Source organism: Muntiacus reevesi, chromosome 6 (genome assembly GCF_963930625.1).
Source record: "Muntiacus reevesi chromosome 6, mMunRee1.1, whole genome shotgun sequence".
NCBI lineage: Eukaryota > Metazoa > Chordata > Mammalia > Artiodactyla > Cervidae > Muntiacus > Muntiacus reevesi.
This window is the reverse complement of record NC_089254.1, coordinates 16301850-16373938: the sequence shown is the minus strand read 5'-3', so window position 1 is coordinate 16373938 and position 72089 is coordinate 16301850. Positions and strand designations below refer to the sequence as shown.

Below are 72089 nucleotides of genomic sequence, written 5' to 3'. Positions count from 1 at the left end.
ATCTCAATTCCTTTTATTTCTTTTTCTTCTCTGATTGCTGTAGCTAGAACTTCCAAAACTATATTGAATGTAAGAGAGGGCACCCTTGTCTTGTTCCTGATCTTAGGGGGAATGCTCTCAGTTTTTGACCATTGAGAATAATGTTTGCTGTGGGCTTATCATATATGGCCTTTACTATCTTGAGGTAGGTTCCTTCTTACAAATAGCTCTCCAGTTTTCCCAGCACCATTTATTGAAAAGACTGTTTTTTCTCCATTGTATATTCTTGCCTCCTGTTTTATAGATTAACTGACCATAACTATGTAGGTTTATTTCTGGGCTTTCTATTCTGCTGCACTGATATACATGTCTGTTCTTGTGCCAGTCCCATATGGTTTTGATTATTGTAATATGTGACATAGCCTGAAATCAGAGAGCATTTATGTCTCCAGCTTTATTATTTTTTCCTCAAGATTATTTTGGCCAATTAAAAATTCTTGTTTTTGCCATGTATTTGTGTTAAGTATAGTCATTATTCAGTTGAATTTTAAAATTAATTATTAAGTCTTCTGAAATTTAGCACCAGGTGTCCTACTTATAAGGTCTATCTCTCATGAAAGTTGTAATTTCATTTCTTTTCAAGATGAAGTCAAAGCAACTTAAATGTCCATCAACAGAGAAAGAAGATGTGGTACTTATATGCAATGGACTATTACTCGACCATTAAAAGAATGAAATAATGCCATTTGTGGCAATGTAGATGGGCCTAGAGACTTTCATATTGGATAAATCAGAGAAAGACAAAAATCATAAGATATCACTCTTATGTGGAATCTAAAACAACTGTACAAATGAACTTACCTTCAAAGCAGAGATAGCATCACAGATGTGGAAAACAGACTTACAGTTACCAAGGTGTTAGGAGGAGAGAGATAAACTGGAAGATTGGGATTGGTGTGTACATGTTACTATATACATATACAAAAAATAGATAATAATAAGGACCTACTGTATGGCACAGGGAACTCTACTCTGTACCCTATAATGGCCAATATGGGAAAAGAATCTGAAAAAGACTGGACATGTGGGTGTGTGTGTATATATATATATATATATATATATTCTGGCACATGAGGCAGAATTCCCACTGAACAAAAATGCACACTCTTAAAAGACATAATCTGATACATGGCATCCAGTCCCATTACTTCATGACAAGTAGATGAGGAAAAACTGGAAACAATGTCAGATTCCATTTTCTTTGGCTCCAAAATCACTGCAGATGGTGACTGCAGCCATGGAATTAAAAGACGCTTGCTCCTTGGAAGAAAAACTATGACAAACCTAGACAGTGTATTAAAAAGGAGAGGCATCACTTTGCCGACAGAGGTTCATATAGTTCATATAACTATGGTTTTTTCCTGTAGTCATGTATGAATGTGAGAGTCGAACCATAAAGAAGGCTGAGCACCAAAGAATTGATGCTTTCAAACTGTGGTGCTGGAAAAGACTCTTGAGAGTCCCTTGGACAGCAAGGAGAATCAAACTCTTCAGTCCTAAAGGAAATCAACCCTGAATATTCATTGGAAAGATTAATGCTGAAACTGAAGCTCCAATACTTCAGCCACCTGATGTGAAGAGCCAACTCATTGGAAAAGACCTTGTTGCTGGGAAAGATTGATGATAAGAAGAGAAGGGAATGATATAAGATAAGATGGTTGGATGGCATCACTGACTCAATGTACATGAGTTTGAAGAAACTCAGGGAGATAGTGCAGGACAGGAAACCCTGGCATGCTGAGTTCATGGGGTCGCAAAGAGCCTGACATGACTTAACAACTGAACAACAACAGTTTTTTAATCAAAGAGGAAAAACAAGAAGATATTTCCAGAAACTGCATGGTAGCTATAACGTGATGGGCTGCATCCCCATAAAAATAGTTCTTACATTTTCAGTAAGAACCGATTTTTGTAAAAAATTAAGACTGAAGTAGCAGACTTAAGTTTTTGATAACCAGCACAGCAAGAGACTGAAAACATTCCCTCTGTAACCCTGATCAGGAATGTTTGGAAGGGTGGAGAAGAGGTGAAGTAGAGTTTGGCTTCTCATGATCCCATATTTTTCCCCCTTAGGAAACTATGACTCACAAAGTTGAAGGGAAAATTTCTTTCAGGGTACACTCAGAGTCCTCATTTCCTTGGCAAACTATGCCTGGATTGAGGCTCTACAGTTTTCCTATTGTGAGTAGGTAGAGGAGTTACAAGTGACCAGACATGGGTCCCCATAGACAACAGGAATTGTTATAAGTAAGTTTGTTTTTCTCTGTCTCCACTGAGTATAGTCTATTCACAGTGAAAGCTCAAAGTATTAAATGGAAATTTCATTTCTAAGTAAGAGAAGCTTTAGATATATTAAAAAAGAAAAAAAAATATTCTTCAAAGTTTCCCTTCCTTTGAAATAGACAAAAAGGAAAGGTGAAATTCATCTGAGGACTGTTCAAAGTCATCATAATCTCAGTAAAAGGGGAAAAATGAAAATAAGTTCAAAACCACCTTTGTTTCTTCAGAAATATTTTACAATTGAAATCAAGGAATATTTGCTTAGAGTAATAAAGCCAGACTGATGAGGGAAGAAAGTGATACACATGGATGTTTACAGAAAAATGCTCTTCATTTGAAGTAAATTTACCTTACAGAACATTGAATTTATAGGATTAAGGTGAATAACTATTAAGTTTCAGGAAATGGGAAGCCATGAAGCAAGAACTTTTTACCTAATATACATTATAAGGCATATTTCTGAAATATCTAAGAAAATGTAACTCTGTTTCATACAATGATGTAATAATTCATGGATAATTGAGAAAAATATAAATCTAAAATACCTAGAGTATCATGAGCCAGAGGAACAAATTGGCTCATTAACTTTTCTAATTATTAATAATTTGTGATCATTTGGCACCACCAACTTTTTGCTGTAAAACAATAAGATAATACAATTGCATTTGACCGGTTTTGTTAGAACATTTTAAATGTGATTTGAAGGGATGCTTACAATCTCAAGAAATATCTTCGTAATACAAATCACAAAATAATTAACATATTGTAAGCTAATAATGCTTGGGTGGGTTGAAGGGTGTTTCAAAGACATTTGATCACTAGATGTAATGTAGGAGTCATATGTTTTCAGAGTGGAGAAGGGATTTGGACATACTCTACTCCAGGTTGCAAAGACTCATCCAACAGCCCAAAAGCTGATGAAGAAATTCTCCCTAGGCTTGGGCATGAAAAGGAGATCAGAATGCAGGAAGTTGCTCTAAATTACAATTCTATCATCTTCAGCTAGAATAGTGTCTGACAATTAGATGAAGCAGTGTAAGCAGCATTTACTTATAAGCAAAGAGCCTGTGTTTGGAATCTCGTTCTGTACTATTACCTGAGTAGTTCTAAGAAAGCTATAACTCCTTGAAGTCACAGTTTTCTCTTCTGTGAAATGAGGATGGTAACGTCTACCACTCTGAGTTCTCTGGAATAGCAATTAGTACTCAGTACTACTTACCAGAAAGAAATGAAAAAAAAAAAAATTACAGGTATATAACACATATAGCATTAATACTGTAGGTATATAAACATATATATACATGTGTATATAATACTCATAAGCACAGACAAATATATTAACTCTCTGATGTTCAGTGTATTTAAAGGATGAATATTATGTTCACGGGTAGAAAATTGCTTTAGTGTTAAATACTATGGGGAATGTAGCAGTATACCTGAAATACCACATGCTCCTTCTTTTAAAGAACTTATAGGTATTAATATATTTTATAATATAAATTATATTTTATAATATATTTTAAAATAAATTATATTTTAAAATATATTAATATAATATAAAATTTTTATTTGCTAACTTAATCCAAATAAAAATTCTAGCCACTAGTTTTAGCATCCCTATTTTCATAAATGAGAAAGCAAAGCGTTGAGTAGTAAAAGGTAGTAATACTACCAGTAGTAGTGTTGTTGCTATAGTCCAGTAAACAAAATATGATGTAAAATGTTTCTGATCATAAAAACAGGAGCTATTGCAAGGAAAGGGTGGGCCTATCCAATGAATGGTTTCAGTGAAAAAATAAAGGAGTTTTCTTTTTTAAAAAAGATATTTTTTGCATAGAAAATGAAAATTAGTCTTGAGCCTAATGGATTGCAAGTTTTAAAAAGGGCTACTTTGATATACATCTGTATAGATCCCCTGGAGAAGGAAATGGCAACCCACTCCAGTACTCTTGCCTCGAAAATTCCACGGACTGAGGAGCCTGGTAGGCTACAGTCCATGGGGTCGCAAAGAGTAGGACAAGACTGAGCGACTTCACTCACTTCACTCACTAAGACACAGTGGAGTTGGGTATGAATTTCTTGATATCAACAGTAAACCATGTGTATTTTTATTGGTGACACTATCATTTGAGATTTTTTAGAGTGGAATGAGATATTTGGTAAAAAATCCAACTCTAAAAATCAACAGATAAAAGTAGAGTCTGGAATTGTGGAGACCAGGAAGAGGAACTTTCAATTGCTTATATTTTTTCAAAATGGGGAGTGAATTTTTTTTTTTTTTTTTTTTTTTGATGGAGAGGGGGTGAAAAGCTGATTCTGTAGTGGTATATAGATAGGAATACAAAATTTTAAAGGATCATAAAGATACTATTAGGTTGGTGCAAAAGGTATTGTGGTTTTGCATTGTTGAACTATACTGCTTGATATTGGAATACATTTTTAAATGTGGTTAATACATAATTTTATTGTACATTACTTGCTTTAAGTTTTTTTGCTAATGAATTATTATTTGCTGTTTATTTTATTTTATTTTAGCCTGTAGAAGTGATGTTAGACAAAAAACAAATTCGAGCAGTTTTTTTTTTAAATTAGAGTTCAAAATGGGTTGTAAAGCAATGGAGGTAACTCTCAACATCAACAATGCATTTGGCCCAGGAACTGCTAACAAACATACAGTGTGGTGGTGGTTCAAGAAATTTTGCAAAGGAGACAAGAACCTTAAAGTTGAGGAGCAAAGAGACTGGCCATCGGAAGTTCACAATGACCATCTGAGAGCATCATCGAAGCCTACCCTCTTACAACTACAGGAAAAGTTGCTGAAGAACTCAACATCAACCCCTCTACAGTTGTTTGCCATTGGAAGCATGTTGGAAAGATGAAAAACTCAATGAGTGGGTGTCTCATGAGCTGACTGGAAATCAAAAATTCACCATTTTCAAAGTGTAGTCTTCTCTTATTCTATATAACAACTACAAACCATTTCTCAGTTGGATTGTGACGTGTGATGAAAAGTGGATTTTGTATGATAACCAGTGACGACCAGCTCAGTGGTTGGACAGAGAACAAGCTCCAAAGCACCCCTCAAAGCCAGACTTGCACCAGAGAAAGGTCATGGTCACTGTTTGGTGGTCTGCTACCAATTTAATCCATTATAGCTTTCTGAATCCTGGTGAAACCATTATATCTGAAAAGTATGCTCAGCAAGTTGATGAGATGCAATGAAAACTTCAATGCCTGCAGCTAGCATTGGTCAGTAGAAAGGGCGCAATTCTTCTCCATGACAATGTTCAACTACACATTGCACAACCAATGCCTCAAAAGTTCAATGAATTGGGCTATGAAGTTTTGTCCCATCTGCCACATTCACCTGACTTCTCACCAACCAACCACCACTTCTTCACGCATCTAGGTAATTTTTGGCAGGGAAAATGCTCCCACAGCCAGCAGGAGGCAAAAAATGCTTTCCAAGAGTTTGTGGAATCCCAAAGTATGGATTTTTATGCTACAGGAATAAACAAACTCATTTTTCATTGGCAAAAATATGTTGATCGTAATGGTTCCTATTTTGATTAATAAAGATGTGTTTGCGCTTTGTTGTAATGATTTAAAATTCACGGTCTGAAACCACAATTACTTTTGTATCAATCTAATACTTTAAAATATTTCACCTTTTGAAAGTACTTTCACACACATTATCAATAAACTTTCAAAGAACCTGAAAGGTGGAGCAAGACAGCGATCTCTTTCATTGCAAGGGATGAAAACTAGAGAACACAGGAACCATAGAATTTACTCAGTCACAAAAGTAGCAAATCCCAGATACCCAAGGGTAACCCATATTGCCCATCTCCTAGTAAATTGCTTTCACCGCACTGTATCACACAATCTCTCAGATATATGTGCATTATTCCCTTTCCCATATCAGGTAATATTCTAACTTCAAGTATACTTTCTCTGAGGGACTTTTGGAAATTAGAGAAATTATAATCATGAATATTTAAGATTCATGGAAAGTAAAAATCATTTTTATAAATATTAAATTGTAGGTGACTAGGAGTATGAAATAATTTTAGTCTAAGCTGCTAGCAATGATTAAACATAATTTCAAAGAGCTGCTTTTTTGAAAATCTACATATTTTTAAACCCAGTACTTGGCAAGGCCCTTTTAATGTTGCCTTTTGTATTGCTTTTTGTATTGCTAAAAAAAAATGCTAAAAAAAATGGTGTTAATTTGTATTGCCTTTTGTATTGCTAAAAAATGCTTTTAAAAATGGGGACCACACAAAGAAAAACGGTAAGAATGAATGTTGCAAGGATATTTTAAATCCAAGAGAAGAACTGGTTTTGCTGATTGTTGGGAATAGTCTGTCTGTAAGGAAGAGTGATTCCTAATGAGGATGGATGTATCACCTAAGTGTTTACGAAACAGCAGCAGCAAGGAAGAAATTGTGATGCATGTAGAGAGCCTTTTCTTTGAACCATGCCTTTTATAAGGCTATGCTTGAAGCCAGTAGAAAGCATTCTCCTATGTATTGTACAATAAGCAAATGGCATGATGGAAACAAATATCATCAAGCACTAAAAGGCTAGAAATTGTGAGTTCTTTGTTTTCCAAACAAAAGAATTTTCCACTGTCCAGTTGTCTGACAAGCAGTCACTGAATTTATTTCAGTTTCATAATCAAGATGAATTGATGCAAGGTAAGAAAATTATTTAGTAGAGGGAGAAAACACATGTATGGGGTCAAGTATATTAACACCTAATGGTTTAATTTAGATTTTACTGAAAACAATTAATACAAATAAAACAATAGATGTAAGAAAAGCATTTCTATCTACCCAACAGTAGTCTATAAATAATTATGTATATCTATTTGTTTAAAATGTAAACATAAATATATAGAAAATACTCATTTTCAGAATGAATATTGTATGTGAAATTTGCACAGAGGAAAAAATTACGGCATTTAAGTTTTTTGTCTGTCATGCTGTTATAAAAGGATAAGAAATACTATTTCATTTCCAAATAACAATAATATCACCTTATGGTTATATGGTACATTTTGTCTGAGAGCTTCAAAGGTCAACTCAATGCAAGTTATAACAGGATTTTATCATTAAAATTAATGCCTTTTCTGGTGGTGAAAATTCAAAAGTGATAAATAGCATCTGATTTTTGCTGGGTTGGCACAATGCAGACATAGGAAATTTAAAAATTTGTGACTTTGTATTTTCAGATATTTAAAGAGATAAAGAGAACCATCTGGATACTTCTACAACATTTATATAAATTTTTCAGGAATCCAGTTTGAATCTTAAAGGTTAAAAACATGCCATATGTAAAAGGTTCAGTTCAATTTGAAGTATTCATTTGAGATCATTTAAAACATTTTCTTGGATTTGAAAATCTATGACATAGATAAGTCTCCAGGAATATCAAAGATGAGAATACTTACTGCAGTATAACCTGAAATTCTGACACATATCATCTATCATAGCATATTTCATCTATATTTTAATATATTCTCAATATATTGTTGAAAACAGTAAATTCAAAATTATACTTAGGTCCCAAATTGGTGCAGCCACTATGGAAAACAGTATGGAGGCTCTTTAAAATAATGGAATTTCTATAGGATCCAGCAATACCATGCCTGACCATATACCCAGAGAAAATCATAATTTGGAAAGATGCATGCACCCCAATGTTCATTGCTGCACTATTTACAATAAACAAAGCTTGGAGGTGACCTAAATGTCCACTGAAATGCGAGCAGATAAAAGATGAAGTAGAGATACACGATGGGATTACTCAGCATAAAAAGAATGAAAGAATGCCATTTCCAGCAATAAGGATGGACCTAGAGAGTACTAAGTAAGGCAGATAGAGAGAGACAAATACCATAATACTCCTTATATGTGGAATCTAAAAAAAGATGCAAATAAACTTATTTATAAAACATAAGTAGACAAAAAAAAAAAAAAAAAACAACCATAAATAGACTAACAGACATTGAAAACAAATTTGTTTACCAAAGTGGAAACAAGGGGAGAGATAAATAAGGAGTTTGTGATGAAAATATATGTAATAATATATGTAAAATAGATAAACAATAAAAACCTACTGTATAGCATACAGTGCTATACACAATTCCTTGTAATAATCTACAAGGGAAATGTATCTGAAAAGAAATATACATGTATGAAAATCTGTATACACACACAGACAAATGGCCACCCACTCCAGTACTGTTGCCTGGAGAATTCCATGGACAGAGAAGCCTGGGGGGCTACAGTCTCCTGAGTGACTGACACTACTGCTATGAATAACTGAATCATTTTTGTACACGTGAAACTAACACATTATAAATCAACTATACTTCAATTAAAAAAAGAATACTTGGTCCCAATCACAGGGTTATCTGTGATCACAAGTCTCCTAATTAGTTTATCCATTGTAATTCTCTAGAAAAAGACATAGTAATATATTGTTTGTAAAGAAGATGAAAGACAAATGATAATATGTTATATGTGTTTCCTGCAGGTATCACTTATCAATGATCCTTAGCACTGACTATACTATAATTTTAGATGACATTTTAAAATACATAAACATATTCTTGAAAGGTATATAACAACCACCTCTTAGAATTTCAGGTGAATAATGGATGCTAAGAATCATTCAATCTTTCACCTGATTTTACAGCTTAGGAAAATTGGAGCACAGAGAAATTGAAGAGACTTTCCCTTAGGTTATGCAGTATAAGTTGTTAGTAGAGTTAGTTGAAAAATTTAGATCTACTGATTCACTTTAGTTACATTATTCTATGGACTGAAGAGTAAATTAACACTTGTATTTATTTGTGTTTATTAAGCAGATATAAGTCTTAGAGAGCCATGACACTTTCAGTATAGGACTGTAAGTTTTAATAATTTTTTGATGACTGATTTAATTAAATTAGTACTAACATTGCAATTAGCATCACTGTGACCTGAATAAAATGTAACTAAACTTCAGTGAGTAATACATACCCACTCATTCATTAAATCATTATAAAATATGTTTCTACTAAGTGCTAGGCAGTGTTCAAGGCATTCACAGCATAGGGGCCAACAGAAATAAGTCAGTTTTCATGAGATTAATTTTTTTAGGAAGAAATGACATAAAATAAATACGGTAGTTGATGATAAGCACTTTGGAAGAAAAAAAAGCACTTTGTAAGTAAGCATGCCTAAGGCAGGATGGAGTTTCATTTGAATAGGGTATAAAGGAAAGCCTCAGTTTAGAAGCTAAAATTTGATTTGTTAGCAGGACCCATGAGGAAGAACATTATTGGCAGCTGGAATACCAAGTGTGATGATCCTTAATAATAAGTATGTCTGATGTGTTCAAGAAACAATGAAAGATCTAGAGCAGTGGTTATGTGAGTGAGTTATTTATAGAGAAGATAAGAGCAAGGAAGTAAGCAAGCCATGGATTGGTGAAGACTGTTAAGGGCCTGAGGTCATGGAGATGTATTGGACTTTTAGATTTAAAGCCCTCAAGTGGTCTGAGCAGAGAAATTATCTGATCTTACATTTTAATAAGATCACTCCAGTTGCTGTGTAGAAGACAGACTTTAGTGGAACAAAAGTAGAAGGAGGGAGAACAACAGGAAGTTAGTGCAAAGCAGACAAGAATTATACTCCAATTAAAATAAATTGATTAATTTAAATTTTTTAAAAAGTAGACAAGAGATGATGTGACACTGAAGATTACTACACCATGACTAAATTCTCTGTGAAATACGTTTCCCACACTGTAATAGATCAGTCAGGAAACAGATGGATCATTCAAATGGGATAATTTGAGAAATTTTTAATAAAGGAATATTTCCATGGGTAGATCAAGGTTTAAAGATGTTATCAACAAATAGTGTAATACAATGAGGCTAGTTATGACAGGGAAAAAATACTACCATCTAGGCCTAATGAGTGGATGCAATGGGAGCAAACTATCACTGGAACCTAAATAGCAGAGTATGGACCTAACAGTGTGAACCTAACAGAAGCAGAAGATACTAAGAAGAGGTGGCAGGAATACACGGAAGAACTACACAAAAAAGATCTTGACGATCTGGAGAACTATGATGGTGTAATCACTCACCTAGAGCCAGACATCATAAACTGCAAAGTCAAGTGAGCCTTAGGAAGCATCACTACGAGCAAAACTAGTGGAGATGATGGAATTACAGCTGAGCTATTTCAAATCCTAAAGGATGATGCTGTTAAAGTACTGCACTCAATATGCCAGCAAATTTGGAGAACTCAGCAGTGGCCGCAGGACTGGAAAAAGTCAGCTTTCATTCCAATCCCAAAGAGGGGCAATGCCAAAGAATGTTCAAACTACCACACAATTGCACTCATTTTACATGCTAGCAAGGTAATGCTGAAAATCCTTCAAGTTACACTCCAACCGTATATTAACCAAGAACTTCCAGATGTACAAGGTGGACTTAGAAAAAGCAGAAGAACTAGAGAGTAAATTGTCAACATACACTGGATCATAGAAAAAGCAAGAGAATTCCAGGAAAAAAAAAAAATCTACTTCTGCTTCATTAACTATGGTAAAGCCTTTGACTGCGTAGAATAAAACAAACTGGAAATTTCTTAAAGAGATAGGAATACCAGACCACCTTACCTGCCTCTTGAGAAACCAATATGCAGGCCAAGAAGCAACAGTTAGAACTGGACATGGAACAATGGACTGGTTCCAAATAGGGAAAGGAGTACGTCAAGGCTGTATATTGTCACCCCGCTTATTTAACTTATACGCAGAGTACATCATATGAAATGCAGGGCTGGAAGAAGCACAAGCTGGAATCAAGATTGCTGGGAGAAATATCAATAACTTCATATATGAAGATGACCCTACGCTTATGGCAGAAAGCAAAGATGAACTAAAGAGCCTCTTGATGAAAGTGAAGGAGGAGAGTGAAAAAGTTGGCTTAAAACTCAACATTTAGAAAAACAAGATCATTGAAAGCAGACCCATCACTTCATGGCAAGTAGATGGAGAAACAGTGGAATCGGTGACAGACTTATTTATTCTTGGGCTCCAAAAGCACTGCTGATGGTGACTGCAGCCATAAAATTAAAAGACACTTTCTCCTTGGAAGAAAATTATGACAAACATAGACATCATATTTAAGAGCAGAGACAATACTCTATAACAAAGTTTCATATATTCAAAGCTATGTATTTTTACATTCATCATGTATGGATGTGAGAGCTGGACCAAAAAGAAGGCTGAGCACTGAAGAATTGATGCTTTCAAACTGTGGTGTTGGAGAAGACTCTTTAGGGTCCCTTGGATTGCAAGGAGATCAAACCAATCAATCCTAAAAGAAATAAACCCTGAATATTCATTGGAAAGACTGATGTTGAAGCTGAAGCTCCAATACTTTGGCCACCTGATTCGAAGAACTGACTCACTGGAAAAGACCCTGATGCCAGGGAAAAAAGAGAGCAGGAGGAGAAAGGAATGACAGAGGACGAGATGATTGGATGGCATCACCAACTCAGTGGACATGAGTTTGGACAAACTCCAGAAGATGGGGGAGGACAGGAAAGTCTGGCATGCTGCAGTCTATGGGATCTTAAAGAGATGTATAGGACTGAGCAACTGAATAACAACAAACAGCAGAAACATCACTTTGCAGACAAAGGTTCATGTAGTCAAAGCTATGGTTTTTCCAGTAGTCATGTATGAATGTGAGAGACCATAAAGAAGGCTGAGCACTGAGAATTGATGCTTTTGAACTGTGGTGCTGGAGAAGACTCTTGAGGGTCCCTTGGGCAGCAAGGCGTTCAAACCTAAATATTCATTGGGAGAACTGATGCTGAAGCTCCAATACTTTAGCCACCCAAAGGGAAGAGCCAACTCATTGGAAAAGACCCTGAGGCTGAGAAAGACTGAGAGCAAGAGGAGAAGGGGGTGACAGAGGATGAGATGGTTGGATGGCAACACTGACTCAGTGAACCACCCAAAGGGAAGAACCAACTCATTGGAAAAGACCCTGATGCTGAGAAAGACTGACAGCAAGAGGAGAAGGGGGTGACAGAGGATGAGATGGTTGGATGGCAACACTGACTCAGTGAACCACCCAAAGGGAAGAACCAACTCATTGGAAAAGACCCTGATGCTGAGAAAGACTGAGAGCAAGAGGAGAAGGAGGTGACAGAGGATGAGATGGTTGGATGGCATCACTGACTCAGTGGTAATGAGTTTGAGCAAACTCAGGGAGATGGTTGAGGACAGGGAAGCCTGGCGTGCTGCAGTCCATGGGGTAGCAAGGAGTCAGACACGACTTAGTGACTGAACAACAGCTACCAAGAGGAGAGCTATACAGAGGAGGCTTCTAAGCGGGAGTAATAGCCAAGAGGGACACTGGTCACATGCTGGCAGAGGAGCATCCAGGGGAATTATTAATCCTATGTCACTCTACTGTCTCCCTTGACCAAGCCCAAGGAGAAACTAGATGGCAAGAAATGCTTTGATGAGGCTCCCACAGGTGAGACCTTTAAGAATAGAACAATGAGGAGAGTAAGCACTTAAGCAACTACAGAAGTTGTCTTAACTCACTCCAAGAATGTTCACACACTGACTATTAAGAACTTACTATACCTTAGAGAAAACACATGCAGAAATTTGAAATATATATATATTTCTGGTAATAATTCATGCATACAACCAATTTATTAACATTGTTAATGTGTTCTTATTTTTGGGCAATGATGTATAGAGTTTAAATATTATTGATTTTTAATGAAATTATTCCATTCAGTAAATTAGTGAAAAATAATGTACATTTGCTCATCTCTATATGATCAAATCTGACATTGAGAAATTATTAGGAGGTACTGAACATGTGTCAAATATTTAAGAGATTTTCCAGAATATGCAAACATACTGAATTCACTCAAAATTCTATTTATTCTCTTAACCAGTTTCTCTTTTTTCTGTCTTGACCCTCGTAGTACATGCAGTTTAAACAGGTATCTCAGATGTTGAAAACCATCTCATTTTCCAAAATTAGGTAATTTTGCAAGGTATTTCCTTCTTTCGGATTAGTTCAGAGTAAAATTAGTACCTCTTGGACCAGTAGAGTTCTTAAACATAGAAAGTAACAGTTCACAAAAAATAAATATTTTGTTTTATAATGTTTTTTTAATTTTCAAAGCATTTTTGTATTTAAGAACTAAATTGTTAAGGAAAACATAAATAATAAAAAATACACACTTGGCTGAGGAGGGTTTTATGAAAAATTTAGGGGTTTTATGAAAAATTAGTTGCTGTCAGTCATTCAAACAATCAAAAACAAGAGTTTAACTCAAGTTCAAATGAGTTTGTTTCTTCAGAAATCACTTGTCTGTACAGTTCAGGGAAGATTATTGTTTCATGGGAGAAGGACAATTTTCCCTGCTGGCTCACTTGAATGTTCACATGCTCTTCTGCTGTGGTCTATAGGTGTATTTCCAGTTATTAAGCAATTAAGCTTATCCAGGTGAATATGAATGGAGAATGCATTTCACTGATAACTCACTGGAAGCTGTTAGCTTTCATCCACTTCCTGTATTTAATCAACAGGTAATCTTCAACCCACATCACATGAAATATCTGATACTTATTTTTGCTTCTATAACAAAATATATTCAAGGTTCTATTAATATGTGCAGTCATTACTTCTTGGATAGTCCACAGAATTCTATTTGCTTGAATTGTAGTATTACAAGAATTATAATTGCTTATTTTGCTCTGGGAAAATACATTATCACTTCTAAGAGTAGAGTCAGCAAACGGATGTGTAGTTTGGGCTGGTGAAGTGGAAAGAATATGTGCCTCAAAATCAGAGCTTTATTTCATTTTACAAAAGCATATATTGCTCACCATGAGATTCTAACTACTTTATAAACACTAACTAAAAAAAAAAAAAACCTGCAAAGAAGTTTATCATCCATGGATCATCTTTCTCAATCACATTTTATGAATAAAGATACTGAGGCTCAGGTGGTTAAATAACTGACCAAAAGTCATATAGCTTAAAAGTGGGATATTGAATCAGTCAGTCTCCAGTCCCAACATGGGGGAAACATATCTTACTTCAGAACATTGTAAGGACCCGATGAGATGTTTAAGTGCCATCAGCAAAATCTGCCTGACACATGGCCAGGACTTAGTAAATATCAGCTACTGTTTGCTATTTTTATTTAAAAAATTAGGTGCCAATTGTAAAGCAAGTTTGGAGAAAAAGAGAGTGAGCCAGGCTTTCAAGCAGAGAAAGATTTATTACAGGAAGAAAGAAAGTGACTGGCTTTAGAGAAAAAACAGTGTTCCCCTTTACAGCCAACATTTCTTATACCCTATCAATGGGAAATTGTGCCCCAAAGGGAGGGGGCCTTAATTTATCTTTAGCATGCAGCTAGGATCTTGTGATCATGTAGTCAGAGGAGACTTATGGTTGGGTGGGCATGTAGTCTTGAGAAATTCACACCAGTAGGGAAAACAGGTATCACCTTAAGGGAAAAACAGGCTGCCACCACGGCAATGTGGCCACTGTGACTTTATCGGTCACCACAATGGGCCATTTTTAAACTATGAGTCCCTTGTGGACCCTAACATCAATGCTGTCAGCTTTATTTTCCATCCAGTTCCTTTGCATTTAAAAAAGACTGCACTGTAATTTCCTCAAAATTCATGAAAAGGCTAAAGAATACAGTTGACCCAGCACCAAGAACTGGAAGCCATTCATTCTCCCTTTGCCCATTGCCCAAGTTTAGAAGTGCTTTCATCTTCCTCCTTTTGAGTGTCTGCTTTTCCTCTTCCTTAGGACTGGCAAAAAAAAAAAAAAAAAAAAAAAGTAGTAGTCTTCTGTGCTCAGAGTAAAAGGCAATGAGAAATTCACAAACAGCAACAAAATTACAACTATGACTCTTTCCTATGCAAAACTTACAAAAAAGCCTCAGGTTGTTATCAAGAAGTTTGGAATTCTTGGTGGCTCAGATGGTAAAGAAGCTGACTGAAATGCAGAAGACCTGGGTTCGATCCCTGGGTCAGTAAGAGCCCCTGGAGGAGGGCATGGCAGCCCACTCCAGTATTCTTGCCTAAAGAATCCCCATGGACAGAGGAGCCTGACGTGTGAAGGCCACACTCCATGGTGTCGCAAAGAATCAGACACAACTGAGTGACTAAGCCTACAAGCACACACGTCTTAATGTGATGCTGGAGAAGACTCTTGAGAGTCCCTTGGACAGCAAGATCAAACCAGTCAATCCTAAAAGAAATCAACCCTAAACATTCATTGGAAGGACTGATGCTGAAGCTCCAATACTTTGACCACATGATGGGAAGAGCCAACTCATTGCAAAAAACCCTGATGCTGGGAAAGATTGAAGGCAAAAGGATAAGGGGCAGCAGAGGATGAGATGGTTAGATAGCATTTCCTACTCAGGGACATGAATTCAAGCAGACTGGGAGATAGGGAAGGACAGGAGAGCCTGGCGTGCTGCAGTCCATGGGGTCACAAAATCAGATATGACTTGATTACGGACTAAACAGCAACAACAAATTCTTAATTCAGTGCAAGAGGAAGGGGTATTACAGGTGATTTAAGCCATCACAGCATCACCATTGTTCTGATGCAAATGAAGACATTCAATATAATGACAGAAGAGTAAAAGACGATGAATATAAAGGATGTGCTTCTTGCCAAAATGGACCATTCAACCTCTGTGACCTTCAACAAGCAGATTAATCCAAAATCTCAATTTTTCTTACTTACGAAATAGAATCCCTGATGCATTTTCTGCTCACCTTTCAGTCTATGAGCAGTATTATCTACTCTCCCTATGTTCCGCTTCCTTCCCCAGACAATGAAATGTGCTCAGTATTCTTTAAAACAAATGATTTAACAAACAAAAAACTATTGTTTTACTCCACTTTCTTCTCCAAGATTTCTTGATTTCTCTCCTATTCATTGTCAATTTTTTTGAAAGGACTACAGCTGCCGACTCTATATCCTCACCCATCCTTTACTTTCCCACTTATAGACTCCTCCACTCTCTCTCTGAGTCTTCTCCTCTTCACAAAATCTGTTTCTACCATGGTCACTAATGACTTCCAAATTTCAAGTTCGGTGGACATTTTCAGTCGTTAGTTGAGTCAAAGTCTCCACTGAACTTGAAATTTGACAAGACACAGCAAAGTCTATTCATTCGGGTAAAACAACCCCAGAAATGAGGACACGGGGAGCAGTGAGGCCTCCACAGTATCCACAATGCCTTGAGACCAAAGAGAGGGTGTTCAGTCCCTCACGCTGGAAAACCCCTTATTCAGATGACTCTTTCTTTTCATACTCTTGATTCAAAATTCAGAGATCTGTCCTTTGTTCCACTTTTCCAACACTATGTACTCTGCAGAAATGATAATATCCACTACTCTGACTTCAGTTTCCTTGTATGTAGAGTCTTTGAAATATCCTGGGCTCCAGCGCAGTTACGTCTTGCTCTAATGCCCAGGTGCCATCAGCTGCTGACGTCTAGAGCAAAGAAGCCTATCACTCGCTTCCTGATCCATCAGGCTAATCATGCTCTTACTTAGTCCAGCTCTGGAGACTTCTGTTTTGCCATGTTATACATTCAGCGGTCTTTAGGAACTCACCTGGGCACCCTCTCTTCAGCTTCATGGCTTTGTGGATATGCAGAGGCATAACCGCTCTCTTTCTCCTCATTTTCTGGGATTGTTTTACCCAATTCGATAGACTTCGTTGTGGGGTGCTAAGCCAGGTCACATCCCAAGTATCTCCTGCCTCCTTCTCTAGGCTTAAAGAAAAGCTAGGAAGTTTTGGAAAAAATTGGGAATATGGCTTGGCCCTTTTTCAACTGGTCATGTCACTGCTGTACATATCACCTGTGTGGCCACATGTCGCACTGGCTTTCCCTCTAAGGGAATTTGAAAGTTTTCTAATATGTAGCTGGGAAAGTGAGAAACAAACCCCCTTGTTCAGAACTCCTGAAAAAGTATCTGGTTGTTTCTACTGTTGGAAAAACGATGTTGTTGACTGAAAAAGAGAAGAGAGGAGGAGTAAGAAGATTGTTTTATCCCTCACTTTCCGTCTTCACACAGTCAGCTCCCCTCTGGCAGTGGGAACAGCTACTTTCATTTTTACATTCCTTAACTTAGAATTTGTTCTTCCTTCTGCTGTAGATAAGATAAAGATATAGCTGATACAGATATAGGTTTGGGAATAATGCAAGGTCCATAGATCCTTTCGTTGATGGATAAAAGACAGTTAAATGAGAGGGAGAATTAAGCATGTTTCTAACTCTGGGGAATTGTTCCAATGGGTAATACAGGCCCATATATTGACCAGCATCAGTGGACTCTGTCCACTTGACCCACCAGACACTAGGGGAGAATCCGAAAAGAAACATTGATAATACTCTCTATGACACAAAAGGATTATCCAGTAGAGGTTTTTATGCATAAATCCACTACATCTCCAAAGACAATTTTAATGACTTCTATTGCAGCAGTTTGAGATATGATGATATGGTTTCTGACTATTGCTTTTCTGTGGGATTCTGGAATCTGTGTTAAAGATCACTGAAAGTTTAAAAATAATATCTTTAAAATTAAAATTGAATAGCTATGGTCATGTTTATTTGCCAAAGGCATGGTTGATGATATAAAAATATGATCTATTTCAGCTGGCCAGGCAGCATCTTAATGAATGCACTGATTCATGCTGTGATTTCAGTCACTTGAGATGAGTTTTTTGGATTAAACCCTTTCCTCCTGATTTCAACTTATTTTTGTCTTACATTTACTACCTTCAACAAATTTATGTAGACAACCTGTGTAAATGGTGGAAGAAGGATAAAGAAATCTCTTTTGCTTTGTAAATTTGCATTTTGATTTGTGTGATGTCAAAATGGTTCAGAGGTGGTTAAAAAAGGGAAAGCATTTACCCAGAGGTTAGAACCTGAGTGAAAATGAGAAATAGTTGGGGGTATCCAGATAAATGGTTTCCTTATAAATATCCATTGGAATTATTCAGGGTGAAAGAAGACAAAGATTTAGAAGTCTGATATACCAAAGGGCTCTAGAAATTGCTTAAAACAGGTCTTTTCATGCTAAAAGTGGGAAATAGGGAGTGTTAAGAAGGCAGTTATCACCTGTAATCTAAATATCAATTGACTACACATGGTACCTACTAGATTCATAAACTATGAAAGTGAACTATTGCTTCTTCAAGGAGTGAAAATAGCATATTCACCCATTCATTCAAAAATTATTTATTAATAATCTAATATGTGACAGAGACTGTGGGGTTTCAGTGACAAACTATAAATTGGTGAGACATAAAATAAGGAATGAAATACATGGATAAACAAGATACCCAAAGATCATGGTAGGTTTTATAGGAGAAATAAGCAGATGTTTTCATAGAAAAAAGAGAAATTCAAAGTTGGGAATCTATTCTACATAGAATGATCAGGAAATACCTTCCTCAGGGTGTGGCATTTTCAGAGCTCTAAAAAATAAGAAGAGCCATGGGAAAGCAGTCCAGAGAGACGTGAGAGTGGATACAAGGATCCATGGCTAGGAAAGCTCCATTTCTTCAAAGAAGACAAAAAGTAATGCAACTGAAGGAAAAAACTAGGGGGAGCACAATGGGTTAAAAACCCAGACAAGAGTTAAAGCATGCAGTATCTTATAGATCAGGATACAGAGTTTAAATTTTATTCTAGAACAACAGAAAGTCATTAAGAAGTTTTAAGTAGGGAAGTGACACGATCTGAATGATCTTTCAAAACTATTTGTTTTGTGACAAAATTAGAAGGATGAAATGGGAAAGTCCTCAGACTAATTAGAAGACTACTATAGTAATACTGGCTAGAGATGATTGACACTTAGACTAAGGAGGAGCAGAGGACGTAAAGAAAAGTGGATTGAATAGACATGTATTTCAGGGGTTGTTCATTTTAGTTCAGTAACTCAGTCCTGTTTGACTCTTTTTGACCCCATAGACTTCAGCACACCAGGGTTCCCTATCTTTCACTATCTCCCAAAGTTTGCTCAAACTCATGTCCACTGAGTCAGTGATATCATCCAACCATCTCATCCTCTGTTGCCCCTTTCTCCTCTTGCCCTCAATCTTTCTCAGCATCAGGTTCTTTTCCAGTGAGTCAACTCTTCCCATCAGGTGGACAAAGTATTGGAGCTTCAGCTTCAGTGTCAGTCCTTCCAATGAATATTCAGGACTAATTTCCTTTAAGACTGACAGGTTTGATCTCATTGTCCAAAGGACTCTCATGAGTTCTTCAGCAAATTCAGAGGTAAAACTAACAAATGCATCATTGAAGAAACACAGTTTAGAGAGAATGTTGAAATAAGGATGATTCTTGGCTTGAGCAAGTGATGGTTCCATTATAGAAACAGAAAACAGCTTGCAGATAGAGAGGGTAAACAGATGATCTGGATTTTTGGTTGGTTTCTTCAATAGAGCCTTTATTTCATCTTTAAAATATCACAAGGAGATTTTAGTAGTTGCCAAGCATCTTATTGATTCCATAGGTAGACAACTCTTAGATACCATTCATCAGTCAGCTTAACTTTTCCTTTTTCAGAAACATAGATACCATACCCAAATTTTCTGATATCCTCACTTATAACTCTTCTGGCTTGCTGAATCAAAATAGCTAGGTTTGATACATGTTCAATGCCATTTTATTCAAGAATTACCTCATCATTCTGAACTTGAGATGGTGAACAAGGAATGCCTAGTCTCATTCAAACACTGCAGATGTAACTTTCAAGTAAGAAATTTCTAATTTCAACAAGAGACTCATTCTAAATGAGGTTGACTGGCAAGTGGCACAAATCTCATCTTATAAGAGGAGCCTAGTGCAACAGTCTTGATCATGTTCTATGCTTGACTAGATAGTGCAAGCAGTAACTACTACCTTTCTATTTCCCTACCATTTGTTAGGGTAGAGGCTTTTCATTTTCAAGGAAACTGAATTCTACACTGATGTGACTGAAATTTCTCCACAGAGTTCCTATGGGGTCCTTGAAAATAACTGTACTTCCTTTCAGAGTGATGTCAAGATTTTCTGAAATATTAAAAATCTGATGAAAATCATCTTCTTTCTTACAGTAGAGGTAGCAAAAAGTGTAAATAATCTCTTTTGAATGAATTATGTTTGAATTACCCTAAGGGAGATATCTGAAAGATAGCTGAATATATGTGATTGAAGCTTAAAGAAAAGATCTGGATAAAAGATACAAATTTGGAAGTCATCAGCATGGAGGGTAAATATTACTTATGGTCACAGCGAGGCAGGAGGTAGATGCATCCCCCCTCCTCCCAGGGTAAAACAATTGGGGATTCATTCCCTATCGACCAAAACTCCAAGAGGAGAATGTGAAGTGAGTGAAGTCGCTCAGTCGTGTCCGACTCTTTGCGACCCCATGAACTGCAGCCTCCCATGCTCCTCCGTCCATGGAATTTTCCAGGCAAGAGTACTGGAGTGGGTTGCCATTTCCTTCTCCAGAAGAGGAGAATAGCAGGACAATTAAGGGAGGAGGCTGGGCCCTGCGCAGACCACATATTTCGCATTCTTGAAGTCAGGAGACCTCCCTGACCACACATGCACAGAAAGCCCCCTTGAAGATCAAAAGGGGGTGATGTTAACTAATGTCAGGCTACCCACAGGCCTCTTTGGTAGAATTCATGTTGGCTAAGAGATGCGTGTACACACATGGAAAGATCCTGAGATCCCAAAGATGGACAGTGAACCAGACAAATCAAAATGATTGGCCAAAGGAAAACCAGAAGAAATGCCTCATAAAAGTAATTCAAACTGCCATGCAGGTGTGACTCAGGCACTCTTCCTCTGAGTTAAACCGTGTGTCTAACCACATGTTCTGTATTCTTCATCTTCTTAATAAGTAGTTGAGTTGCTTCACTACTTTCCACCTTTGTGGAAATTCCTTTGTGCAAAGCCAAAAGGCCAGGGCCCTTGTCACTGAACTCTTCTAGTGGCTAGGATCTAGTGTTTTCACTGACACAACCCAGCCCCAGGCTCTGGCTGGGAACCCATGCCCCACTCCAAGCGATTGCAGGTTGAAGCCACTCGAAATCAGTAGGACTAGGTAAGATCATCTAAATGCCAGCTGTCAGATACCAGGGGTAAATCACACATGTGTAGAAATCCTAAAAGCCTTTTGAGGATAAAATCTGAAATGAAAAACCATTTTTGCTAAAGAAATCACCATAGAGGAGGACCCACCCTTAATTTGGGTTTTGTTTCTTGATTCTCCTGTGTCTAAAATTTATTCTATTTCATTGTACAAGGCTTCTGGGATTGTTCAAAGAAACTCCTGTGATTCTATCATTTTAAATACTATTTTCAAAGAATGGATTAGCATGTTAAATATGTTGGCGATTTACATGAGAGACTTCCTTGAAATAATTAATTCTACAAATGACAAAGAACTGGCTAATGAAAGTGTTGACAAAGGTCTAAGTCTTAGGTGTTGAATGACAGAGTCAGCTTTTACAAAAATGCAGTTCAGAGTGATGACTTGGAATGTTAGAAATAAATGATATTAGTTTGCAATAAAAGTTACATGTTTCACAGACTCACAGAAAGAGAGAACACACTTCTCTTTGCCCAGTGGGATAAAGTAAGGATGAGGGGAAGGGATAGTTAGGGAGTTTGGGATAGACATGTACACACTGCTATATTTAAAATGGAACACCAAAAAGGACCTACCGTATAGTACAGAGAGCTCTGCTCAGTGTTATGTGGACAGGGGAGGGAAGTTCGGGGAGAATGATACATGCATATGTATGGCTCAGTCCCTTTGTTGTTTATCTGATACATTGCTAGTCAGCCATAATCAAAAACAGAATAAAAAGTTTGATAAAAGAAATTTAAATATATCAGTTGAAACAATTATTAAAGTAAGAGATGCGAGCTACATCTCTATGTAATAGTTTATTTTTTTTAATTTGGATGTTCAAAAAATAAAGACTAAATTTCAATTAATGATGTGATATTGGTACTTAAAATGTAAATGTAAGCTGTGTGGTTATCAGTGAAAAGCAAATAGACCTGAAGTATAAGTCCATGCCATCACTTTCCAGCAATGGGTCTTTGGAATCTTAATATCTATGCCACTTGTCAAATTGTCTTAATAACAGTCTAGAATATAAGGAGCTTCTCTTAAAAATTGTTTGAGGGGATTTTTCCATGTTACTAAGCATACTGGAAAATTATTATAATAGTTGCACAATAGCCCATTTACTGAAAGTTCTAAACTGTCATTTCTTATCATCTTGTTGGATATTTAGAATCTTTTTATTGTACATTATTATCAGAAATTTTTATTTGTTTTGAACCTTAGCCCTTGGTATTCTGCAGAAGCTCTACTATATACACCTCACACACCATCTCTCTACTTGACCATCTCTTTGAGGATGTTTAAATGCCCTCTACTTCACTTTCATACCTCCAAGATCTCTTCTGCTTTCCCCTTCAGCAGTTGACCTTGCTTTAAAAAAAAAAAAAAAAAAAGAAAGAAAGAAAGAAAAGAAAGGAAAAAAAGAGAAAAAGCAAAGAGAAGAAAATATTCCAAATTTCTACAATCAAGTCACCTATTTGTATCTGTGCCTATACATTCTGTTTTCCCTTCTGTTGCTTTGAATGAACAGCCTGTGTTTTTGTTGAAGGACATTTCTTCCACTTGTGCACCTGCTCAAGCACACTGCTCCAGGAATTTTTCTTTGTCTTGGACATTTTAATTTTCCCTCTTGACTAAATTATCCCAAAAGCACACAAGCATTCTGCTATTTCTCCCATCTTGATAAAAAATAAGAAAAAAAAGAAAAAAAAAAACCACATTCTTTGTCTACCTTATTTGCTCTCCTTTAGAGGCAAACTTCTGAGTGTTCTTTGTAAGTTGTCTTCAGTTCCTTTCTTTCCAGTCTCTTGACTCCTGCCCAATTAGCATTTCATGCCATATGCTACCAGAACTTTCCTCAAGGTTATCACTGCCTCAGTATTTGAAGCTAATAACAAATTCTCCGTCCTCATCTTATCTATAAGGCCAGCAGTACTAATAAGGCTCAGGATAGTCTCCTAAATATACTCTCTCTTCTCAGAAACCAGGTTTTCACATGTTCTTTCTCTCCCAGTTTTTCTAGCTTCTCCTTCTCATTCAGTTTTGCTGGGTTTACAGTATCTCATGACCTCCAAACACTAGAAAGGCTCAAATCTCAGTTCTAACCTTAAAACCTCTTGAATTCATACCATAACTTCCCTATGATCTCACCCATGAATTTTTTATGCTGAAAACTTCAAAATATATATCACGAGCTCAGACCTCTCTGAACTCTAGACTTAGTCATACAACTTTCTAGTACATATATCTGCTGAGATGTAAGTATCTCAAAGATTAAACTCATGATCTGTACCTCCAAATTGGTTCTTCCCACAATCTTACTAAAAATCAGTAAACTCAATCTCCCTAAAACCAATCAATAAATCAATACTCTGTCTTTCTCACTGCTCAGGCCTAAAAAAATAGTCATCTGTAATTTTTGTCTGTTTGTTTGTTTTCTCGTATACTTTTCCTCTGTTAGCACATTCTTACCTTTCACCTTCAAAATATGCCTGGTATCTGAACACTTTTCATCATTTCCTTTACTCCTATCCTAATACAAGCTACCACTATCATTCACTTAGATTATCATAAAAACCTTCTAGTTCAAGCATGTGTACTTTTTCCTGCAAGGATGAGATAGTGAGTGTTTTAGGTATTGCAGGCCATAAGGTCCTGTTGCAGGTACTTAACTCTGCCAAAATTTGAAAGCATTCCATCAACAGTATACAATTAATGAATGTGCTGTGTTTCTGCAAAATGTTATTTATTAAAACAGGAAGGTGGCCAAATGTGATCTATGAGCTGTAGCTTGCCAACACCAATTCTAGTTTGTCTCCTTGACTCATCTTTCTTTCCTAATGTCTGTTGTCAACAGATCGTGCTCCCCATTTCACTCATAGTAAAAGCCAAACTTTTTCGTATGGCATATAAAGTTTCTAAATAATATGTTTCCTCAGTTTTCTCCTGTGTTCTAGCTACATTGATCTTTCTGATGGCCTTTGAACTTGCCACATGCATGAGGGGACCTATCCTTTCTCTTTCCTGTCTGAGAACCCATGAACTATAAAACTCACTCTTCACCCTCCTCAGGTCCCTGATCAAATCTCTTATTTTCAATGGAGCCTTTCCTCCCTAAGAAATCACCATTGCCCTCCTCCCAACATGCCCCATTCTCTTTCCCTGCTATATTCTTTTTCTACCCTCATCAGTTGGTATGCTAAAAAATTTTATTTTCATTTGTCCCTCCAATCAGAATATCTCCCATTAAAATACTGGTATATACATGAGGATATGTTTATTTTAATGGTTTTCTATTTTATCTCCAGAGTCTAGGACAGTTTCTGCTATATAGTTTAGAACTAAAAATTAAATAGTTATTGAATGAAGCACTCCTTAAATGAACTCAGGGAGGGCAAGAGAAAGTTCTTGGCTTAGATGCAACAGAGAAATTACTGTATCACATGATCAAAGTTATTTAAAACTTCAAATGCAATACACCAAGGTTTATCTCTAAACTTTTTAACATAATATTTTGATGCCCTTTTTTCTCCTCTGTCTCTATGATGCTTAATTTTTTTGTGTCAACTTGATTGAACTAAGGGATGCACTGAGAGCTGGTAAAACCTTATTTCTAGATGTTTCAATGAGGGAATTTCTAGAAGAGATTAGCATTTGAACTCAACCGAATAAAGTAGATGTCCCTCCCCTACGTGGAAAAGCATCAGCCAATTCCATTGGAGGCACACACAGGGCAAAAATGTGGAGCAAGGGTGGATCTGCTGTTGATCTGAGATACCCATCTTCTCTTGCCCTTTTGGTTCTCAGAATTTCTGACTCAGACCAGTACTTACACCCTTGGTCTACCAGTTCTTAGGCTCTCAGACTTAGACTGAATTCTACTTCTGGCTTTCCTGGGTCTCCTGTTTGCAGACAGCACATTCTAAGACATTTTGGCCTCCTTAACTATGTAATCCAATTCCTATAGCAAATCTATAGGAATTTTTAATTTTTTTTTTTTACCTCTAACCACATCTCTATCTAATATATCTATTATTGGTACGTTTCTCTGGAGAAACTTGACCCAATACAGTCTCTACAATGAAAATGACTTTATTTAACAAGCTTTTAAATTTACCCAATAGAGCCACATGTACATGCTAATGTGCATACTATTCTCAGTGTACACAGTAATCTCATATTTTCTCTTATCATGAAACAAATGAAACAAATAGCTCACACATGAAACAAATAGGTCAAATATTTTCTTGGGAGCAAAGAACTTCAGTGACCATTTTCAAGCTTTCTGTGTACTATAGCAATTATACCTCTGAATTTAATCATTATTTTCATTCTTGGCAGCTCCCACTAGATCAGGATACTGTTTAGTTTATGTATAACTAATTTAATTAGTAATTTAATAACTAATTTAACTTGTGATACACAAGATCTCCCAATTTCAGGTATGAGAAAAGCATAGAATGAGTGAATGAATGAACAAATGGATGAATGAATAGCTAGTAGTGCTGGAATCAGGGCTTGGGCTCTCTTATTTCCAGTATGGTATTCTCTCTACTACAGCCTACTCCCATTATCGTGACTTCACTAATCCTTGTTAAGGGGAGACAGTCCTCTGGACCAGAAGTTGGAAAAACAAAGACCAAAAAAAAAAAAAAACTACAAAAGCATTACACACAGAACTGTCCTTCCAATTAGACAAGAGATAATTCATGAAATGAGAATACAAGCCAACCATAGAACCGGTTTCACAAGGTTATTTTGAACACAAATGCATCAGAAAATTAGTCAGTGACTGAAAAAATAACCTGTGCAAAGTATAGAAGAGCTGGTAGATAAATCCCTTTTATGACTCTATAATAGTAATTCTTAAATGGATTTAGTTTGAGTTCTTAAACCCCTAACATCAGTTTCACACAGGATGCTTGTTAAGAATTCAGGATTGGTGACCTCAGTCTAGTCTTCAAATTTTTGGAGAGCTAATCCTGGAATCTGAATTTTTAATTATCAGAGTTGCATACATAGATTTACAGGCAGAGCCTTGCTACTCAAAATATACTCTGAAACCAGCAACAAGGGGAGCACTCTGAAACGTGATAGTGATATAGCATATTCTCAGGCCTCTTCTCAAACCTACCAATCAGAGTCTGCATTTTAACAAGATTCCTGGGTGATTTGAATGCAAATTATAATTTAAAAAGTATGACTCTTGAGAACATCTTTCCATAAGCAATAAAACATAAAGTAACTATGGTATCTCCTAACAGCTAGTCTTTCTTTACACTTTCCTCAATCGCTTTCCAATGTTACTTTAGAGTCCTATATGGAAACTAGACCATTAATTTACATAAAATGGGATTACGTAATACATAAAAACAGAATGTTCAAAGAGGAAAGGACCTCAGAGAGCACCTCCTTGAACTCCTTCATTTTACGGAAGCAGAAAGATCAGACCCAGAGAGGTCACCTGGGCTCATGGAGATAAATGATGGTTAAGCCAAGAATATGCATCAGGTCCCCTGATTCTGATTTCCTGGCTGCTTTAATTACATGCCACTTTGTTTCAGAAGAATTTTACCCATGATTGGGATTTTACTAAAAATTTGACCTTTAACTTATACAATGTTTTTGAAAGTAAAGTCTAATAGCATGTAAGAGATCCACTGCTCTAGTCAAATGTTATATCATCAGTCATTCTAAAAAAGGACTAATTAAAAAAAAAAATGTACTAGGCTTCTCTATAATCAGGAAGATTATTTTTTAATCTAATTCATTTTTCAGAATAATTACTCAAAATCAATCACTGTCAGTTTATAACAATAATCAGAGAGGAGTTAGAAAATATTGGTGATATTGCAGGGTTCAATTTCTTCTCCAGATAGGAAGATCAAATCATTCCAGCAACTGGGAATTGCATTACAACTATTTCTAAATGGAATTTAGCTGCATCATTTTACATTCCTAGCCCTTTGGTCTCCAATGTTCAATTTTCTTGAGTGAAAAATATATGCACAGTGGATAGAAGATGGTATTTTAGAACTAATTACAGCCCCTTTCAACTTCCTAAAGGAGGCTTTCTGAGCAAGCAAATGCCTTCCTTCATTTCTTTCTTTGCTTTTTGTCTAGTCAAAAAAGGAATGACAAGTAACTCAGTCTTGAATGATTCTCTTTTGAGCTGTGAAAGGGACAAGTAAGAAAGGAATGTGCCAGTAAAGCAATAATACAGGGGATTTGCATATTAATGATGATCTACTCATACAGGACTTGTTTCTCAAATAAACAACCTAAGTTATTCTACCTCTCCACCCTAACATATGTGAAATCACTTAGCATAGTGCCCAGCACAGGGGTTCTAAATAAAATGTATTGTTTTTATAAGCCTAAACCATAACATAAGCATTTCCTGCAAGTATCTAAGCAGATGTTTCAAGTCCAGTTAACTCTTTCAGAAGAGAGAACATTACATAACTCAAAATGTAACTGTTTGTACTTAGAAATTGTGAAATAACATGGGTCAGAACACAAACAGTTTTAACAGAGGAACACAACTGACTGAGTTCAGATTGTGTGCTGGGGGGAAAAAAAAACACGGTGCTGACTCATGGTCCATCTGATATTGTTTTTCTGGCCAAATGCTTCATTATGTAAGAATTTCTTCTTTGATATGGCTACTTGCTGTTGACACTGCTCACAGTGACTTCAAATGTCACAAGGAGCAATGCCAGCACTGTGGGTTTCTATTTGTGAGACAGATGACTCAGTTGGTCTAAAATGGTTTCAGAGGTATTAACCTTGGAATAGGATTAGATAGCTATTTGATAATTATTTTTAGTCTAATATAAGCCTCAGTTTCTTCTCTAAATTGAAGATAAAAATATCTGCTTTTGAAACTTTCTGGGAGGGCTTAATATAAAGCTATAGGAAAGAATTACATCAAGTGTCTGACCTAAGCTACACACTCATTAGTATTGATTTATTTCTCCCTTTACACATGCTGATCTGGTGACTTCTTGTCTATGTTCCTAAAAACAGTAAGAACTACAGAATTTGGCAACTTCTGTTCAATCCAAGGCAGCTTACATATCTAAGAGTAGACCAACCCTATAACTGATAGAACTTCTACAAAGGATAGTCAGTAATAAGGAGGATAGTACCCATTGATTATGTCTAGCTCTATGTATGCAAATATATTTGGAATTCAACCAAAAAGCTGACACAAAAAATGTGAATTTAAGAGTCTTATCTACAGATAGTAAATGATTACCAGAGCTTATATCTTGCAAGGATTTTTTTTTTTAATATGAAAGTAATAGCTAAATACTTCATCAGTAGAAAATATCAGAATCTGGAAGTGGAAACTACGTGTAATTTTTCAGTGTTCAACAATACTCTCAAGTCAAACCTAGTAAAAGTAGATAAATGAAAGGAAATCCTCCAAGACTGAATTTAGCCATCTTTCTATTTGAAACACATGAATTACCTTTAATTGAGCTAAGAGGATATACTATTCAATTGATGGTTTTAGTCAATAAGATGTTAGAACAATGACTCTGCCAAAATTTCATATTGGGAAATTGTGTACCCTACTAACACAGTGAAATATATTACTGAAGTCTTTGGGAGTATGTACTCAGACTTGAAATTAAAAGATGCTTATTCCTTGGAAGGAAAGTTATGACCAACCTAGATAGCATATTAAAAAGCAGACACATTACTTTGCCAACAGAGGTCCATCTGGTCAAGGCTATGGTTTTTCCAGTGGTCATGTATGAATGTGAGAGTTGGGCTGTGAAGAAAGCTGAGCGCCAAAAAACTGATGCTTTTGATCTGTGGTGTTGGAGAAGACTCTTGAGAGTCTCTTGGACTGCAAGGAGATCCAACCAGTCCATCCTGAAGGAGATAAGTCCTGGGTCTTCATTGAAAGGACTGATGCTGAAACTGAAACTCCAATACTCATGTGAAGAGTTGACTCATTGGAAAAGACCCTGATGCTGGGAGGGATTGGGGGCAGGAAGAGAAGGGGACGACAGAGGATGAGATGGCTGGATGGCATCATCGACTCGATGGGCATGAGTTTGAGTGGACTCCTGGAGTTTGTGATGGACAGGGAGGCCTGGTGTGCTGCGATTCATGGGGTCGCAAAGAGTTGGACACAACTGAGCAACTGAACTGAGCTGAACTCAGGCTTGATAACGTACCCTGAATTTAATTCAATAAAACTTTTTTTTGGCTAGATTTTTATCTGTTAATAAGAGAACCTCAACAGGAGATACTTGAATATTTAAGTTCAGCCACTCAGTCATGTTCAACTCTTAGCGACCATATGGACTACAGCACGCCAGGCCTCCATGTGCATCACCAACTCCCGGAGTTTACTCAAGCTCATATCATGTGGTCCATAGCTTTGACTAGATGGAGCTTTGTTAGCAAAATAATGTCTCTGCTTTTTAATATGGTGTCCAGGTTGGTCATAACTTTTCTTCCAAGGAGCAAGCATCCTTTAATTTCACGGCTGCAGTCACCTTCTGCAGTGACTTTGGAACCCCGAAAAATAAAGTCTCTCACTGTTTTCAGTTTCCCCATCTATTTGCCATGAAGTGATGGGACCGAATGCCACGATCTTAGCTTCTCAATGTTGAACTTTCAATGAACTTTTTCACTCTCCTCTTTCACTTTCATCAAGAGGCTCTTTAGTTCTTTGCTTTCTGCCATAAGTGTGATGTCATCCGAATATCTGAGGTTATTGATATTTCTCCCAGCATCTTGACTCCAGCTTGTGTTTTATCCAACCCAACGTTTCTCATGATGTATTCTGCATATAAGTTAAATAAGCAGGGTGACATTATACAGCCTTGATGTACTCCTTTTCCTATTTGGAACCAGTCTGTGGTTCCAGGTCCAGTTCTACCTGTTGCTTCCTGACCTGCCTACAGGTTTCTCAAAAAGCAGGTCAGATGGTCTGGTATTCCCAATTCTTTCAGAATTTTCCACAGTTTGGGGTGATCCACACAGTCAAAGGCCTTGGCATAGTCAATAAAGCAGAAAGAGATGCTTTTCTGGAACTCTCTTGCTTTTTCGATGATCTAGTGGATGTTGGCAATTTGATCTCTGGTTCCTCTGTGTTTTCTAAATCCAGCTTGAACACCTGCAAGTTCACAGTTCATGTACTGTTGAAGCCTGGCTTGGAGAATTTTGAGCATGACTTTGCTAGCATGTAAGATGAGTGCAGTTGTGAAGTAGTTTGAGCATTCTTTGTCATTGCCTTTCTTTGGGATTGGAATGAAAACTGACCTTTTCCAGTCCTGTGGCCACTGCTGAGCTTTCCAAATTTGCTGGCATATTGAGTGCAGCACTTTCAAAGCATCATCTTTTAGGATTTGAAATAGCTCAACTGGATTTCCATCACCTCCCCTAGCTTTGTTCATAGTGATCCTTCCTAAGGCCCACTTGACTTGAATTTTTGCATACCATAAAAATCAAAGTGTACTTGGTCGAACGAAGGACTGGATTCTTGAGGAACACAGCAATAGTTAAGCCGCTACATGAATGTAGAATGTGTGATGCCTGTACATCATCAGGATACTCAGAAGCTTGAAAAATTGCCTACATCATAAATAATGGCTTGACTATACTGTGAAAATTATCTAACTCATATTAAGAGAGTAAAAAAAAAATATTAACCTGAAAGAAAACATCTTTGAAAGATGGGAATTTTATTATTTTGCTAGGGCTGTCATAACAAAATATCACACACTGGGTGGCTTAAGCAACAGAAATTTATTTCTCATGATTTTGGAGTCTAATATCCAAGATCAGGGTTTCAGCAGATTTGGTTTCTCCTAAACATCTATTTCTGCTTTATTGACTATGCCAAAGCCTTTGACTGTGTGTATCACAATAATCTGTGGAAAATTCTGAAAGAGATGGGAATACAAGACCACCTGACCCACCTCTTGAGAAACCTATATGCAGGTCAGGAAGCAACAGTTAGAATTGGACATGGACCAACAGACGGTTCCAAATAGGAAAAGGAGTACGTCAAGGCTGTATATTGTCACTCTGCTTATTTAACTTCTATGCAGAGAACATCATGAGAAACGCTGGGCTGGAAGAAGCACAAGCTGGAATCAAGATTGCCAGGAGAAATATAAACAACCTCAGATATGCAGGTGACACCACCCTTCTGGCAGAAATTGAAGAGGAACTAAAAAAGCCTCTTGATGAAAATGAGAGAGGAGTGTGAAAAAGTTGCCTTAAAGTTCAACATTCAGAAAACTAAGATCATGGCATCTGGTCCCATTACTTCACGGGAAATAGATGGGGAAACAGTGGAAACAGTATCAGACTTTATTTTGGGGGGAGGGGCTCCAAAATCACTGCAGATTGTGATTGCAGCCATGAAATTAAAAGACACTTACTCCTTGGAAGGAAAATCATGACCAACCTAGATAGCATATTAAAAGGCAGAGACATTACTTTGCCAACAAAGGTCCGTCTGGTCAAGGCTGTGGTTTTTCCATTGGTCATGCATGGATGTGAGAACTGGACTGTGAAGAAAGCTGAGCACCAAAAAATTGATGCTTTTGAACTGTGGTGTTGGAGAAGACTCTTGAGAGACGCTTGGACTGCAAGGAGATCCAACCAGTCCATCCTAAAGGAGATCAGTCCTGGGTATTCATTGGAAGAACTGATGCTGAAGCTGAAACTCCAGTACTTTGGCCACCTCATGCGAAGAGTTGACTCATTGGAAAAGACCCTGATGCTGGGAGGGATTAGGGGCAGGAAGAGAAGGGGACGACAGAGGATGAGATGGATCGATGGCATCACCAAGTCGATGGGCACGAGTTTGAGTAAACTCCAGGAATTTGTGTTGGACGGGGAGGCCTGGCATGCTGTGATTCATGGGGTCACAGAGTCGAACACATCTGAGCAACTGAACTGAACTGAAGACTTCTTTTCCTAACTTACAGATGCCAATCCGCTTGGTATGTCCTCACACACAGCTTTTTCTCTGTGCATGTTCACCTGGATCTCTTTCTTTTCTTATAAGAATATTGATCATATTGGATTAGGGTTCTAGGGGTCTCTTTTAACTTAATCACCTTTGGAATCTTGAATAAGGTACAATGAAACGATGGACACTAGCATAAAATTTTGTGAAGTTTTAACAAAAGCTCTGCTTTAGTTAATAACACTATATATCACATGTTAAATTCCTGTTTTGTTAGTAATATCTCTTTATATTCTCAGAATGGGATTAGAAGTTCCAAGGCTCATTCAAAAAATTTTTAATCACAAACATGGGCACAGTGAAGGACAGAAACAGTATTGACCTAACATAAGCAAAAACTATTAAACAGAGGTGGCAAGAATACACAGAACTGTATAAAAAAGATATTAATGACCCAGATAAACCCATGGATCTTAATAACCCAGATCGCTCACCTAGAGTCAGAAACCATGGAATGCAAAATCAAGTAGGCTTTAGGAAGCATCCCTATGAACAAAGCTACTGGAGGTGATGGAATTCCAGTTGAGCTATTTCAAATCCTGAAAGATGATGCTATGTAAGTGCTGCACTCAATATGCCAGCAAATTTGGAAAACTCAGCAGTGGCCACAGGACTGGGAAATGTCAGTTTTCATTCCAATTCCAAAGAAAGGCAATACCAAACAATGTTCAAACTACCACACAATTGCACTTATCTCACATGCTAGCAAAGTAATGCTCAAAATTCTCCAAGCTAGGTTTCATTAATGCCTGAACCGAGAATTCCCAAATGTTCAAGCTGGATTTAGAAGAGGCAGAGGAATCAGAGATCGAATTGCCAACATCCACTGGATCATCAAAAAAGCAAGAGGGCTCCAGAAAAGCATCTATTTCTGCTTTATTGACTACACCAAAGGCTTTGACTGTGTGGATCACAAAAAACTGTGGAAAAATTCTTCAAGAGATAAGAATACCAGGCCATCTGACCTGCCTCTTGAGAAACCTGTATGCAGGTCAGGAAGCAACAGGTAGAACTGGACATGGAACAACAGACTGGTTCTAAATCTGGAAAGTAGTACATCAAGCCTATACATTGTCATCCTGCTTATTTAACTTATGGGCAGAGTACATCATGTGAAATGCCAGGCTATGTGAGGTACAAGCTAGACTCAAGATTGCCTCAGATATGCAGATGACACCACCTCCATGACAGAAAGTGAAGAAGAACTAAAGAGCCTCTTAATGAAAGTAAAAGAGGAGAGTGAAAAAGTAAGCTTAAAACTCAACATTCAAAAACTAAGATCATGGCATCTGGTTTCATCATTTCATGGCAAATAGACGGGGAAACGATGGAAAGCATGACAGACTTTATTTTCTTGGGCTCCAAAATCACTGCAGATAGTGACTGCATTCATGAAATCAAATCACGCTTGATCCTTCGATGAAAAGCTATGACCAAACATAGACAGCATATTAAAAAAGCAGAGACATTATTTTGCCAACAAGTTTCCATCTAATCAAAACTATGGTTTTTCCAATAGTCATGTATGAATTTGAAAGTTGGACCATAAAAAAGCTTACCACCAAAAAATTGATGCTTTTGAACTGTGGTGGTATAGAAGACTCTTGAGAGTCCCTTAGACTGCAAGGAGATCAAACCAGTCCATCCTAAAGGAGATCAGTCCTGAATATTCATTAGGAGGACTGATGCTGAAGCTGAAGCTCTAATACTTTGGGCTTTGATGAGAAGAACTGACTCCTTAGAAAAGATCCTGATGCTGGGAAAGATTGACTGTAGGAGGATAAGGTGATGACAAGAGGAGAAGATGACTGAATGGTATGAACGACTTGATGGGCATGAGTTTGAGCAAGTTCTCATACTTGATGATGGACAGGGAAGTCTGGTGTGCTGTAATTCCTGGAGTTGGCAAAGAGTCAGACATGACTGAGTGACTGAACTGAACTGAAGATAATGAACTTTGTAAACTTTTACCAGTAATACTGGATGCCAAAATACATGGAACTATATCAAAATTTTGAGTGACTATAAATTAGAAATTTAGCATTCTATTTCTACTAAGTCAAACAAATAAGATCAAAATACTATACATTTTTTAGCTAGGCAAATATTCTTAAGTAGAAAAGCTTTTGTATACATATATATATATATATATATATATATATATATATATATATATAGTATGTATAACATATATATTTTAGAAAACTTAAGGTTTAACTTAATCACCTTTTGAAGTCTATGTCCAAATACAGTCAATTGAATTAAGATCAGTCAGTCAACCTCATTTAATTTTAATAACCTCTTAAAAGGCCCTGTTGCTAAATAAGTTACATTCTACAGGACTCAGGGTTAGAATTTCAATAAAAGAACTTGATTGGTGTGGGAAGAGTTTGGAGGTGGGGGTGGGTTTGGGGACATAATTCAACCCATAACAGGAATATATCTGTGTGTGGCCAGGTCCTATTTCTTACTGTGAATTTTGTGCTGTTAAACTGATTTCCTTTTTGAAACAGTCATTAGGAAATTCTAGCATGTTTTGTTGTATATTTATCATTTTATTATCATTCTTACAGGTCTGTAGGTTAGTTATTAATGGGACATAGATGTCTGACCTTTTTATTATGACTAATATTTTAGTAAAAATCTTTTACTTGGAATGGAGTTAATAACTGAGCATAAAACTGAATGGCACATCTGGCATCCAAACTTCCTTTAAGATATTCATTAGGACAAATTGACAGGTTCAAAGAGCACAGTATAGTAACATCCTATTTTCTCCAAATCAAAGGCTAGAAGGAATAGTGTTGTTAGAGAAATCTAATTGCTATTGTTATGTAAACGTTGACTTTGGAGGATTCTCAAAAAGAAATTTAGTTGGTATTTCTGTATAGATTTAACTTCTAATAAAATATAAGTCATATTATGAAAAGTGAAACTAACTTAGAAAATAGTAAATTCACTCAGTCCTCCATAATTTTAGAACCCTAAATGGTGAATTTCTCTAATTTCCTTTGCTATGAAATAAAGAATAAGCTTAAGAAGCATTTCCAAACTTTGCTTCCTCTGGAGAAACAGTAATTTAAATGTAAGATATAACAAACTATTTAAAATATTTGCATTATCTTGTCTGAGCAGAGCTGTAAGTGTAGTTTCATAGAAACTGATGGTATTCCTCTAATCTTCTGTCTGATGCACTAGTTTCATCTTGACGCTAGGTTTATTGACTTCCTCCTATAGCACATGAGGAATGTAATGTACAAGACACCATCCATCTTCCTGGGTTTCCCTTCATACAAATCAGGGTTCTATCTTCTAAAAGACAAGAAAGGAGTTTCTTTGCCTTTCCTGAGACATGCTAAAAAACTTTTACTTTAATACTGCTATGTCTTATCACATATTTCATTTTTAAATCTCTATTTCATTCTTTTCCTATTAACAGTACTTATTACTAAAAGATTACTATGAGAAAAAGTTCCATTCTGAGAACACATTGAAAACTAGTAAAGATCAAGTTTAGAAGATTTATAAAATGATCACAGATAACTCATGCTGAGCATAACTTTGTAAACATCCAGGTTTTTTTGTTTGTTTCTTGGCCAGGGATCAGATAGGAGAATCTTTTTATTTTCTTATTGATAAGTGGCTATTTTGTTGCAAGCAATAAAAATAAACCCCTTAAAAAAGTAAAAGAAAAAAAACAGTTTAGGATACTTAGCAGTTCACAAAATTGAAGTTTAGCATTCAGTTATAATAAAGAACAGAAATCAAGCCAGTTCTAGAGAGGTTAATCTCATAAATTGAGATGCACAGAGACTGGAAATACTAGTAAAATTGGGATTTGCTAGAGATAACTGGATAATAAATATATTTACAAAGATTTATGGCAAAAGAATGAGAAAACAAGCATTACTTAACTAAAAAGCTTTAAAACAATCCATTGTTTAGATCATTGGAAGTAAAAAGTGGAAGATTTGATCCTATAGAAATAGTGCAAAAACTCTGGATCATCAAGATGGCCCAGAGTTCTAAGATTTTCTTCTAACTTTCAAATCATGCTGAATAGAAAGAAGCTTTGGAAAAGTTAACAGCTAAAATGGACCAACTAGAGCTTTATCATCATTTTTAAAAGATATGAATTAATAAAAAGAGAAACCATGCAACAAAACAAGACAAAATACAAGATACAGCATAGCTTTCAGCTTGTTTATGCCATTAAGATTCTATATATTACTCTTAATAAACAAAAAGTATTTACCCAGCCAACAATAATCTATTCATGTAGAAACACTGACATTATTAAAAAATTATTCAAGTCCATCTAAAAACTTTCATCTATTTATTCTATTTAAATTTATGTGGGAGTTTCCCAGGCAGCTTAGCTGGTAAAGGATCTGCCTACAATGCAGGAGACTCAAGTTTGATTCCTGGGATGGGAAGTTCCCCTGGAGAATGGACAGGCTACCCACTTCTGTATTCTTGGGCTTCCCTGGTAAAGAATTCACCTGCAATGTGGGAGACGTGGATTCGATCCCAGGGTTGATATATGGTATTATCTAATTCTATATCATAAAAATCCTGAAATGTGAAGTCAACTAGGCCCTAGGAAGCATCACTATGAACAAAGCTAGTGGAGGTGATATAATTCCAGTTGGGTTATTTCAAATCCTAAAAGATGATGCTTTGAAAGTGCTGCACTCAATATGCCAGCAAATTTGGAAAATGCAGCAGTGGCCACAGGACTGGAAAAGGTCAGTTTTCATTCCAATCCCAAAGAAAGGGAATGCCAAACAATGTTCAAACAACCACACAATTGCACTCATCTCACACACTAGCAAAGTCATGCTCAAAATTTTCCAAGTCAGGCTTAAACAGTATGTGAACCGTGAACTTCCAGATGGTCAAGCTGGATTTAGAAAAGACAGAGGAACCAGAGATCAAATTTCCAACATCCACTGGCTCATTGATAAAGCAAGAGAGTTCCAGAAAAGCATCTATTTCTGTTTTATTGACTATGCCCACGCCTTTGACTGTGTGGATCACCACAAGCTGTGGAAAATTCTGAAAGAATTGGGAGTACCAGACCACCTGACCTGCCTCCTGAGAAATCTGTGTACAATACAGGAAGCAACAGTTAGAACTGGACATGGAACAACAGACCGGTTCCAAATAGGGAAAGGACTACGTCAAGGCTATATATTGTCACCTTGCTTATTTAACTTATGTGTAGAGTACATCATGAGAAATGCTGGGCTGGATGAAGCACAAGCTGGAATCGAGATTGCCAGGAAAATTATCAATAACCTCAGATATGCAGATGACACTACCCTTATGGCAGAAAGTGAAGAACTAAAGAGCCTCTTGATGAAAGTGAAAGAGGAGAGTGAAAAAGTTGTCTTAAAGCTCAACATTCAGAAAACAAAGATCATGGCATCTGGTTCCATCACTTCATGACAAATAGATGAAGAAACAGTAAGATACTTTATTTGGGGGGACTCCAAAATCACTGCAGATGGTGGCTGCAGCCATGAAATTAAAAGACACTTGCCCCTTGGAAAAAAAGTTATGACCAACCTAGACAGCATATTAAAAAGCAGAGGCATTACTTTGCCAACAAAGGTACATCTAGTCAAAGCTATGGTTTTTCCAGTCATCATGTATGGATGTGAGAGTTGGACTATAAAGAAAGTTGAGTGTTGAAGAATTGATGCTTTTGAACTGTGGTGTTGGAGAAGACTCTTAAGTGTCCCTTGGGCAGCAAGGTGATCAAAGCAGTCCATCCTAAAGGAAATCAGTACTGAATATTCATTGGAAGGACTGATGCTGAAGCTGAAACACCAATATTTTGCCCCCTGATGTGAAGAACTGCCTCATTTAAAAAGACTTTGATGTATGACAAAACCCACTGAAATGTTGTAAAGTGATTGGCCTCCAACTAATAAAATAATATTAAAAAAAAAATAAAATAAAATAAAAAAAAAAAAAAAAAAAAATAAAAAGACTTTGATGCTGAGAAAGAGTGAAGGCAGGAAGAGATGGGGACAACAGGGGATGAGATGGTTGGATGGCATCACCGACTCAGTGGACAAGAGTTTGAGTGAACCCAGGGAGCTGGGGATGGACAAGGAGGCCTGGTGTGCTGCAGTCCATTGGGTCGCAGGTCAGACATGACTGAGCAACTGAACTGATATCATATAAAAGTATAAAACTATGAAAAACTATTACAAAGATATATTTTAATTACAAGAAAAAGTATAGAAAGGATGACTCTGGGAAAAAATATAATAATATAGAATAAATGTTGGCTGATTCACATCAATGTATGACAAAACCCACTGAAAAATAAAAAAAAATAAAATAAAAAATTAAAAAAAAAAAAAAGAATAAATGTTCCAAAATAATGTAAAGCATAATTGAACAACATCTCTGAAACTAAAGTTGAAATTGAATTCTTAAATGATATAGCACATTATGTAAACACATGTTTTTAATATTTTAGCTCCTTCATAATATCATTCAACTTGGGAATATAGTAGAGTAATATCTTAAAATAACTTTCACAGAAAGGATGGTGGCATATCCTTTACATACAGGCAATTTGTCTTTCAAAAATACAATAACCAATAGGCATTATTTAGCAAGTTGGGACACTGGGAATTTAATATATATGAAAATTGTATTTTATGTTAAACTAAAATATTAATCAAATTGAAAAATCATAGAATGGATATGTTGTGATGAACAGATTTTAGAACTATAAGGCTAATAATAAAGGAGAGAATTAAGGTTTCATAACTGTAAGTAAGCAGTATGTTCCTTGAAAACAGAAAAATAATAGCATAATTAAATAATATAGAGATAGAAGAATTAGAAAAAAGAAGAAAGAAATACAAGAAAGAAGAGAAATAAACTTAAGTGAGATAATATTCTTTTAAGTTTTATCAAGAATTCAATACACACTATAACTTAAATATTAAGAGAAACACAATAATGAATTTATAACTTTAAGTGTCTTTATGGTATTCTTTTATAAGTTGATAAAATTCTTTAGATACTTATATATTACAGAGGAATATTTATCAGAAATTAAGCAACTCTAATTTGATCTTATTTTCACTTTTTAAGTACATTTATTTAGTGGCTTACACTGAAATCAGGTATAATGCAATCCCAGGTTTTCAAATTAATTGTATTTATAAGCTTTTATACTTTCATAGAGATATCTGGAACAATGTTACCCATTGTTAACAAATGATTTTATTTCAAATACTTTTAAAAATCTTTTTCCCATTGCATGATTTGGACTACCATTTTTTTTAATAACAACTGCATATCATCTTAATGGGAAATTCATCATTCTTTCCAGAAAGTATGCTCTGTATAACATATATTTAGATAAAGTATTTAAAATACTAACTCATAAATTATAAATTGGAGGGAATCATAGTATCTGTCTTACAATTGACATTTTTTTTGCAAAAACAGAATACTTCCTTGAATGTAGTAAGCAAGCAATATGCATTAGCTACTCCTTCAGCTAGGGCTTCCCCGGTGGTTCAATGATAAAAAATCCACCTGCAGTGAAAGAGACATGTGTTTGATCCCTGTATTGGGGAGATCCCCTGAAGAAGAAAATGGCACTCCACTCCAGTATTCTTGCCTGGGAAACTCCATGGACAGAGGAGCCTGGCAGTTTACAGTCCATGGGGTCGCAAAACAGTGACATGCCTTAGCGACTAAACAACTCTTTCAGCTAATCATATTTATGCTAGGAGAGCTGTCATTTTTACTTAAGTGGGAATCTGATAATTTGCAAATCCTACTTATATTTTTTCTCTTGAAATAAAAATAACTACTAAAGCATGACTGTGGGAGTGATTCACTCTTTTGTACCAGCTCATTGTACTCATTTATAATTAAATACCTGCTGTGACTAAGTGTTTTGCAAGGTACTCTAGACACAGTAGTGAACAAGAGAGATTGCATGTAGACATTCAAGGTTTCTCGTCATTAGGGAAAATTCTCTATGGTAAATCTTGTAACATAAAATTTCTTGTTCTGATCAATACAGTCAATATATTTTAACGTTGATTGTGAAAGAATTCAAATGTTAAATGACATTGTTATTAAGCTCATTTGCATCTGTTAATTGTAAAATTGTATAAATTAATTCTGATATAATTTCCAGTCATAATTTTTGATTATAGCTTATAAGCATCAATAAGCTTTTAATATTTAATATTGATTCAAATGACTTACATCCTCATATGTCCCATGTCATTTCCTTCCGAAGACCATGACTGTACGCTAAAGAAAAATGACTTCTAACATCAAGAGATTTCCATTTCCCAACAACTAATGACTTCCCAGTAAAAGCTACTGCATATTCTTACTACAACTTACTTTTTGACAAACTATCTTAGTGTTTCATAAATAAATTATGTAATTAGGGTAGTGCATTTTTTTTTTTAATAAAAGAGTGTTACAATATACTGGCTCTGAAAATAATAGATTACCAAATATATAATGTCAAACAAAAAATTCCAATAATGAACACATTCACTAAAAATTATCTCTGTTTAATAATGAGTACGGGCTTCCCCGGTGGCTCAAAGGACAAAGCGTCTGCAGGAGAAGGAAATGGCAACCCACTCCACTACTCTTGCCTGGAAAATTCCATGGGCAGAGCAGCCTTGTAGGCTACAGTCCATGGGGTCGCAAAGAGTCAGACACGACTGAGTGACTTGGCTTCCCTTCAATAATGAATACGAACCACTATCGTGGGCTTCCTACATGGCGCTAGTGGTAAAAGAATCTGCCTGCCAATGCAGGAGACACAGGAGACATTGGTTCTATCCCTGGGTCGGAAGATCCCCCAAGAAGGAGATGGCAACCTGCTCCAGTATTCTTGTCTCAGAAATTCCATGAACAGAGGAGCCTGGCGGGTACAGTCTATGGGGTCACAAAAAGAGCTGGACACAATTGAGTTTGCATGCACTATCTAATATAGTCTTTAAGGGTCAAATTTTAAATTATCTCAAAAATAGGTAATTCTTTAGATAAAAAGTTGAATACTTAAGCTAAATATTTGTAAACCCTCACACATATTAAGAAAATTATATTTAGGTGGTTAGGTCTTAAATATTTAATAACAGTAATTTGCCAGCTTGATACAATACGTGATTCACATAAATACTTTATGACTAACAGTTTAGAGAAATGATGTTACTTTTGTAATTACAATTCACCTCTTTATCTTTTGATACTGAGTGAGTTTTATTGAGTATGATTGAAAATATAAAATTCATAGGCTAATTCTGATATGTTATTCCAATAAAGTAAGTTCACCCTTGAAAGGAATTTTACCAGAATGATAAACTGGCTTTAGTCAAGATGTGAAATCCAGGTCATTAGTCAAAAGTGATATTCTTCTTGGTTAGCCAAGAAGCTGTTGAAATTGGGTAAGCCAAGAAAAACTAAAATGTTAAGTGAATAGAGAATCAGGAACATGCAAAGCCTACAGTAGAATGTCTTGTCATACCAGCTAGATAAGAAGTGTAAAAACTAACCCAGCAATAAGGTTGCTGAAGAGAAGTCTTAACAAAATGTTCCAGCTGAGAAAAAGATATAGAAACCAGAAAAGAAAGCAGGCAGTACAAATTGCCTCTGAAGTAACTTTTACTGCCTCCAGAAGGAAATGTTTTTATGGCTGTGGCTTTTTTTTTTTTTTTTTTACCAAAAGCAAAATATTCACTCTAGAAGTTTGGCACTCTCAAATGCCTCTTCTGGGAACACGGATAGGTAAAGATTTTCTAAATATCAAATTCATAGCACATAAAAACTTTGCAGGCAAATGTGACAATATTTTATGATATCTGCCACACATGCAAACTTTACAAAATAACATGAATATACAAAAAAGATTTTTCTCTAACAGTAATTTTTGATGACAGTGATTAGAGATTATTTTAATAAAGAACCTAAATAGTCAGCAAAAGGCAGTTGGCTAAATTGATTAGGGCAATGCTATGTAATCATAAGAACTCCTTTGAAAAACTCCATTAAGTTGATATATGTAGGGACATAGATGACTATCATGTATGGTGAAAAATGCAAATTGCACAGCTAACTGTATAATGTGACTAAGTTATGTATTCATATAACTGCACATATATACCTGCATATATATGATTGCATATATTTGTGTGCATAAATTATAGATATTGTGTATACAGATATAGATGTTCAGAACAGAATAAATAGGTAGATATTGAAATGTGGGGTTGTGTTTTGCATATCAGTGTTTATCTCAGTCAAGGTTGAGACAAGATCTGAAACTTTTAACTTTCCCCTCCAAATGATATTTATTTCCTAAAGCTTTAGATAACTTTTTTTACTTACAGTATTGTAGAGAAAAAGAAAGGAAAACCATGTATGCAGCTTAGAAAAATAATTTAATAACCCTCACGGGACATTTCTGTCTTCTTACTCAATTCTCTTACTCGCCGTTTGTCTTCACCCCCTCATCCTCGCCTCCAATCTCTCTCTTTCTCCTCGTTTTCTTTCCTTCATTTTCTCTCTCTGCTTATCGCTCCTTCTCTCTCTTATACACACACTCTTTCCTCCCGAGGCTGCTTTTTCATCCCCTCCTATTAGTCTCTGAACCATTGTTTTAAGGATTTTTCATTATCTCATATACAGGAACAATGGATATAAAGAGGTCATATTTTATAAATGGTTATCTTCCATAAATGGGAAAAATAACATTGCAAGATTGTCTTTTGTATATGAACATAAACATGTTTTAGAAAATTATGGCATGATATTCACCAAGCTATTGATAATAGTTATAGAATATTTCGGGGAGTACGGTTGAGAGCCAGAAGACTCATAAACTATATATACATGCATGCCTGGCTTGTTTGTATATTTGTAGCAAAAATACACTATTTTACTTTGCAATAAATACACTATTTTGTATTTTTGTGTAAAATAAATACTTTAATCCAATGTTTCCACTCATCTGTGTCATTCTTATAGGCTCCTATCCTATCTTCTACCTTTAATCTTATCTCTTTCAATATACTGTTAATAGTATAACCAGCATGATTATTTTTAATGCAAATTTGATACTACTGCTCATGCTATACTTCTAAATGAATTGTTTTGATCTTAGGATAAAGGTCAGCTTTCTTAAAAGAACTTATAGTCTTCTTATGAAATATTATTATCTTTTTCCTCTTTAGCTTCATCTATTGTCTTTCTTTTGTCATATTTTTCACTTTAGTTCTTTTAAAGGTCAGTCCTTTCTTCTATGATATTTAATAATTTTCTTCATTGCTAAAATTTCTCTTTCCCTTTTCTTCCAAAGCCCTCTATTTCCTACTGAAATTCTATTCAGTCTTCAGGATTATACCTAAATGCCCTTTCTTTTATTAATTCTTCTCTGAATTCAAAAGTCCCAGTAAGTGTAGTGTGCCTCATATCTATTCCTACAGCACAATGAATCTTTGCTCTTATCACCCTTATAACACATTACTCTTTTAAACTTTTCTATATTCTTCATTAGATATTAAGTTCCCTGAGAAAAATCATTCTATGCACTTTATTCAACGCTACATCCAAAATGCTTGGCTTGTAGGAGGTGTTAAAATAGATGTTTCAATAATAATCACTAAACCAGTTGGTAAGTAAATTGCATGTCTATTCACTATTCTTGTAATAAATGATACATCAGACTTGCTCTATCAGCCAAAATGGGATAACTTGTATCAGACTAACCTTCTCTTAAGAGTAAAGGTAAGGACTTCCTAGGTGGCCCAGTGGTTGAAAGTCTGCCTGCCAATGCAGGGGACAGAGGTTCGATCCCTGGTCCAGGAAGATTCCACATGCCACGGAGCAACTGAGTCTGTGCACCACATCTACGGAAACCGCATGCCTAGAGTCTGTGCTCCTCAGCAGGAGAGGCCCCTGCAATGAGAAGACCACGCAACACAAAGAGCGTCCCCGCTCGACACAACTAGAGAAATCCACATGCAGCAATGAAGACACAGCACAGCCAAACATACATAAAAAGAGCAAAGGTAGACTTTGAAAAATACAAAAAAAAAAAAAAAAAAAAGAATCTTTTCAAAGCCTAGAAAAATGACTATGGTGCTCAGGATTTGAAAGACAAAGGTCCTAGACAGAAAAAAAAAAATTGTATTGAAGAGGGCTCTCTATTCACCACTGCTTTTTTCCTCTGGACACTGTTGTTTTTTGTTGTTGTTTGTTTGTTTGTTTCTAATTTATTCACAGGGCATAGCATTCAAACAGAACGTTGTGGCTTGGAGGGTGCAGCAGTCTTACTGAGTAAGGAAGTCAAAGTGGAGTTTGAGGCTCCAATGAAGCAAGAAGATACGAGCTAAGATGCTCCTGAGATATGGAAGCAATAAAGATGAGTCCATTATTTTACACAGTCTCCCTCAAGGAGTTTGAGTTTCCTCAACTGTACATGCACAAAGGAAGTATTTAAAAGGTAGCTGCTAAGAGGATAAAATAAGATTTGGAAAATATTATGGTGTTAATGAGACAAAAATTGAGTTTGACATCCAGAAAAGAAGGAGAACATTTCTAAATGCTTCTGAGATCTTAAAATTATCTCAATCACTTGTTGGACAAAGACAATTTTGTTACAAGAGGAAAATTAAATGCTATCCTAGACAGACATACTTAATCCTCATTACCCAAGGACTTCCTACTTGTAAATTTGCTTATTCATTAAAATTTATTTGTATCCCCCCAAAAAACCAGTGCTTATGCGTATAGTGTTTTCACAATCATTTGTAGACATGCACAGAGTGGTAAAACTTTTACATGGCCCAACACCTATATTCTCAATTGAAGTCAAGCAAGGTAATACTCTGATTTCTTCCTTCAGCTCTCAAATTACAGACAAACTTCCTTTCTATGAAAATGTCTTTGTGATTTTTTGTTTTCTGTGATTTCTTTTTTAAAATGACCCCCAAAGCACATAGCTGAGTGCTGTCTAGTGCTTCTAAGTGTAAAAAGGCTATATTTGCCTGATGGAGGAACTGTACAACTGCACGTTAGATAAGCTACACGTAGGCATGAGTTACACTGTTATTCCCGGGTGGCGCAGCGGTAAAGAATCCGTCTCACAGTGCAAGAGACATAAGAAACGAAGGTTCAGTCCATGGATTGGGAAGATCCTCTGGAGTAGAAAATTGCAACCCACTCCAGTATTCTTGCCAGGAAAATTCCATGGACAGAGGAACCTGGTAGGCTACAGTCCATAGAGTCTCAAAGAGTCGGGCATGATTGAGTACGCACACATGAATACTGTGCCGCTGGCTGTGAGTTCAATGTTAACGAATCAACTGTGTGTATTGAATATTGTTCTCTTTCAACAGAAACACACATAAAACAATATTATATATATAAACAATCCATCTTCCAATGCAGGAGGCATAAGAGATGCTAGTTCTATCTCTGGGTCTGGAAGATATCTTGGAGGAAGAAATGGCAACCCACTCCAGTATTCTTGCCTGGAGAATCCCATGGACAGAGGAGCCCAGCGGGCTACAGTCTGTAGATTCTCAAAGAGTTGGACAAGACTGAAGTGACTTAGCATACACACATCCGTGTACCTTTAGTATTTTGAGAGTATTGTGACAGAGGCCCCCAGGAACCTAATTTTGTATTTCCCCTAAGAACATTGGTTCAGTGTTCAATAATTCAGTGACTCTATTGAACACAGCTATCAGAAATAGTGAGAATTGAGAGTACCATGATTCATATGCCCTGAAAATTTTTTGTATAAAACATTAAGCATTTATTCAAAATTATAAGTTGAGACAGGAAAATAATCAAGAAACTAGAAGTCGAAAAAGTAAAATATAAACACATACTAACATAAGACTCTTAGATAATCCAAATATTGTAGTTATCAGAGAACATAATTTTGTTGTGAATATTGACTTTATCCTGATCATAATAATAAACACTGAGAAACCTATATAATACTCAACCATCCCCTATGAGTACATATAGACTTCATTGTGTTAATGGCACTTTTCCTAACAGTTGAGAAGGTAACACTTAAAATAACTATATTAATTTGCCCCATAACATTAAAAAAAAATAAAATGTGAATAACAATTCTGGAATTCATAGATAATAATTAAATAGAAACTGAAAATTTGAAAAATAAATACATAATAATTAATAGATGTATTCAAGAGCAGACTAGACACAGCAGAAGAATTAGGTAATTGAAAAGGTGATGAGTAGAAAAGTATCTAGATTGAAGCAAATACATGAATATAGAAATGGAAAATATAGAAGTGAAAGAGATATATTGGATATAATAAAAATTATTTTTAAAATTTAAAAATGAGATGAAAATTTTAAAAAGAAAAATATAAGTATATTGGTACTAAGAAAGAAGAAAGAAAGTGAAATCGCTCAGTCGTGTCCAACTCTTTGTGACTCCATGGACTGTAGACCGCCAGGCTCCTCTGTTCATGGGATTCTCCAGGCAAGAATACTGGAGTGGGTTGCCATTTCCTTCTCCGGGGATCTTCCCAACCCAGGGATCGAACTCGAGTCTCCCGCATTGCAGGCAGATGCTTTATCCTCTGAGCCACCAGGGAAGCCCGTATTAGTACTAATTGGAGTACAAAATGTAGTAAGAGAGAATAAGAGGCAGAATATTAAAGTAGGTATTGGTCAAAATTCTAAGTATTGACCAAAATGATGAATCATAACTTGTCACACATAACAAACATTCTTTGAAATCCAAACATGATCAGTATTAAAAAAAAATTATACTCAGGTACATACATCATGGTAAAACTGCTATAACTCAGTGACTAAGAGAAAAATGAGAGAGGCAATGAAGAAGGAAGGGATCGTTGTCAAAGGGCTAATAGTGAGAAGAACAGCTGGATCTTTAAAGAAAACATTGAAAGCCAAAAGACTGTGGATGAGAGCTTTAAAGGACAGAAAGGAAATAAATGTCAACCGAAGATTTTTATTCAATAAAAATATCCTTTTGAAATGATTCAACAGTTTTAACATAAAACTTTTTTCCATTAAAAAAATATTGAGAAAGTTTATTTAGTTGAAACTCATATGAGAGAGAAAAAAAAAACAAAAACCTCCAAACAGCTTTGTAGGGGTAAGAAATGCAATTTTAGGAAAAGGTATTATAGTGTACAAATAATTACAGGCTACCAAAAAGAGACATTTCCATATAAATCTAAATAAATTTTGACTGTTTAAAACAATAATAATGATTTGTCACTATTTCAAATATATGTAGGGGTCAGGGAGATCTCCTGGAGAAGGAAATGGCAACCCACTCCAGTATTCTGGGCTGGAGAATCCCCATGGACAGAGGAGCCTGGTGGGCTACAGTCCATGGGGTCACACAGAGTCGGACACGACCAAGCGACTAAACACAGCAGCAGCAGCAAATATATGAGAGAACAAGACGCACGAAAACACCAAAAGCAATGCAGAAAGGTAGGAATGAAAAGAAATTGTTAGAGATATTTATAACTATCATAGGAGAGATAAAAGTGCTTAAAATAATACTCATATAACTATGAATGCTATACTCTCTATGTTTGGTAATTCACTTCTAATAATTAATAAACAGTGAAATTGAAACTGTTGGAGATCTGAATCTAGGTCATAACAGCTGATACAGTTTTTATTGGTTTCTCTTTCTCATCTCAGTGTATATTTCTCTAGGTGCTTTCCCCAGAAATCCAGGCATCATGCCATGGGGAAGCCACATACAATGTCCCTATATTTGTGTTTCTGTCATATTTCCACTTGAAATTTCAGCCAATAGGATCCTAGCATCAGTCTCCAAACATATATGCAAAGTATCAGATAATTTCAGTCATCAGCACTCAGGTTGGCCCAGGTAATTCTGAATGGAGCGAAGACAATTTGCCCCACCTAGTCTTACCTAAGTGGCTAATTTCTAAGGAAAACGAATGTTGTTTTTGTAGATAATAGAATACCAAGTGTTGCAAAGAAGAGGAGAGCTGGAACTCTCATAAGCTTTTAGTGAAAATATAAATTGGTACATCCACTATGAAATTCCCTGGTGGCTCAGAGGGTAAAGTGTCCGCCTGCAGTGCAGGAGACCTGGGTTTGACCCCTGGGTCGGAAAGGTCCCCTCGAAAAGGAAATGGCAACCCACTTCAGTACTGTTGCCTCGAAAATCCCATGGATGGAGAAGCCTGGTAGGCTACAGTCCATAGGATCACAAAGTCGGACACAACTGAGTAATATACAAATATCCATGACCCAGTATTTTGATTCAAGCTGTATGTCCAAATGAAATATATACACACACACACACACACACACACACACACACACACACACACACACACATATAATATATATTATGCATATGTATGCTGAAAGACATACATGTAGCAGAATTTTTATAATATTTAGAAACTGGAAACAATCTAAAAGTTGTCATGGTTAAATGAATTGGAGCTTATCCATACAATATAATACATTGTAATTCATATAATACAATATAATGTTACTATAACATAATATAATATAAAATAACTAATGACACATTCATCAACAAGATGAACTTTATAATCATGTATATATGATATGATTTTAAATATTGGGAATAGCATTTGGTTAGCAGCCCTTTAAAAACAGAAAACAAGCAATCCTAGTTATTTCAAACAAAGTGCATTTAATACAGGGAGTTAAATACAAAAGTAATGAAAAGGCTTAGAAAACAATAAAAGGAAACTAGGATACTCAGAAAACTTTAGAAAGTTTTTTTTTTTTTAATTAATTTAACCTGAAGTCCAAGACAGCTATGCTACTGAGCCTGCCTAAGAAACCACCACCAAGAATGCTACAAAGGAAGCCAAAATGCTAAACAACCTCTGGAACTGCAGAAGTCCATTTATATTGCTACTCTGGACAGAGCAGAGCCCAACACCTTGTCATGGAGACTGAGAGCATGCTCATGGCTGCCGTGTGATCAGTGACCACCTGTGTTGAGCTGCTGAAGCTGCCCCAAGAGATAGCTAGGTGTCTGTGCTTGCCTATCTCAATTGTTGTTCCCTGAGACTCTACCAGGAGCAAATAAAAAGTGATTCTCCCTTTCTTCAAGCTTTTTGGCCTTCCCAGTAGAAGAATTTAACCAGAAACCTACTGCCAAGGAGATCTGTTTAATCCTACTCCTAGCTCCCTGCAGTATGAAAACTGACGGGGAAAGTCATTTAGTCGTGTCCGACTCCTTGCAACCTCATGGACTGTAGCCCACCAGGCTCCTCTGTCCGTGGAATTTCTAGGCAAGAGTAGTGGAGTGGGTAGCCATTCCCTTCTCTGGGGGCGGGGGGGGGTGGGTGGGGGAGATCTTCCAGACCCAGCGATCGAACCTGGGTCTCCTGCATTGCAGGCAGATTCTTTACCACTAGTAAAGAAAGCCCCTCCTGCAGTATACCAAGGAGGATAAAATGCAGAATAACCAATATAGTCCATTCTGTTATGCCCATTCAACCAGGGGATTTACTGTAGCATCAAAGTGTTGTAAAGGCTGGAAAATAAATTGTGTATAATGAAACTGTTCAGATATTAACATTAATACTCAGGAAACTAGTTATTACCCCTAGGTCAGGAGAAGTAAAAGGGAAAATCATATCCCTCAGTGCCCACAAGTGCCATCCTCTTGAGGTTGTTGGAGCCAGTGGACTGCATGTGGGAATTAAGAAAAGGGAGGGTTCTGATTCACCTAACCAAGAGAGTGGAGGAGCTATTCACTGAAACATGCAGTGTTAGAGAAACAGAATCAGCTCTTCTTGGTAGAAATGTAAAAAACCTACATTCCCATTGGTGCTGCAGTGGACCAGAAAAGTGAAAGTGTTAGTCAGTGGTATCTGACTTTTTTGTCACCCCCTGGACTATAGCCCACCAGGCTCCTCTGTTCATGGGGTTTCCGAGGCAAGAATACTGGAGTGGGTAACCATGTTCTTCTCTAGGGGATGCTCTTGACCCAGGGATCGAACCCAGGTCTCCTGCATTGCCACCAGGAAGTCCCAAACCCACAGGCATAGCAGAGGGGAGCATGTACAGCCAGAAAAGGTGAAGGACAGCTAACAACCTACACAAGGGAAAGGTTTTGCTATTGAAGCTATATAAAAATATTAAGCAATTAACATAAATTGGATTACTAGAAAATCAATATTTTTGTGTTAATTTAAAATCTGTAGCTATTAAAGTTTTTAGAAATATAAATATTAACAAGCATTTAAAATTATTCCAATGACAATGTACACTTATGTACACAACAATACCAAATTCCATGCAGGTTGCTGAGACTAGTGTTTGCCCTACAAATTATAAACAGAACTAATGTGGAAATTTAAATATAAACACTGCAGGTCAAGAGGTAATATGAGATACTTAGTGGTTTCACTAGTTAATCTCCATGAGAGAGTAAATATCTTTAGATAATGATTTAAATCATGTCCCTGAACAAGCAGCTCTATGATTTAAATATCTAAAATCAGCAGTTTTCCCGTTCATTTGCATTACCCAGAAAGACTTCTTCCTGCTCATAAAAACACTTTAAAAGTAGGTCTTTCTGACCTTGAATGTCTTTTAAAACTATTATTCTACGATATTGGGCACTATCATCAGCATAAGACATGACGTACCATGTCAACTGTATTTTCTCCACAAGCATTTATTGAAAACCTACTACCTTACTATGCTCCATCTGTTGAGGGAGGCAAAAATAAAATAGTGAAATTGATAAATCTTTCTGCCCATTGATTTTTTTTGTTGTTTTTGTTTTTGTTTTCATTTATTTTTATTAGTTGGAGGCTAATTACTTTACAATATTGTAGTGGTTTTTGCCATACATTGACATGAATCAGCCATGGATTTACATAGATATTTCAATCCAGTAGATAATTGACTACTATTTTTGAAAAACTCAAAGGAAACCAGTGTAACTGAGAGCTGGATTGTAGTGTTTAGAGAACCTTCTCCAGGGTTCTTGCCTGGGAAATTCCATGGACAGAGGAGCCTAGTGGGCTACAGTCCATAGCCTTGCCAGGAGTCAGATGCAATGAGCAATGCTAAATGAGCCTGGGGACATATCACGTGGCTAAGGGAACAATGCTGAAGATATTGATCTTAATATATTTGTCTTTATCTTGAGAAAGATAGGATGCTATTAAAGAATATTTAATTACATAGTGTCAAGATCAAATAAGTGTGCTTTGAAAGATCACTTTAGCTGTTCTGCAGACAATGAATTCAGTGATGCCTTTGCAATAGTTAGGTAGAGAGACATTGGTGGACGTAACATGGACAAAGTGTTCCGGGAAGGAGGGAGGGATGGGCAGATTAGAGAGACATTTAGTGAGCAAAGGTTTAAGGCTGGCAAGATTGAATGAACATCCACACCAAACACTAGAACAAAACACCTCATATCTTCTCACATGACTTTCATTCTCACTGCGACGCCAAAAGGAGTTTCTTAAAGGCCCTTAGTCATACTCTCTCTTCAAAATCAACAGTTATTTCTTGGTTTTCTTTCTTGTTGTCCTCTGTAGCTATTAATAGGTTCCCTGGTCTCTCATACTTCTTTGATCTGATTGTTCCCTATATTGAGCTTTCTTGGAGGATTTACTCTAAGCCAAATCTTTGGCCAAGTTTCCTGTTTTCATTGATCATAACACTCACCCCATGTACTACAGTCCTATAGTCAAAACTTTAGACTTGTTTTGAGTACCTTTTCTTCTGTCAAATTGGTTGACAAGTTCTATTAACTGTTTACATTGAAAATATCTCTTTCTCTCATACTCTTCATTTCTACAGTCTCATTCTACCTGAGTTAAGTTCAGTCACTAAGCCGTGTCTGACTCTGTGACCCCATAGACTGCAGCACGCCAGGCTTCCCTGTCTATCTCCAACTCCCAAAGCTTGCTCAAACTCATGTCCATCAAGTCAGTGATGACATCCAACCATCTCACCTTCTGTCGTCCCCTTCTCCTCCCGCCTTCAATCTTTCCCAGCATCAGGATCTTTTCCAATGAGTCAGTTCTTTGCATCAGGTGGCCAAATTATTGGAGTTTCAGCTTTATCATCAGTCTTTACAATGAACATTCAGGACTGATTTCCTTTAAGATTGACTGTTTTGATCTCCTTGCGGTCCAAGGGACTCTCAAGAGTCTTCTCCAACACCACAGCACAAAAGCATCAATTCTTTGCTGCTCAGCTTTATTGATGATCCAACTCTCATATCCATACATGACTACTGTAAAAACCATAGCTTTAACTGTTTGGACCTTTGTCAGCAAAGTAATACCTCTGCTTTTTAATATGTTGTCTATTTTTGTCATAGCTTTTCTTCCAAGGAGCAAGCATCTTTTAATTTCATGGGTACAGTCACTATGTGCAGTGATTTTGGAGCCCAAGAAAATAGTCTGTCACTGTTTCCATTGTTTCTCCATCTATTTTCCATGAAGTGATGAGGCCAGATGCCATGATATTCATTTTCTGACTTTTGAGGTTTAAGCCAACTTTTTCACTCTCTTCTTTCATTTCTATCAAGAGGCTCTCTAGTTATTCTTCACTTTCTGCCATAAGGATGGTGTCGTCTGTATACCTGAGGTTATTGATATTTCCCCGTGCAATCTTGATTCCAGCTAGTGCTTCATCCAGTCTGGCATTTTGCATGATATACTCTGCATATAAATTAAATAAGCAGGGAGACAATATACAGACTTGACATACTCCTTTCCCAATTGGGAACCAGTCCATTGTTCCATGTCCATTCTAACTGTTGCTTCTTGACCTGCATACAGATTTCACAGGAGGCAGGTCAGGTGGTCTGGTATTCCCATCTCTAAGAATTATCCACAGTTTGTTGTGATCCACACAGTCAAGGCTTTGGGGTAGTCAATGAAGCAGAAATAGATGTTTTTCAGAATTTTCTTGTATTTTCTATGATCCAGTGGATGTTGGCAATTTGATCTCTGGTTCCTCTGCCTTTGCTAAATCTGACTGGAACTTCTAGAAGTTCTCGGTTCACATACTGTTGAAGCCTGGCTTGGAGAAATTTGAGCATTACTTTGCTAGCGTGTGAGATGTTCCAATGGTGTGGTAGTTTGAACACTCTTTGGCATTGCTTTTCTTTGGGACTGGAATTAAACTGACCTTTTCCAGTCCTGTGGCCACTGCTGAGTTTTCCAATTTTGCTGGCATATTGAATGCAGCACTCTAACAGCATCATCTTTCAGGTTCTGAAACCACTCAACTGTAATTCCATCATTTCCACTAGCTTTCTTCGTAATGATGCTTCCTAAGGCCCACTTGACTTTGCATTCCAGGATGTCTGGCTTTAGGTGAGTTATCACACCATTGTGGTTATCTGGGTTATTAAGTTATCTGGGTCATTATCTTGGTCTTTCTACCTCACCTACTTGCATTTCTATGGTACCTTCCTCCTCACTATTCCCACCAACTCCAAATCTACCCCTCTCCATTTCAGTTTACACATGATTGACATACTAGCTTTAGATAGCTTAATTCTGTGTTCAAAAATATATAATTTCTCTGACAACAAATCTTCTACACCATTGACTACTATACAATTTTCTATGTCCACTGATACTAACTTACATTCCAATCTTGATGGAAACTACCCACTTATACTAGCCATTCTAAGTTTACCAGTCCATATGTCCATGTCCTGTAACACAGTATTATTTATGTTTTAAAAAGTACATGCACATATACCCATGAAAATATATGACAATACACGTTCCATCAATGAATTGAAATCTGTGGCTAGGAAGAGAGGTGAAAGGGAGATATACTTTATTGTTGAATCATTTATGTTTTGTACTGTGCAATGTATTGTATGTCTTCAAAAATATTCAAATCATCCTTTCAGAATATAAAGATGAAATGGTGTCATTTTATCTCAATAGGCATAATATTTAAAGGTCAAATTTAATATTCAACAATATTCAGGCAGTGGAAATTTTACCTGCCTTTGCAAATAAAATCAAGTTAACTTAAATGCAAAAAAAATTGTGCTAAGCAGTGGTAGGAAACACAGAGAAAATATGTGATTGCAGTCTTTCATGGAAATATTCCACCTTAGAAAATCTAAAACCAATATCATCCATTTAGTTTACTCCTAAAGTGTAAACTGGACCCAAGATTTGCATTTATATGTAGTTAGTTGCATAGGTGTGTGCACATGCTTAGTCACATCTGATTCTTTGTGAACCCATAGACTGTAGCCAGCCAAGCTCCTCTGTACATGGGATTTCCCAGGCAAGAATATTGGAGTTGCCTTCCTCTAGGAATCTTCCCAATCCAGGGGTCGAATCTGCATCTCTTGTGTCTCCTGCATTGGCAGGCAGATTCTTTACCACTGTGCCATGTATTTACATAAAAGGTGAGCAATAGAGTGAGATAACTACCTGCTATGCCAATCTCCTTTTCAATTTTTCAGTATTTATTTGGTTTTGTTTATAATTTTAGATAACATTTCATTTTCCCTCTGGAAAGTCAACTAATTTCTTTTGTAGTCTGAGATGGACTATGGTGTTGGAGAAGACTTTTGAAAGTCCCTTGGACTGCTAGGAGGTCAAACCAGTCCATCCTAAAGGAAATCAATCCTGAATATTCATGGGAAGGACTGATGCTAAAGCTGAAACTCCGATACTTTGACCACCTGATGCGAAGAACTGACTCATTGGAAAAACCCTGATGCTGGGAAAGATTGAAGACAGGATGAGAAGGGGACGATAGAGGATGAGATGGTTGGGTAGCATCACTGACTTGATGGGCATGAGTTTGAGCAAGCTCTGGGAGTGGGAAATGGACAGGGAAGCCTGGCGTGCTGCAGTCCATGGGTCTGCAAAGAGTCAGACACACCTGAGTGACTGAATTGAACTGAGTCTGAGATGAGTTGATCCTAGCTGGCTCAGTTGTATGAGTTTCCCTAACAGGGAAACCGAGAACCAATTGACTGTTATCATCACAGATGGACAGAAAGTGGCAACATGTCAGTCCCTAGGCTTTTGCTGCAGTGTTTAAATAAGCAGCAGATACTCTTTCTGTGTTATTCAGCAAGTAGACTATAAGCTTAAAATTGCCCATTTTTTACTGGGCAACCCACCCCAGTATTCTTGCCTGGAGAATTCCATGGACAAAGGAGACTGGCAGGCTACATTCCATGGGGTCGCAAGAATCAGATGTGACCTAGTTAACACTTTCACTTTTTCTTTCAACCCCTGTCAGTTATATCATTTATAAATATTTTCTCCCATTTTCTAGGTTATATCTTAGTTTTATTGATAGCTTCCTTTGTTGTATAAAAGTTTTTAAGTTTAATTAGGTCATATTTGCTTATTTTTGCTCTTTTATTTTGCCTTGGGAGACATATACCAAAAAAAAAAAAAAATTGCTACAAATTATGATAAAAAGTATTCTGCTCATTTTGTCTTCTAGGAGTTTTATGGCTTCAGGTTTTACATTTCAGTCTTTAAACCATTTTGAGAAGTTGGTTTTTTTGTTTGTTTTTGTATATGGTGTGAGGAAATGTTCTAATCTCACTGTCTTTCACATAGCTGTCCAGTTTTCCCAGCACCACTTATGAATGGGACTGTCTTTTCTCCATTATATATTCTTACTTCCTTTGTCATGGGTTAGTTGACTGTAGGTGCACGGACTCTCAGCATGCATCTCTGATGCCCTGCGGAGGCATGTCTACAATCAGGGATCCGGGTAGTGTCCGAGGTGCTCCTTGATTATGTACCAACAAAAACTGCTGCCTCCTTCTCCAGGCTCCACCTCAGGACCTGGTTGCCTCAGTATCCCACGTCTGAGCCTTTTTCTTGGGCAGGACTGCAGCAGGTCCAGTAGCACGCTGTGATGTGGAGTGTGTGGGGCCAGAATGCTTGTCTGGCTCAGGCTGGGGTGTGCAGCAGGTGGTCTCGGGACAACCAGCAGCCACCAGGGCACACTTCTCCTCCTCATTGCCTCTGGGACTAGCCTGACCATCCATGAACGTGTGTTCCTCCCAGGAAGAGTCCAGGCTTCCCACGGCCCTTCCATCTGTCCCAGCAGTCCTCCAACCGGCCAAAGCACATTTCTTCTCTGTAGGACCCCAAGTCTGAGGGGTCCAACCTGTAGCTTGAAGTGCTCATTCACCGGGGTGAATCTCTACCCCTGTAATCATCATTTCCCCCCCAGCCCCCTCCCAGAGGCACTGGGAGGTCCTGGTCCAATCACTTTCCCCCCCTTTCTATCTGATTGTGTCTATCTTTCATACAGCCTTGGTTGTATATGAGTCCTTCTGCTGGTTTTCTGTTTTCAATGAGGATTATTTCACCTGTAGATGCATTTTTGATGTATTCATGGTGGGAGGTGAGCTCCACATTCTTTTAGCCCACCATCTTTATCCTGCCTAGTACAGTGCACTGCTTTTCATTACATTTTTTTCTATTGTAATGAAATGTTTCATTAATTATTTATTGAAAAAGTTATTTACAATGATTAATTCTGCATTTGTTACTCCTACAATGATTAATTCTGCATAAGTTATAAACTCAGCGACAGCCGGGATCACATCGATGCTGTTTTACTCCTCTCCACAGTCCCAGGAGATAGTCAAAATGAATCAAATATTGAATCAACTTCCAGTAAATGTTAAAATGCTTGCAGAATGGTATTTCAGATTCTGTTGTACTAAACTCTTCAACTAATGTTGACAGTAAGTTATCTCTTATTTTTGTTGTTGTTATAAATTAGCTCAGTATGCTGTATAGAGATCAGCACCCGAAACAGAATATCAAGATTAGAATTTCTGACCAAGTCAGCTTGTTTGAGTCTCATCTTTAGTAAGAACAATCTCAAGATCAACAGCCACAAATGAGATTTTAAAATTATTCTAAAAGTTCACTGTTCAGAGGAAAGTCCCATTTTATAAAGAAATATTATATATGCCTCTAACATGTTTTGAAATGTTAGCTTAAAAAAGGTGCAATTTCTGGTATTGTTTTCATAAATATTTAGATACTTTGATCCTTGAAAATAGGTCCATAAGGTTATATTTGTTCTTTAATGCTTGCCTAAATTCCATTTATATAAATTATTTTATTTTTTTAAAATATTTATTTTTATTTATTTAACTTATTTAGCTGCACAGGGTCTTAGTTGCGGCACATGAAATCTTTTAGCTGTGGCATGGGGGATCTTGTTCCCTGACCAGGGATCGAACCTGGGCCCCCTGCATTGAGAGCTCATAGTCTTAACCACTGGACCAGCAGGGAAGTCCCTATTTTATTTTTTGATTTTCAAATACCAGGTATTTTTCAATTATGTCCTTATTGGATTTGATTAAATTGTGATTTTTGGAAACAGAAATAAGTACCATGCTTCATGTGATAGCATGTTCACCATTTATTTCAGATAAATTTTACTTGAACTTATATTTATTCTGGGAGTTAAGGAAGGAGAGCAGATGAATATTAAATGTATTCAACATAAATACTGCAGAAAGATTCCTATGCAATTTGTTTGCACACTTTTTAAAAATTTCAATATATAATCATAAGTGCTGATTGAATCTTTTTTCACTCAAGTGAATTTTAATAATAAAACTCCCTTTATCTCATTATTCTTTATGCTATCCACCAAATACAAGAATGAAACTATAGAGAAAAAGCTTATTACCATCCAAATATTTCAGCATTAGCAAGGACCATTAGAATTTTACAACTTTTATAACACATTTGCTTATTTAAAGTTACAAGCAGAGTTTCTTTGCTTATTCAATGGATTTGGCACTCATCAAAAACAGCTGCCAAAGACGTTTATTTCTGGACTCTCAATTCTCTTCCATTGTTTTGTTTGCTTATAAAGACCAATATATAGACATATACCCAACCACATTGTTTTGGTTGCTGTAACTTTGTAACAAATTTTAAAACTAGGAAGTGTGAGTCCTCCAGATTTGTCACTTATAAATATTATTTTGATTATTTGGACTCATAAGTTCCATATGAATTTGAGAACCAGCTTTTCCACTTAAACAAAAAAATGTATTCCTAAAATCATAAAAATTTTCAGTTTTTCAAAATCATAATGTCAGCTCTGCTGTGTCTTGTTAAGTTGCTTCAGCTGTGTCCAGTTCTATGTGACCCCATAGACTGTAGCCCTCCAGGCTCCTCTGACCATAGGACTCTCCAGGCAAGAATATTAGTGTGGGTTGCCATGCCCTCCTCCAGGGGATCTTTCCGACCCAGGAATCAAACAGGCCTGTCTTAAGTCTCCCGCTCCGGCAGGCAAGTTCCTTACCACTAGTGCGACACGGGAAGTCCCAATGTCAGCTGCAGGTTTTTCCATATAACGTGTTTTGTCATGTTGAGAAAATTTTCTTCTACTCCTAGTTTACCCTAATGAGAAGGTATTGGATTTTTTTAAGTGCCTTTTTTCTTTTTCATCAATTAAGATAATTTTTTTTCTTTTCTTCATACCAGTAATGTGATATATTACATAGCTGTGATTTTCTTATGTTGAATCACTTTAATTCTGGGATAAATCCCACTTGGTCATATTATGTAATCATTTTAATGTGATGTTGGATTCAGTTTGCCAGTATTTTGTACTTATATTTATAAGAAAAATTGTAATTTTCTTTTATGTCTTTAACTGGCTTGATATCACAGTAATGCTGGCCACATAGAGTGAATTAGGAAGTGTTACCTTCTTTTCTATCAAACATTTTGTAGAAATCACCAGTAAAACCATCTGATCCTGGACTTTTCTTTGTTTAGAGGCTTTTGATTACTAAACCAATCTCTTTGTTGCTGCTCTGTTGAGATTTCTTTTTCTTCTTAAGTCAATTTAGATTTAATTTGTCAGTATAATTTGTTTTTAAGAATTTGTTGATTTCATCTATGCTCCCTAATTTGTTGACATACAGTGTTCATAAAATTCCCTTATAATCCTTTTCACCTTTGAAAAGTTGGAGTTAAGTACCCACTTTCATTTCCTGCATTAATTATTTGTAATGTTCCTAAAAAGTAACATTCAACGAAGTCTCAATTTTATGTTGTTCTGTCCAGTAAACATTAAGACAATTAAGAACTTTTATTTTGTCACTCAGTGATGCAAAAATATATGATATTTTTACCTCAGTATTCCTAAGGAAATCATCAGAAATTCATATATTAAGTGAAAAAGATGTTTGTTTCAGAATTCTTTACAATAGTAAACACTTATAATCTAAATTAGGTAATAAATAATACTATGGAATCTCTTTGAAATGAATTATTATATAGATAATAAAAATGTAACAGGATACTTCATGTATTTATTGAAATGGAAAATCTCAAAATATATATTAAAAAAAAAATTGAAGGAATACAAAATGTGAAATGTATAAAATACAGAGGTAAACCTAAGTTTTTGAAGATGCCATTGGACAGACTTCCTGCTCTGATTTTCCTTGATCTTACTGTCAGAGAGAATTCCAGATGAGCTAAAGATCTGAGTTCAAGCTCTCTACCTTTGGGAGAATGAATTGAGTCAAATGAAAAATGCTGAATTTCCATAGACCTGGAATGAGTCATGGTTCTATGAGCTGGCTAACCTATTTTAGCTTGTGCTTGGCTAATTAGTATATCAGGTTATTGGGAGCACAGTATTTTCCCACATTTTCAAAATTATACCTTGTAAACTTTACCAGCCTCATTCAGTCCTTCAGAATAATAGTCCAAATTGAAACTGTGGGTAGAGTTGAACGAGTAGAGTTTCTTTAGTAGAAAGAGTTTGACTTTGGTTTATGCTGATTTTTAAAATTTTGAATACTTAATTGTTGGGATTTAAAAATTTTACTATGCCTTGAGGCCTAATGGAATGTAACACAATTATAATAAACAGAAACATAAAATTATCTAATTATGTTACATGTTTAGAAAAATGCAAAAATATGTTCTTATGTAGATTGCATCAAAGCCAGTGAAGCTTCCAATGATCCTGCCTCAGGCCACAAGTCTCTGGGGTTATATCCTCCACCCTGAAGAGAAAGATAAGAATGGTATATTATCTCACAGTTCTGCTCATTCTACCGAAACTGCTCATCCCTTTTCTTCTTAGACACCCTTCTGACATAAGCAAATCTAAACCTATATGACTGATGCTATTCCCATGTTCATAAAACCCAGAGAATTTCCTTCAAGAATGATTTAGATTTATTCTGCTAACAAATTTGTTATAATTTTTTAAATCTATGAGTCCCAAGAAGATACTATGAAAAATACTTAAATAGTACTACTATTACTACTGCTGTTGCCACTACTAATAAAAAAGCAAACATTGGAAATAATAAAATAAAGAGACAAAAATGTTTTAGTCTGTATGATAGGTACTATGACTACCAAGCATCCATCTGGTCTACTAGCTTTCAATTCTGGACCACAGAGAGCAGAGAATGAGCTATGTACAGGTTTTTCCTTTAAGAAACATCAGCGTTAGTATCTATCACACTTACAAAGCTCTATAGTGGCTTCTATAAGAACTGTAAACTGAAGAAGTCCTGCCTTCCAGTTGAAGACATGGTGCTTTGACACAAAGGCATATCTTCTTAAAGTACTTGAGTCAAAGGCCAAGGAAGAATGGCTTTTATTTAACTTGTCAAGGGAAATGCAGGTCTAGAATTTTATGGCATACAGATGAGTCCAGGAATAGGGAGAGGTTCCTAAAGAGAGGCCGCAGAGATAACAGTGAAAACTGGGACTGAAAACAGTGAACTTGTTCTAAAACTTTCCACTTTTCCTTGATCCAACTACATTTAACATTTAAAGAATGAGCTCTCTAAGCCAGGGCTATGGGCATTCTAATATGGTCTAAGACAGTATTTGTGTGATTCAATACTTTTTTCCTCATTTGTTTGCTCTGTTCATCCCCATAGAAATTTTGCAGGGTTTACATGAGAAGCCCTGTTACAAAGTATCTGTTGTATATAAACCAAGATATCAGAACAGCATATCTGGCTGGTGAGGTCACTACATGGGTGATTGATTGGGATCATAGCCTTTCTAACCACTCTGCAACAGCTGAGCAGTTGTTTAATTGACTGCTTCATAAATGGTTTCAAGTATCCAAACTGAATAGTGTCAGTTTAGCAAATTCACATCAATGCAGACAAAGAATCAAACCTAGGTGATTGATCTAAATGAGTTTGTATGATTTAAAGAAAAAGAAAGCACTACTTTTTGAGAAGTATTATATGTTTGTCATTACGCTGAGCAATTTGTTTCTCATTCAAAGCCTGTGAAGTAAATTTTTATCCCCATTTGACTCTTGAAAAACTTATACTCACAAGAGTTAAGAAGTATCTCTGAGGTTACATGCTTTTTTAAGTGACTGAACCCAGATTCAAACTGATCTGTTGCTTCCAAACCTAGTGTTCCTTATGTCGCACTGTGCCATTCCATTTCTCACTAGCACTGATGTTAACTGCCAACTCAGAATGGCATTATTAAAATGAAGATGATGGAGCTAAAGCCAAGTTTAGGAAGGCCCATCTTTCCAGAATTCCCATTAGGAACAAAAGAGCAAAAAAGCTGACTTTTTTAAATACCATGAGCTAAATACTCGACATGCATTACCTCATTCCTCTAACAATTCTATGTGCTGTTACCATCAATGTCCATCTTACATATAAAAAACTAAAAGACAAAAGACAAACAAACTTACATGTCTTTTAGCCAGCACATGAAAACAACCCAAAGCCAGAACTGTTAAACATTTTGATGGATGTATTTGTATCCTTTTTATAATCCTTTCATTGTAAGTATTTCATTAAATACTGTTTCTTGTCATTACTTTCATTGCCTCTTTTCATGTTCTATTATTGAGGTTTCTTGACAAAAGCAGAGCAGAGATGTCTTCTTTTTAATGCCCGAATGATCACCACAAACAAGAAACTGGATATTGACCTTTATCTCTCCCAGTTAAGACTAGGCCAGCATTGGAACTGGACAATGTAACTTTGTCCAAATATCAATCTTTATACATTCTACATCCATAACTTAAAGCATTTTTCTTGATATAAATATGTTGACAAGTAGAATCTTTAAATTAAAAAGGCATTTTAGTAAAGATTGGAAATAAAATATTATTTCACATTGAGATTAATGAATTAATGGGTTCATCCATGAAAGGTTGAACCCATGTATACTTAGAGAAGGATAATAATTAAATTATCATATTAGTTAAAAATAAGAAATGCTATTTGATATTATATATTTGCTTAAGTTACACTTTATTTTGTGCATGCTTTTTAAAATCTACATCTTTATAGTAACCACAACTTTCTACTATGGTCCGCTCAATTTATTTAAAAATCCTCAGATTTCATTCATAGGGGTAATTTTATCACTGAAACTGTATAATGGAGAAATAAAGTAATAGAGTATGATATAATATAAGACATATTCAGATATCAGTCAACAATGATGTTAGCAGGATATTCAGAACTTTTTTAATAATACCAGAAAAAAGTAAATGCAAATTACATTAATACAAATCTGCTCTGTTTTAATTTACCAATGAGTCAGAATTAACCTCATCAATCTTTTTCTGAAGTAATGAACAATCTTATGTATAATCTTTTCATGCAAAGAAGGCACAATAAAGAACAGAAAAGGTACGGACCTAACAGAAGCAGAAGATATTAAGAAGAGGTGGTAAGAATACACGGAAGAACTGTACAAAAAAGACCTTCATGACCCAGATAACCATAATGGTGTGATCACTCACCTAGAGCCAGATATCCTGGAATGTGAAGTCAAGTGGCCTTAGGAAGCATCGCTACGAACAAAGCTAGTGGAAGTGATGAAATTCCAGTTGAGTTATTTCAAATCCTAAAAGATGATGCTGTGAAAGGGCAGCCCTCAATATGCCAGCAAATTTGGAAAACTCAGCAATGGCCACAGGACTGGAAAAGGTCAGTTCTCCCAATCCCAAAGAAGGGCAATACCAAAGAATGTTCAAACTACTGCACAATTACACTCATTTCATATGCTAGCAAAGTAATGCTCAAAATTCTCCAAGCCAGGTTTCAACAGGATTTCTGGTGTAAAAGAAATGGATAACCCCAACAGAAACCAGTTGAGAGCCCATGATAAGTTTCAACAATGCTTATTTGATAAACATTTGTCAACATGATGTGATACGTTATAGTTGAAGAAAGCAAGACTTACAGTCAAAAAGAATATTTGCAAAGATAAGGACGCATCTATTCTAGAAAGAGTGACAGCTGCAGATACAGCGTGTCTGCTGCATAGAGTTCAAGGGAAGGCGCCCCAGCTTACTGACTGTAAAGGTAGCTTTATTAACCTTTCTGACATTTCCATTACACGGTGAATGACTTGAAGGGAAAGACTGTCTTACTCATAGATGCAAACCCAGAATAGCCTGGTACATCCTAGGAACCCAGTTAACATGTACAGAAAGGAAAGAATTAAGCAAACTTCTATTCTTGATGAGAAACACAGACTATTCTGCAGAAAATTTATAACCAAGTTTTTTTGACATTTGAATATACTGACCCTGGTGAGGGTCTGGTGAGGGTCTAACAGAAAGAAAGGAACAAGTTTTTGAAACAATTATAATAGATTTTTAAAAATGATTGCAAGGTAATGGAAATAGGGCATAAATTTAAGAAAAAAATTAGGGGAAACACTGGAGACATTACAAAGGAAAAGTCTGTATACATTGACGATATGTATACATTGTATACATGTATACAATGAATAAAATGTGTAATGTATACATTGACTATAGGTGACTTTTAAGAGAATGAAGCCAAACACAAGAATAAGAATGACTCCTCAATACTGCCCTATAGAAAATCTTTTTCCTGTGTTCTAAATTTATAGTTCCAACCACCCACTCTGACAACTCTGTGAGACAATTCTGTCTCATCATTCCCAAATTAATTTATCTTTAAACACTTTTTCTATATTCCCACCCACATCAACAGACAACTTCTTTTGTTTCCCAGTCTTGCCTTGGGACCAATACTACTGCCTCCCGTCTTCCCAAAGAGGCCTCTCACTAATCTCATGTAAAAAAGTTCATTAGACAGAAAGCAAGTGTTTTTCATTAAGTAAGGGAAGAAAAACTTGTGGATGAGTTAAGTTTCTGATTGCCAGCTTTAGCTTTAAAAGTGTAAAAAAGTTCACAAGTGTTTATGTAGGGAGGAGTAGAAGAGAAAGGAAGGATATAAGAGCAAAGAAGAAAATATTTTAAAAATGGACAAAAACAATGCACTAAATTCCCAGGTAACAATAAGGGTCACAAGCAGACAAGAGATTTGCCATTCCCCTTTCCCATTAGTTATTTGGCTTAAATGAAGAAAAGATGGGGTACCAGGATATGGAATGTTAGTCACTCAGTTGTGTTCTTCGACTCTTTGTGACCCCATGGACTATAGACTGTCAGGCTCCTCTGTCCAGGGAATTCTCCAGGCAAGAGAGTTGGAGTGGGTTGCCATTCCCTTTTCCAGGGGCTCTTTCCAACCAAGGATCAAACCTGGGTTTCCTGCATTGCAGGAAAATTCTTTACCATCTGAACCACCAGGAAGTTGAAGGGGAGTACCTAAAGGCCATCTGTGAAAGTATAAAACTCTTGCTCTTAACACAGACAAGATGACTTGCTCTATACAAATAAGAGTCTTGAGAAAATATCATTAAAAACACCAAAATTGGTGTTTTGCTAAAACTCTAAGAGTCAAACCACTAAGGACAACCTATCTTAATGGCTGTTAATGACTTTGTGATATGTCTGAAACTCAAAATAAATATCATAATAAAGATAAAAGGAAAAAGGGAAGAATGATTCTAAGAAAGAGGAAATATGAAGAGAGAATTATAAAGTTTGGATTGTAATCATCAGCATCAATGGCTTTATTGATATTGTCAAAAACTTCATAAAATATGAAAAAATTCAGTTATTATAATGCCAAAAACACAAAACATCTAGGAATAAACCATACATGTAATATGTAAGAGCATGGAAGCATACTAGAAAGCAGCCCATAACACTTATATGAAAGGAAAGTGAAAGTCACTCAGTCGTGTCCGACTCTTTGTGACCCCATGGACTATACAGTCCGCAGAATTCTCCAGGCCAGAATCCTGGAGTGGGGAGCTGTTCCCTTCTCCAGGGAATCTTCCCTATCCAGGAATCGAACCCAGGTCTCCCACATTGCAGGCGGATCTTTACCACCTGAGCCATAAGAGAAGCCTATATAAAATATATTTCAAAAGAATAAAGGAATTTTATTTTTTAAAATAACTAAAACAGTACCCTTTTGACCTCAGTGCATTGGTTTCAGAGATTCTATGAACTTCCTGAAGTGTCAGGCCAAATTTTCTGTTTGACATTTGTGCATATTTTGGAGGGAGAGGCTTTATCTTTCATAAGGTTTATTAAAGTCGCTGTAATTAAAATTTTCTTTAAAGTTTAGAACAGTAAACTAGGGGAACATGTAAATGGCATTTACATAATATTGAAGTAGGTAAGGACTCCCCAAGTTTAACTGCAAAAGCACATGCCCTAAAGCAAAATATAGATGTATTTGACTACATAAATATTAAACAATTTTTAAGAAAAAGAAATTGTTAACAAAATTAAAAGCAAAATTCTGCTGGAAAAAGTTACAGCATAGAAAGAGAGGTAGCATAAAATGGAGCTGAGCACACAAGTTTGAAATGGAATATACACACACACTCACCCCTAATACTACCTTATCATTACTAGGGAGAAGGCAATGGCACCCCACCCACTCCAGTGCTCTTGCCTGGAAAATCCCATGGGTGGAGCAACCTGGTAGGCTGCAGTCCATGGGGTCGCTAGGAGTCGGACACGACTAAGCGACGTCACTTTCACTTTTCACTTTCACACATTGGAGAAGGAAATGGCAACCCACTCCAGTGTTCTTGCCTGGAGCATCCCAGGGACGGGGGAGCCTGGTGGGCTGCCGTCTATGGGGTCGCACAGAGTCGGACACGACTGAAGCAACTCAGCAGCAGTAGCAGTATCTTTACTAGCTATGTGACTTTCCAAAGACTGTTGTCTCTTCATTCTTTATTCAAGTCTAAAATAGTGATTACAATACTATTTATTAGGATTATTGAGAAAATTATATAGCAATTTTATTTGTAAGTTCATATGACAGCTGAGCAGGCGCAGGAGGGTGGAAAGGAGCTACTCCACGTTCAAGGTCAGGAGGGATGGCCGTGAGAAGATACCCCTCATCCAAGGTAAGCAGCAGAGGCTGCTCTTTGCTGGAGCATCCATGAAGAGATACCCCACGTCCAAGGTAAGAGAAACCCAAGTAAGACGGTAGGTGTTGCGAGAGGCATCAGAGGGCAGACACACTAAAACCATAATCAAAGAAAACTAACCAAAACTGATCACAGGACCACAGTCGTGTCCAACTCAATGACACTAAGCCATGCCGTGTGGGGCCACCCAAGACGGTCGGGACATGGTGGAGAGGTCTGACAGAATGTGGTCCACTGGAGAAGGGAATGGCAAACCACTTCAGTATTCTTGCGTTGAGAACCCCATGAACAGCATGAAAAGGCAAAAAGATAGGACACTGAAAGAAGAACTCCCCAGGTCGGTAGGTGCCCAGTATGCTACTGGAGACCAGTGGAGAAATAACTCCAGAAAGAATGAAGGGATGGAGCCAAAGCAAAAACAATACCCAGTTGTGAATGTGACTGGTGATAGAAGCAAGGTCCAATGCTATAAAGAGCAATATTGCATAGGAACCTGGAATGTTAGGTCCATGAATTAAGGCAAATTGGAAGTGATCAAACAGGAGATAGCAAGAGTGAACACTGACATTCTAGGAATCAGCGAACTAAAATGGACTGGAATGGCTGAATTTAACTCAGATGACCATTATATCTACTACTATGGGCAGAAATCCCTTAGAGGACATGGAGTAGCCATCATGGTCAGCAAGCGTCTGAAATGCAGTACTGGGATGCAATCTAAAAAACGACAGAATGACCTCTGTTCGTTTCCAAGGCAAACCGTTCAATATCATGGTAATCCAAGCCTATGCCCCAACCAGTAATGCTGAAGAAGCTGAAGCTGAACTGTTCTATGAAGGCCTTTGAGAACTAACACCCAAAAAAGATGTCCTTTTCATTATATGGGACTGGGATGCAAAAGTAGGAAGTCAAGAAACACCTGGTGTAATAGGCAAATTTGACCTTGGAGTATGGAATGAAGCAGGGCAAAGGCTAATAGAGTTTTGCCAAGAGAACACACTGGTCATAGCAAACACCCTCTTCCAAAAACACAAGAGAAGACTCTACACATGGACATTACCAGATGGTCAACACTGCAATCAGATTGATTATATTCTTTGCAGCCAAAGATGGAGAAGCTCTATACAGTCAACAAAAACAAGACCGGGAGCTGACTGTGACTCAGATCATGAACTTCTTATTGCCAAATTCAGACCTAAACTGAAGAAAGTAGGGATAACCACTAGACCATTCAGGTATGACCTAAATAATATCCCTTATGACTTACAGTGGAAGTGAGAAGTAGATTTAAGGAAATAGATCTGATAAATAGAGTGCCTGATGAACTATGGATGGAGGTTCGTGACTTTGTACAGGAGACAGGGATCAAGACCATCCCCATGGAAAAGAAATGCAAAAAAGCAAAATGGCTGTCTGAGGAAGGCTTACAAATAGCTGTGAAAAGAAGAGAAGCAAAAAGCAAAGGAGAAAAGGAAAGATACTCCCATTTGAATGCAGAGTTCCAAAGAATGGCAAGGAGAGATAAAAAAGCCTTCCTCAGCGATCAATGCAAAGAAATAGAGGAAAACAACAGAATGGGAAAGACAAGAGATCTCTTCAAGAAAATTAGAGATACCAAGGGAACATTTCATGCAAAGATGGGTTTGATAAAGGACAGAAATAGTATGGACCTAACAGAAGCAGAAGATATTAAGAAGAGATGGCAAGAATACACAGAAAAACTATACAAAAAGATCTTCATGACCCAGGTAATCATGATGGTGTGTTCACTCACCTAGATCAAGACATCCTGGAATGTGAAGTCAAGTGGGCCTTAGAAAACATCACTATGAACAAAACTAGTGGAGGTGATGGAATTCCAGTTGAGCTATTTCAAATCTTGAAAGATGATGCTGTGAAAGTGCTGCACTGAATATGCCAGCAAATATGGAAAACTCAGCAGTGGCCACAGGACTAGAAAAGGTCCATTTTCATTCCAATCCCTAAGAAAGGTAATCCCAAAGAATGCTCAAACTACCGCACAACTGCACTCATCTCACACACTAGTAAAGTAATTCTCAAAATTCTCCAAGCCAGGCTTCAGCAATGTGTGAACTGTAAACTTCCAGATGTTCAAGCTGGTTTTAGAAAAGGCAGAGAAACCAGAGATCAAATTACCAATATCTGCTGGATCATCGAAAAAGCGAGAGAGTTCCAGAGAAACATCTATTTCTGCTTTATTGACTATGCCAAAGCCTTCAACTGAGTGGATCACAATAAACTGTGGAAAATTCTGAAAGAGATGGGAATACCAGACCACCTGACCTGTCTCCTGAGAAACCTATATGCAGGTCAGGAAGCAACAGTTAGAACTGGACATGGAACAACAGACTGGTTCCAAATAGGAAAAGGAATACGTCAAGGCTGTATATTGTCACCCTGCTTATTTAACTTCTATGCAGAGTATATCATGAGACACGCTGGGCTGGAAGAAGCACAGCTGGAATCAAGATTGCCAGGAGAAATATCAATAACCTCAGATATGCAGATGACACCACCCTTATGCCTGAAAGTGAAGAGGAACTAAAAAGCCTCTTGATGAAAGTGAAAGAGGAGAGAGAAAAACTTGGCTTAACGTTCAACATTCAGAAAACTAAGATCATGGCCTCTGGTCCCATCACTTCATGGGAAATAAATGGGAAAATAGTGGAAACAGTGTCAGACTTTATTTTGGGGGTCTCCAAAATCACTGCAGATGGTGATTGCAGCCATGAAATTAAAAGATGCTTACTCCTTGGCAGGAAAGTTATGGCCAACCTAGATAGCATATTAAAAAGCAGAGACATTACTTAGCCAACAAAGGTCTGTCTGGTCAAGGCTATGGTTTTTCCAGTAGTCATGTATGGATGTGAGATTTGGACTGTGAAGAAAGCTGAGCACTGAAAAATTGATGCTTTTGAACTGTGGTGTGGAGAAGACTCCTAAGAATCCCTTGGACTGCAAGGAGATCCAACCATGCCTTCCTAAAGGAGATCAGTCCTGTGTGTTCACTGGAAGCACTAATGTTGAAGCTGAAACTCCAATACTTTGGCCACCTGATGCGAAGTGTTGACTCATTGGAAAATACCCTGATGCTGGGAGAGATTGGGCACAGGAGGAGAAGGGGACAACAGAGGACAAGATGGTTGGATGGCATCACTGACTCAATGGACGTGAGTTTGAGTAAACTCCGGGAGTTGGTGATGGACAGGGAGGCCTGGCGTAATGCGATCCATGGGGTCGCAAAGAGTCAGACACGACTGAGCGACTGAACTGAACTGAACTGATGACTCACATTTAGTATGAATCAACAAATATTAAATACGAGGGTCTTCCCTCATAGCTCATTTGGTAAAGAATTTACCTGCAATACAGGAAACTCGGGTTCAATTCCTGAGTAAGGAAGATCCCCTGGAGAAAGAAATGGCAACCCACTCCAGTATTTTTGCTTGGAGAATCCCCATGGATAGAGGAGCCTGGCAGACTATAGTCCATGGGGTCAGAAGAGTCAGACATGACTTAGTGATTAAGCCCCAACAAGTATTAAGAGGGGAAAGATTCTATATATGTGGTATAGGTAATTTTACAGGATTCTTTTTAAACATATGGGGGAAAAAAAAAACACCTTGATGAAAACTTGGCATCAGACATGAACAGAAATTCTAGTAACGTAGTGCAAGTGGTGAAAATCCTCAGAAACAATATACAGCCTCACACTCAGAATAACAAACAGGTCAACGCAAGTTGCTTACAGTTGGTTCTAAATTGAAACTAGTTCATACATTATTAATGGTAATGTGTAGCATATGATAAGTATTTAATAAATAAGTATGAAATAAATAATTCTTACTTCAATATTATTAGGCAATAAATTTAACCTACATTAATGTTTTAGAAGTTAAAAATAGAATAAATCACACAAATAAATAAGATTAAAAGAGAATTAATTCTAAAGGAATTAAATGGCGAGACAAAATTTAAAAGAAACTCTAAAAAAAGATCACAAATCACAATGGTAGAATGACTTATAACAATTCTAAGTTACCACACACTAAATATTTGTAGCAGATGCTTAAAACAGTAATGGAGTAGAACATTCCACAAAGAAGACGGGTGGTAGGAAAGGAAGAATCAGTTGGAGTCGATCACTCATATAACTTGAATGAGTTTGGCAACATCCAGTGTTTTGGAGAGTCCCACTCCTATGGAAGGTGGGGAATCTCAATTTCTTTCCCCTCTCTCACTCACCCTTTCCCTTGACTCATTCTTCTTTCAGCTCATATTGTTATCACAGGTGTTGCAGATCTATAATTAAAATAGGGTCAACTGTGTCACTTGCAGATGGTAGACAGCCCAGTTTCTCCCCAGGCTCACCTTCCACTAACACAGCCTCTTTCTTCATATGTTCAAATTTTTTCCTGCCTTGGTTCATTGTGAGAAGGAAATTAGATGCCATATGTGAACGCACTTTAAAGTTACAGTGCAATAGACTATTTTCACATTATAAATAACTGCTTTGAAGTTATATGATTCAAATACATCTGCCCCTTGAGGTTTGAAAAGGTTCTGTTTAAGGACTCAAATGCCTGTGACTCTCACTAATGCTTAACCTCATCATTTGTCTCACAGCAATGCATTATCAACACCCTACTTACACCTACCCGGAGAACTAGTATGCCAGCCTTCCACTGAGAGAGTAGCATTTCAGGGACCTCCCAGCTGACCAAAAAATTTAAAAAAATTTTTTTAATTTTAAAAAAAGGATAACAAGGCCACAAAACTGCTAATACTCCTATACAGGGAGATTGAGTATAAATCAAATAAGCTTAGATGTCTCCTATGTTTTGGGTCTATTCAATTAGTAGAAATAATAGCTTCCCCTGGAGTAAGAATAGGGAAGGCAAGCAAAGGGAAGAAAAGTAAAATATATGGAGCCACACCACAACAGCAAGAAGGAGTTTCACCATCCAAACCGCTAAGACAGGAGCACAGTAACTGAGTGCCGCCACTCATAGGAGATGGAGGAAGAAGACCCCTTAACTATATCGCTTAAGCCAGTCTCCTAACTCCCAGACTAGCTTCCCTTCCCCTAAGGAATGCCGCTTCCCATTAGCCCCTATGTT

General features: G+C 36.8%; 1 pseudogene; it reads right to left on the bottom strand.

The window, feature by feature from the left end:
• Nucleotides 1-19920: 19920 nt before the first annotated feature.
• LOC136170288 (large ribosomal subunit protein uL6 pseudogene) lies at nt 19921-56651 on the bottom strand (annotated as a pseudogene).
• Nucleotides 56652-72089: the final 15438 nt, after the last annotated feature.